The 72,089-nt window shown below is 40.3% G+C and overlaps 1 protein-coding gene, 1 long non-coding RNA gene and 1 other non-coding gene across 3 annotated transcripts; 2 read left to right on the top strand and 1 right to left on the bottom strand.

Moving 5' to 3' along the window:
- The first annotated feature begins 24,912 nt into the window (after positions 1 to 24,912).
- On the top strand, positions 24,913 to 24,983 carry TRNAC-GCA (transfer RNA cysteine (anticodon GCA)). Its single transcript has one exon. It is a non-coding gene; the product is annotated as a tRNA-Cys (tRNA).
- Positions 24,984 to 28,525: 3,542 nt separating this feature from the next.
- On the bottom strand, positions 28,526 to 28,690 carry LOC133255237 (small integral membrane protein 27-like). Its single transcript, XM_061429765.1, is given in 1 exon segment — positions 28,526 to 28,690. A coding segment is annotated over 1 exon segment (165 nt).
- Positions 28,691 to 30,527: 1,837 nt separating this feature from the next.
- On the top strand, positions 30,528 to 66,279 carry LOC133254725 (uncharacterized). Its single transcript, XR_009738753.1, has 2 exons — positions 30,528 to 31,240; positions 65,932 to 66,279. It is a non-coding gene; the product is annotated as an uncharacterized LOC133254725 (long non-coding RNA).
- The last annotated feature ends 5,810 nt before the right edge of the window (positions 66,280 to 72,089 follow it).

Below are 72,089 nucleotides of genomic sequence, written 5' to 3'. Positions count from 1 at the left end.
TTGAATAGCAATCCATCATAAAATAGAAGTGGTACATCCAAGACTGGGCACTGCCATGACCAGAGGGCACAAATAGACTGCATAAGCAAATGGCCCAGACTCTCATGTCATCCAGTATTATGGCAGCTTCCTCTCCCTCATCTATACCCTTGGCCACACATATAGTCTTTTAGGACCAGCTGACAAAGGAGGCTAAAGGCCAAGCTAAGTTGTGGATGTGTTGGTATGTGGCTTTATGAGGAGAAATTCTTCCAGTGAACACAGCTCTGAGCAGTATAGAACACCATCCACCTTATGCTGTAGAAGTGGCCAAGGAAGAACATACATGAACTTGTAGGCCTTTGTAAATAGCTTGACTGAATGGTCAGGGGTCTGGAGGAGAACAATTGGATTAAGGATGAGCAGATATGGATAAGAGTAATGTGGATGGAACTATGCAACTATGCACTAAGTGTGAAGATCTTTCTATTACATGTTAATACTCTTTAATGGCAGGATCAAGACCATTCCTAAGAAAAAGAAATGCAAAAAGGCAAAATGGTTGTCTGAGGAGGGCTTACAAACAGCTATGAAAAGAAGAGAAGCAAAAGGCAAAGGAGAAAAGGAAAAATATACTTACTTGAATTCAGAGTTCCAAAGAATAGCAAGGAGAGATAAGACAGCCTTCCTCAGTGATCAATGCAAAGAAATAGAGGAACACAATAGAATGGGAAAGAGATCACTTCAAGAAAACTAGAGATACCAAGGGAACTTTTTAGGCAAAGATGGGCACAATAAAGGACAGAAATGGTATGGACCTAACAGAAGCAGAAGATATTAAGAAGAGGTGGCGAGAATACACAGAAGGGTTATACAAAAAAGATCTTCATGACCCAGATAATCATGATGGTGTGATCACTCACCTAGAGCCAGACATCCTGGAATGCAAAGTCAAGTGGGCCTTAGGAAGCATCACCGTAAACAAAGCTAGTGGAGGTGATGGAATTCCAGTTGAGATATTTCAAATCCTAAAAGATGATGCTGTGAAAGTGCTGCACTCAGTATAGCAGCAAATTTGGAAAACTCCACAGTGGCCACAGAACTGGAAAAGGTCAGTTTTCATTCCAATCCCAAAGAACGGCAATGCAAGGAATGCTCACACTGCCACACAATTGCACTATCTCACATGCTAGCAAAGTAATGCTCAAAATTCTCCAAGCCAGGCTTCAACAGTACGTGAACTGTGAATTTCCAGATATTCAAGCTGGATTTAGAAAAGGCAGAGGAACCAGAGATCAAATTGCCAACATCCGCTGGATCATCAAAAAAGCGAGAGAGATCCAGAAAACTTCTGCTTTATTGACTATGCCAAAGCCTTTGACTGTGTGGATCACAATAAAGTGTGAAAATTTTTTCAAGAGGTAGGAATACCAGACCACCTGACCTGCCTCCTGAGAAATCCGTATTCAGGTCAAGAAGCAAGAGTTAGAACTGGACATGGAACAACAGACTGGTTCCAAATTAGGAAAGGAGTACGTCAAGGCTATATGTTGTCACCTGGATTATTTAACTTATATGCAGTGTACATCATGAGAAATGCTGGACTGAATGAAGCACAAGCTGGAATCAAGATGGCTGGGAGAAGTATCAATAATCTCATATATGCAGATGACACCACCCTTATGGCAGAAAGCAAAGAAGAACTAAAGAGCCCCTTGAGGAAAGTGAAAGAGGAGAATGAAAAAGTTGGCTTAAAACTCAACATTCATAAAACTAAGATCATGGCATCTGGTCCCATCACTTCATGGCAGATAGATGGGGAAACAGTGAAAACAGTGAAAGACTTTATCTTGGGGGGCTCCAGAATCACCGCAGATGGTGACTGTAGCCATGAAATTAAAAGACGCTTGCTCCTTGGAAGAAAAGTTATGACCAACCTAGTCAGCATATTAAAAAGCAGAGACATTACTTTGCCAACAAAGGTCCGTCTAGTCAAAGCTATGGTTTTTTCAGTAGTCATGTATGGATGTGAGAGTTGGACTATAAAGAGAGCTGAGCACCGAAGAACTGATGTGTTTGAACTGTGGTGTTGGAGAAGACTGTTTAAGTGTCCCTTGGATAGCAAGGAGATCCAACTAGCCCATCCTAAAAGCAATCAGTCCTGAATATACATATAATGAATGATGCTGAAGCTGAAGCTCCAGTACTTTGGCTACCTTATGCAAAGAACTGACTCATCGAAAAAGATCCTGATGCTGGGAAGGATTGAGGGCGGGAGGAGAAGGGGACAACAGAGGGTGAGATGGTTGGATGGCATCACCAACTCTATGGACATGAGTTTGAGTAAACCCTGGGAGTTGGTGATGAACAAGGAAGCCTGGCATGCTGCAGTCCATGGGGTTGCAAGGAGTCGGACACGACTGGGCAACTGAACTGAACTGAATGGCGGGGTTAATTGACTCTAGTCAGTAGGAAGAGTGGGTGCAGGGAAGAATATCTTTGGATCCTCTGAGCTGTCTGTTGGTATTCCTTGCTCAATTTTGTTAGCAGATACACAAATTCTGCCATTATTGCCTGGAAGCCCGTGGTGATTAAGACCTCCAGGGCTGATAGTATAGGCCCTCACATCCTCTGCCTGGTAAGCCATTTAAATTAGCAGCGATGGTAGCTGAGCGTGAGAGGGAAATAAGCTGGGAAATAGAGGAAGAAGGTGATAGAAACTTCACCACCCCATGACCAACTGTAAGGGCTGGGCCTTTTTTCTCTGGTTCACCTTAATAGTGAAAGCTTCCCTAGGAATAGAAAGGAGTTGTTTCAAGATGGCATAAATTTAATAGAGAAAGTGAGCACAAAGTGTAGTATAGTAGATTCTGTATTGTGGGCTTCCCAAACTTCTCACACCCACTTAAAGATTTAGACACTCGTTTACCCAGCTGCACAAGTCCTACCTGCAAATAGCCTACAGTTGAGTTCTTCACCAGGCATTGCTCTCAACTTAAGGGAGCTCCTCTCGTAGGTGACACTCCTCCCTGGGGTAGCACACATTCAATGGCTTGTCCAAATAGGAGTGAAAAAGCACAGTTTTCTAGCCTCAGTTCAGGACCTCTCTCAAGGGCCATCCCAACTTTATAGTCCCTATGGGATCTGTTGAGTCTCTCTTGCAAGTGCAGCTCAACTTCTCCCTCTGCCTGGCCCTGTTTCCCTCACTCGTTATGGGTGTTGATTCTGCTGAGAAGTCCCTGTGGATGTTGTTACTAAGAACGCGAAAATCTCTCCCTGAGAAACTGTTTCCCAAAGGAACCCAATCTGTGACAATGATAACATAGGAAGGATAAGAAAGCAGAGTTAGACAAAAGAAGACAAAATTTTTCTATAATTCTCTCACCTATTAATAATTTAGTGTATTTCCTCTCTAGTCTCTTTTCTATGAATCTCTCTCTCTATATATATATATACATGTATAGATATATGTTGGTATGTATATATTTTATGTTTTTTTTACTATGCATACTGTTTTGATACTTTTAAAACTTAATACATTATGAATATCTTACCTCTTCTATAATAGCACTCAGTTGCTACATAATTCATAATATGGATGTACCAGTATTTTATTGTGTGGTTTCTAATTTTTCATTATTATAAATAATGCTGAAATCATCTTTATAGTTAAATCTTTTCCTACTCGTGGTTATTTCCCTTATTTATGAATGTAGAATTGTTGACCAAAGTTATGGACAACTATATAAAATCAAAACTATCCTCCAAGTAGATTATATAATTGATTCTTTAAAATATGATATGTCTTGATTCTCAGTCCTCTAGTATTGGCATGGTGGGTGTTGACAAAGATGATTTTGCCAGAGATTTATCCCTTTTGCCAGAGATTTATCCTTTTTAATCTTTATAAGAGTATGTAGGCCTTGTTTTAGGCTTCCCAGATGGTACTAGTAGTAGAGAACCTACCTGCCAGTGTAGGAGACATAAGAGGGATAGGTTCGATTCCTGGGTTGGAAAGATCCCTGGAGGAGGGCATGGCAACCCACTCCAGTATTTTTGCTTGGAGAATCCCATGGACAGAGGAGCCTGGTGGGCTATGGTCCGTAGGGTCACAAAGAGTTGGGCACGACTGAAGTGACTGAGCATGGCACGGCCCGGGCCATTTTTATAGATGTAGGCTTACTTCAGGGATTTTATTCCTGATATCTCATCCAGTATATGGGAGGATATGAAGGTGCATAGATTTCTCTCCATTTTTCAATTGTTTGTTTTAAACAGGAGAAGGGAGGGCAGATAAGACCCTATCCTTTTGTATCATATGTTAACTCCTAGTCCCCTTCAATACCCTTTACCTTTTTATCTAAATAATTTCTAAATATGAAAAGAAGTGCCTGGAACTACACTACTGTTCTTCGGAAGGGATAATTATGCAACATTAAAGAGTGGAGAGGGCACTCTCAGCCAGAGGCAGAGCCCTCGTTCCAATTAATGAACTTCTTGGAGGAGAGCATAAGTAATTGGTTTTGAGCTTGTTTCCACTGCCTTTAAAGGACAATTGAAGGGCTCATCAAGATGTGCCAAATGTTTATAGAGTGCTTCTTTGGATGAGTATCTGTTTTAAATAAGTGAATTTAAAGGGGTCTTTAACTCACTTAAATTACACCAAGATGGGAGACTGGAGACAGGATATAACTTCCAGTTGAAATTCCTTGATCTCTGGTTTAGTCTTAATTTTATAGATAACAAAAGCCATCATTGGAAGAACTTTAACCAGTTATGTTCAAATGGTATTCAGATGGAACACAGGCTGCAGGCTATCTGCAAGCTTGTTGGTTCAGATCTGTTTTCTTCTTAATGCAAAAGTTTGGCATTTGTTGGTCCAGTGAGCACATACAGTTTGTAACTTGAAAAGTCTTGAGCCTTCCCTGGACAGAGGAAAGCGGGTTAAGAGAATGCCATACCTTGGTCACTGGCACCTGAAAACCATGGTGCTGTCGGGTGAGTCTGAGGAAATCAGCCGCAGGATTTGAGAGAGGCTCATCCTGTATTTCCCCTTCCTTCCTTCTGGGTGAAGCTCCGTTGGTGATTTCCTCATTCTGGGCTCTGGACCCAGCCTAGTGCACTGAAAGCTTCACTAAAGTACACACTTGGCTGAAGAACTGGGAGAAGCTGTATGATATGAGAGATAGCAAGGGGGAGTCATTATAGGAGATGGGAGTCATGGAACAGGGCTCAGAAATGCTCAGAGAAAGGCAGGCTTAAACCTACAATGAGACAAGTGGACCAGCCTAAAACTTCATTGTACCCTGCCAGTAAATGAGGACAGGAAGACTAGTGGATGAAGACAGAGAACTGACATCTAGATTTGTCTCTGCCTCTAGCTGCGTAGTCTTAGGAAAGTCATTTAATTTTCTAGGCCCTTGGTTTCAAATGTTACAAAATGAAGGATTCAGACAAGAAAATCACTTGGATCATTTTTTATTTTAATCTCTAAAATTCTCTGATTTTATTTCTAAGAATATGTTCCAATTATATCTAATTGCCTTTAAGATTCCAGGCACTTTTCATACTTGAACTGTGGACCTATTTGCTTCTCTGTCTTAAAGCTTACTGAGTTAGCTGACTTTGAAATTACTGCTCACTTCTCTCCCCGTTACTCTGAACCCTTACGGACATCACCCCTTTCACCACAGTGTTCAAATGCACAGCAGGAAGATGACCCTTGACCTCATGCAGGCTCTCAGTCCTGCCCAGGGATCCTATTGCTTTTCCCTACTCTGATCTTTCCCCTACTTTCTTAGGTAACTATTTTACATCTTTCCATCTTCCTTCAATCCATTCAAACTTTTCCCCTTCTCTTGACTCTCAAATAATAAATCTGTGCCCTATTTTCCTGAGAAAAATGAAGCAGAAGAGGATTTATACAAGAGCCTGTTGCCTCATCTACCCACTTATCTGCACACATATTCAGCCTCTTCTTCAGTTAGAGTATATGAGTGATCAATATATTAATCTAAGGCTGACTCCTGTGCTTGTGACTAGACCCCATCTCCTCTCGCCTACTCAAGAGCACTGTTGTTCAGTCACTCAATTGTGTTCGACTCTTTGTGACCCCATGGACTGCAGCACACCAGGCTTCCCTGTCCTTCACCATCTCCCGGAGCTTGCTCAAACTCATGTCCGTTGAGTCAGTGATACCATCCAACCATCTTGTCCTCTGTCATACCCTTCTCCTCTTGACTTCAATCTTTCCCAGCATCAGGGTCTTGTCTTTTCTGAGAGTCAGCTCTTCACATCAGGTGGCCAAAGTTTTGGAGCTTCAGCTTGAGCATCAGTCCTTCTAATGAATATTCAGGATTCAAAAGCATTACTCCAGCAATTGTCCCCTCCCCCTTTCACATCAGTTTTCTCTTTGTAATGGATCATTTCCATAGCATACAAACGTGCTGAAATACCATCCAGCTTAAATTTCTCTCTTGTTTCCACATGTCTTTTAAATATTGCTCCAATTCTCTAATTCTTTATACTATAAAATCTTTGGAAAATGTTGTCTCTACTCACTGTATATGACTTATTCCCTCCTTTTTTATAGCCACTCCAGTGACTTCTTCTGTGTAGCTACATCTAGTTGTTAATTATTAGTCCTCACCTTACTTATCTCAGCAGTTGATCTAATTAGCCACTCTTTTTTGAAAAATATGTTTGCACTTAGCGTCTATCTTTTGGTTGTCATCCTATCTTACTCGCTATTCATCTTTCTTTCAGCATTGAGATGCTGCTCAAGGTTATAGTCCTTAGAACTATTCTCTTCTGTATGGACCCAATACCTAGCTGATCTCATCCAGCCTCATGACTTTAAGTTCATATGTACTCTGATGGCTCCCAAATACTTTGTCTCCAGCCCAGAAATTTCCTTTTACCTTCAGACTCATTTAGCTCACTATCTATTTTAGATAGGTATCTGACCGGCATCTCAAAGTTAATATATCTAAACCACATTCTTCCACCATTCTGAATCTGTGCTTCTCAAACAGTCATTGTCTCAAAGTACCTGGCATCTTCATCTCTCTAGTTGCTTAGACTAGGAGATAGTTATGAAATCTAAGCATCTCTCTAATTGCTTAGCCTATGGAGATATACTTATGAAAACTTCTGCTTAAATTCTATTCTGTTGGTGTCTCTACCTTCAAAATATATTCAGAGTTCAACTATATCTTATCACCTCCACTCCCGTTTTCATGGTCTCCCTAATTGGCTTGCTAATTCCTTGCTTCTGTTCTCAATATGGCAAATAGAACAATCATTAAAACTTTGAGTCAGGTTATGTGACTCCTTTGCTCACAGCTACCCTGGGAATTCTTATCTGGTTCATAACATAAAGCCTAAAATTATTATTATTTTTTTTGACTACGTTGTGGCCCTTGCAGGATCTTAGTTCACTGCCCAGGGGTTGGACCTGTGCCCCTTGCATTGGGATCATGGACCACTGGACTACCAGGGAAGTCCCCTAAAACCTCAGATTCTTACAGTGGTCTAGGAAGTCTCTAAATTTTCTCCATCACACCTTTCCCCACTAATACTTCTCTCACCTTGTCTGCTACCACACTCTCATTCCCTCCACTTCAGCCACATTGGACCCCAACCTATTCCTGCTTCGGTGCCTTGTGTGTATTGTTTTCTTGGCTTGGCAGTGTCTTTTTGCAGACAACCACAAGGCTCACTATTTCATCACATATGAAATAGATGCCCACCCTGCATTTCTGTCCTTTTTACCCTATTTAATCTTTCATCATAACATTTTATCACTATCTGACATATATTGACTTTAAAATGTTTCTTTTGTCTGTCTTCCTTCTCGAGAGTGGAAGCTTCACAAGGGCAGGGCTTTGTTCTTTTTTCATTGCTGAGTTCCCAGGGCCTGTGCCTGGGCTTGGTGCGTAGTAAGTGCCCACTACTGATTTGTTGAGTAAATATGTGAATGAATGGGGGAGGTTCAGGTCATTCCCATACACTTGCCAAAAGATTGCCTCATGCAGGTGCTTCTCCATTAGCTTATGCATATGTGCATGTTCCCAATAGCATGCCAGAAGACAGAAATTCAGAAAGCACCATCCCAGTTGAAATCCATGGTCCTTTTGACACAGTTTTCTCTGGCCAACAACAAGCCAAGGGAATTAGGTCAAAGCAGATATGTACACTTGATAGCACATTGTCATTGTTAGGCTAGATCTGCAATTCAAACTAGCTTGAACAAACAAACCAAGAAAGGAATATATTGGTTCCAGTAATTTGGAAGTATAATGGGTATTTTTAGGTATAGCTGGATTGTGAGACTCCAATGAAATAGTAACTTTGTATATATCTCTTGGATTCTTCTTTCCTGGATTGGCTTCATTCTCAATCAGGCTCTGTACAGATGATAGCAAAGAGAGCCTTAGGCAGTTGGTTCCAAGCTTATGTGGTCCCCAGCCCTACCACAGTTCTATGAAGTTGGCAGGCGCAAGCCATAAAAGGAAGCAAATCAGAGTAAACAAAAAAATGACATTGCTGCTCTGCTCCTCATGGCCATTTGTAAAGTTGATTTATTCAAAATTTTTAAATGTATTTTTATTTCCTTGAAGTCATTGACATAGAGTTGTCATTTTAGATTCAGCTGTCTTTGATTATCATGTTTCTCAGAACCCCATGTTTGTTTCCTCTGCAACTCTTTCTGGCATAATGTTATTGTTCCTAATAGCATTGATGAGTCTTTGGAAACTTTAGACCAAACACAATTCAAATGCTAGTTAGCCCCTTTGGTGCTGTTGTCATGACCTGATGAAAATTACATAGACTGGGGCAATGTCTATGGGATCTGATGCAAGTGGAGTGGTCCTCACCACCAAAATAGGCCTCATACCACCCTTATCCACAGGCAAAGATTAGTCAAATTCTGCTCCAAAGTAGATTCAGCTTGAGAACAAACTTTCAGCATAGGAAATCAATAGGTTCTACAGGCATTTCAGTCAAGAGATTTGGGACTGGTCAGTCTGAGTCCTTCTTTTAACATGAACCTGGGCTATTGTTTACTCAGTCTGCTTGATCCAGGGAGTGGAATGGGCATCTTACCTTATTCCTAAGATAAAAGGCCTTTGCCATTATAAAGTCACAGTTCAGCTCATCCCTAGAGAGCTCTGGGTGGAGAATTTCAGAAGGGAGGTGAGGAAAATAGAGGGAGAGATTAGACAGGTCAAGATTCAAAATGGGGGAGCTACAACACTAGTTCTGCTGATTTAAATAAGAGAAGAATTTATAAGAAAATATTGTGAGGTGGCCCACAAGACGACTAGAAAGCCTGGAGATTCAGGCCCAGGAAATCAACAGGAACATAGATTTTGTGCATTGAATTGTGTTCCTCTAAAAGACATGTTGAAGTCCTAATCCCCAGTACCTGTGAAGGTGACCTTTATTTGGAAATAAGGTCATTGTAGATGTAATCAAGTTACAAATGTGGTCATATTGGGTTATGGTGGTCTCTGACCCAGTGACTGGCATCTTTTTAAGAGAAAGGAATGGGAGATTGATACAAAGAGACCTAGGAGAAGACACAGGTAGGAAGGCCATTGGAAGATAGATGTGCAGACTGGAGTGATGCAACCCCAAGCCAAGGGACACCAAGGATTGTCAGCAATCCTTGGGTCGTTTTAAGCTACCCAGTTTGCTGTACTTTGTTTTGGCAGCCCAGGGAAACTAACACAGTCAGGAAGCATTGTAGTGGGAGCCTCAGGCAGAATCATGCTGAGTCTGCAGATGTGATACGAGAGCTGCTGCTGGTTGCTCATGCTGGTGTCCCTGGCAGTAGTGCCCTCTCCTCTGGTCCAGGATGAATGCTCCATTCTCCTTGTTTGCTTGTATTCAAGTTCTAGGTAGGATTGTCTGGCTGGATAAAGTCTGGGTCACATGTGCCTACCCAAGGTGACCAGAGGAGAGAAAACAAGAATCTGGGAATTCGGAAAGTTACACAGTGTGTCTTTCTCAAAGATAAGACAGAACTTCAGATGCTAGGCAACCAAAAAAATTCACTCTAACATGTATATGAAAGAAGGCAGCTGTTTTAAAATGTTGTTGTTCAGTCACCCAATTGTATCCAACTCTTTGTGACCCTGGGGACTGTAGCCCACCTCCCTATTCCTCACCATCTCCTGAAATTTGCCCAAGTTCATGTCCATTGCATCAGTGATGCCAACCAGCCATCTCATCCTCTGACACACTTCTCCTTCTGCCCTCAATCTTTCCCAGCCTCAGGGACTTTTCCAATGAGTCGGCTGTTTGCATCAGATAACCAAAATACTGGAGTTTCAGCTTCAGCATCAGTCCTTCCAATGAGTATTCAGGATTGATTTCCCTTAAGATTGACTAGTTTGCTCTCCTTTCTGTCCAAGGGACTCTCAGGAGTCTTCTCCAGCACCACAGTTCGAAGGCATCAATTCTTTGGCACTCTGCCATCTTTATGGTCCAGCTCTCACAACTGTGCATGACCACTGGGAAGACCATAGCCTTGACTATATGGACCTTTGTTGGCAGAGAAATGTCTTTGCTTTTCAACACACTGTCTAGGTTTGTCATAGCTATCTTGCCAAGAAGTAATCACCTTCTGATTTCATGGCTGCAGTTAACATCCACAGTGATTTTAGAGCCCAAGAAGAGGAAGTCTGTCACTACTTCCACCTTTTCTCCTTCTATTTACTGGGAAGTAATAGAGCCGGATGCCATGATCTTATGTTTATTGATATTTAGTTTTAAGCCAGCTCTTTCACTCTCCTCCTTCACTCTTATCAAGAGGCTTCTTAGTTCCTCTTCACTTTCTGCCATTATAGAGTGGTATCATCTGCATATCTGAGGTTGCTGATGTTTCTCTCGCCTATCTTGATTCTAGCTTGTAACTCATCCAGTCTGGCATTTCTCATGATGTGCTCAGCATATAGCTTAAATAAACAGGGTGACAGCAGTCAGCCTTGTCATACTCCTTTCTCAATCTTGAACCAATCAGTTGTTCCATACAGCGTTCTAACTATTGCTTATTGACCTGTATACAGGTTTCTCAGGAGACAAGTAAGATGGTCTGGTATTCCCATGTCTAAATATCAATAACCTTTAAAAATAAATAAATAAATGTCAATAACCTCAGATATGCAGATGACACCACCCTTATGGCAGAAAGTGAAGAGGAACTAAAGAGCCTCTTGATGAAAGTGAAAGAGGAGAGTGAAAAAGTTGGCCTAAAGCTCAACATTCAGAAAACTAAGATCATGGCATCTAGTTCCATCACTTCATGGGAAATAGATGGGGAAACAGTGGAAACAGTGTCAGACTTTATTTTTGGGGGCTCCAAAATCACTGAAGATGGTGATTGTAGCCATGAAATTAAAAGACGCTTACTCCTTGGAAGGAAAGTTATGACCAACCTAGATAGCATATTCAAAAGCAGAGACATTACTTTGCCAACAAAGGTCCGTCTAGTCAAGGCTATGGTTTTTCCAGTGGTCATGTATGGATGTGAGAGTTGGACTGTGAAGAAGGCTGAGTGCCAAAGAATTGATGCTTTTGAACTGTGGTGTTGGAGAAGACTCTTGAGAGTCCCCTGGACTTCAAGGAGATCCAACCAGTCCATTCTAAAGGAGATCATTCCTGGGTGTTCATTGGAAGGACTGATGCTAAAGCTGAAACTCTAGTACTTGGGCCACCTCATATGAAGAGTTGACTCATTGGAAAAGACTCTGATGCTGGGAGGGATTGGGGGCAGGAGGAGAAGGGGACGACAGAGGATGAGATGGCTGGATGGCATCACTGACTCGATGGACAAGAGTTTGAGTAAACTCCGGGAGTTGGTGATGGACATGGAGGCCTGGTGTGCTGTGATTCATGGGGTCGCAAAGAGTCAGACACAACTGAGTGACTGAACTGAACTGAACTTATAAGAGCTTTCCACAGTTTGTTTTGATCCACATAGTCAAAGGCTTTATCGTAGTTGGCAAAACAGAAGTAGATGTTTTTTCTGGAATTACCTTGCTTTCTCTATGATCCAGCAAATGTTGGCAATTTGATCTCTGGTTCCTTTTTTTTTTCTAAACACAGCTTGGATATCTGGAAGTTCTTGGTTCACATAATGCTGAAGCCTAGCATGCAAGATTTTAAGCATGACCTTACTAGCATGGGAGATGAGTACAATTGTCCGATGGTTAGCATATTCTTGTTACTACCCTTCTTGGGAATTGGGATGAGGATTGACCTTTTCCAGTCCTGTGGCCACTGCTGGGTCTTCCAGATTTGCTGACATATTGAATGCAACACCTTGATGGCATCATCCTTTAGGGTTTTGAAGAGCTCTACTGGAATTCCATCCCATCCACTAGCTTTATTAAGAGCAGTGCTTCCTAAGGCTCATTTGACTTTGCACTCCAGAATGTCTCGCTCTGGGTGACTGACCACACCTTCATAGTAATCCGGTTCATTAAGATCTTTTTTGTATGGTTCTTCTGTGTATTCTTTCCATCTTTTCTTTATCTCTTCAGCGTCTACTAAGTGTATACCATTTCTGTCATTTATTGTGTCCTTTAAAATATGTACATTTTAAAATGTAGTAGGTTGCAAATAATAATAATAACACTGAAATTTGTGAATAATTTGCATTTTGACATAAACTGGAGGGACTGCAAGTTTATCTTTTAATTTCCTTTTAGGTTCCTGGTAGAAGTTGGATATATTGTATATATCTTCATGGTATATACTTGAGAATGTCACATCTGAAAATGCCATTTTCTGGGCATCTCCGCAAAAAACAAGACAGGTGTATGTTGAAGTAGATGTTGTGTCAGCACAAATTTGAGCAGATTGTGAAGAAGAGGCGTGTGAAGAAGGCCAGAGGCGCTGTACACTGTGGAGGAGTGTAGGCTCTGAAGCAGGCCTCTGGGACTTGAGCCCTGGCTCTCCCACTTACTAGCTGTGTGATTTGACAGTGTTTTAACCTCTTAAAGCTTTGGCTTCCCTGTTTGCCAAATTGGGATGATAATACCCTTGTAAGGATTAAATGAGTTAAGCCACATACAGTGCTGGTATATAATAAGAACTAAAGGTTAGCTACTATCTCCTTACCAAGTTCTGAGCTTTGGAGAGGTTCTGTTTATCCTTTAGGGGATAGCATTTCTCAGCACAAAATTAAACAAAAACCAAAAACAGTATTCAAACAGCAAAAATATTAGTATTTTGCTTATACCATCTGCATGAAACTCTGTGTCTGGGTGCTTTACCTCTCCAGTCCAGAACCAAGATCAGTAGACGGTCTCAGGCCTCCAGGGACAGGGACTACAACGTATGCTTTGCAGTTATTAGTTGTTCAGTAAATATTTGCTAAGTGTACTGGGCAAGGCAAGCAAGGTGCTTGGCAGTTGCACCACCCATCCTAGAAAACCTCATTGCCTTCTATATCCCCATCTCTTTCTGAAGGTTTCTTACATTTAGCTTGTCTTACACTGTAGCTGTCATGCGTGCTAAGTTGCTTCAGTCATGTTCAACTCTTTGTGACCCTATGGACTGTAGCCCACCAGGCTCCTCTGTCCATGGGATTTCTCAGGCAAGAATGCTGGAGTGGGTTGCCATGCCCTCCCTCCAGAAGATCTTCCCAAGCCAGGGATCTCTTGCAGCTCCTGCACTGGGAAGCAGGTTCTTTACCACTAGCATCACCTGAGAGGCCCTAGTCTGAGGCAAACCCTGATTGTGGAAGTCAGTCCACAAATTTCCTTGGTCTATCTTAGAGGAGACTTTGTGCAAACACAGAGTCTTCCTTGAAGAGGTCTAGTGGATCGTGACTAACTGACCCAATCAAAGCCACTTTTGGAACATACTAATTGGAACTTGTAGAGAGGGCCAGAAGTTGGTAGGGGAAGCAGAGTTCAAGAAGCACACAGAGCAAAACTGCGAGTTAGCTGAATCCAGAAACAGACGCTTGAGGGAAAGAGAGAGAATTAGTGAATTGCTTTTTGCTGGCAGCAGAAATAAGGACAGGCATGCATAATGGCAGGCACACCAGTGCTGTACACGATGATCTCATTTAAACCTTATGGTAACGCAGTGAAATAGTTGCCATGTTTATTCTCCATTTTACACATGAGGTCATGAGGCCTAGGGAATTGAGTGTATTGTTAACAGTTGTGAAGTTAGAGAAGCTGAGTTGGATTGAAACCTAGGACCAGCCTATAAGCAGAAGCAGAGCAGCTGAAGCCACACTGGGCAGAGTGATGAACGCCTGCCACTGAGGCCACCGCAGTTGTGTCCCAAGTCCTTGTCCAGGCCTGCTTCCCTGGGAAGCCCAACTATGAATTCACTTTCACTGACTGTGTGTATAATAAATGCTCCTCTGAGGAAGGAGAGAAGGAAACTTGAAAGGCTTTTGTTTGCTAAAGGCTCACTACTCAAGGTAGGTTTCAGGAATAGCAGATTTGGCATTACTTTGACTTATTAGAAATGCAGTATCCGGGTGCTTCCTCGAGCCCTCCTAAATCAGCCTTCCTTTTAATAATCAACACAAACTCTACATATTTGGTATGTCCATTAAAGATGGAAAAGCATTTCTCTGACACATTGGTTGTCACACGTAGCTGCATACTGGGAGTTTAAAAAGATAACAGTTGCCTGGGTCTCTAGCCCTGGGTCCTACGGATTTAGTTGGTGTGAGCTGTGGCCTGGACATGGTGCCTTTTGGCTCCCCATGTGATTCTAGTGTACAGCAGAAATTGAGAACCCCTGACTCTAAAACCTCTAATCTTGGTGTAAATACCTGATATGCAAGGGGCTGAGGCATAATTTGATTGACGACTGTGAAATCATGAATATCAGTTAAAGTCAATACAGATTTGTTCACCAAATCATAGGTGACGAGAAATGCTTGAAGCTATAGAAGGATTAACCATAAAATAAAATGAATGTGATGAAATTAAAATTACTGTGGATGACTACTTCCAACTTTTCCCCTTCTCCTGCACACTGCGGAAGACCTCGCTTGCTCATGTGTTTTCCTCTTCCTGCTCTCAAGTGACGGTTCTATCTCTTGAGTGCTTAAATGATATAGGCTCATGAGGAAAAGGAGGAAAGGTGGAAGACAGAAGGTAGTGGCCAGAATAGAGTTTTAAGAAATTTGGTGGTGGGTTTGGAAGAGTGATGTTGGTAAGTATGGGTTTTGAGGAAACTGGGGAGAGGATTAAAAAATGTATGGTAAGTGTGGAAATTTTACTGATTAGCATTAGCATTTTTAAGAGATGTAAGGAGAGCACTGAATATCTTTTATAAAAATTCTTGTATGGAAATATACATAACAAAATTTACCATTTTAATTTTTAAAGTATACTGTGGCATTAAATGGCATTAAGAATATTCACATTGTTGTGCAACCATCACCACTGTCCATTCCCAGAATTCTTTCATCATCCAAACAGAAACTTGACCCATTAAATAATAACTCTTCATTTCTACCCCTCCCCCACCAGCCCCTGGTAACTACTACTATACTTTCTATCTCCATGAATGATTATTCTTGGTACCTCATACAAGTGGAATCATGCAATATTTGTCCTTTTGTGTCTGGTTTATTTCACATAGCTGTGAATTTCTTTTATAATTTGTTTTAACCTCTTAGACTATGCTCTATAAATTATGACTTATTTGGGAACTGAAGCATGTGTGACTTAGCTTTTTTAGTGCTGCAGTAGTGTAGTGCTGCTTTTCTTGATAGGGCTTGAACTTAGGAGATGATTATACTAAGAGGTAAGCCAAGCTAAAAGTAAAAATAGTTTCAGGAAAGGTTGAGATAACCTTGTTGATGACAGAGCATGCAGGCTTTTAAGGAAGACCGATATCTAAGATTGACAGTCTGTGATACTGCTTATAATTGCTTCATCCAGTTTGCTAACAAAGGCTTTTTGGTATTTCTGGTTGAGAGTGGGTCACATGCTCTTTACCTATTCCTGTTTTCAACTTCTTCCCAAACTAAAATGCTGTTTTAACAATTATCACTCCCTCTTTTTGGCTGTGGAGACGTTGGTTGATTTGGCTTGTGTGAACAAAGATATTAATGTGATGAGAGCAGGGTGGGGTTTTTTGGTTTTGTTGTTAGAAAAGTATGCTTTAAATCTCATGAGTAAGCCTTAGAACACATCAATCATTTCTGAAGTGATCACTTGGGCTTTATCCCACAACTGTTAAAGAACAGGAAGTTAGAGGGACATCACCATTTTCTCTCAGAGTATTTTAGAACATTTATGATCAATCTGTGAGCCTTTTCAGGAAATACTCAAAATAAATTGTCATGTACTAGTTATATGATTTTTCACAGATTTTTCGACATTGTTGACTCAATTTTTTAAAATTTTGTAAGTGTGAGTGGTTGTGCCTACCTAGAATTCGAGGAGCTAGTATCTACATGGAACGCTCTCCATAAATTATAGTTGTCTGTGTTGATTCTGTACCATGATAATATGTCTTTTGCAGACATCTACACTTTAGGTAGAATATGGAATTTCATTGGCAAAGAAGTCCGTAGGTATTGTTATATAATACTTCTTTATTAATAAGATAATAGCATACTGTTGTCTTCAGTTGGCCTCACTAAAAGCAGAGCCTGAGATAGGGCTTCAACTGCTCTTTGGTAAGAATCTATAAGGTAATGAGGGAGACAGGATAGGAAGGGGAAGGGCCCAATTAAAGATATGGCTTAAGATAAAATCAAGCCTTCTAGCTTGATGTTGGAGCATGAGGGGGAACTGCTGGAATATAAATGCTACCACAGAATCATCCCAGGCAGCAGTTCAGGCTTTCATTATGTAGTGGGACCACTTTAGGACTCTAAAACTTTTATGGAAAGCTTGTGGAACCATCAAGAATAGCTATTTGCTGTGACATCTGTGTCCACTAACTTTAAAATGGCTATGCAGTAGAGCCTCTTAACCAACTCTTAGTGATGAATCAAGCCAAAATTGCTTCACAATGGAAAACAAAACATTTATTTGTTCATGAATTTAACTTCTATTTCTTAAACATCTGTTAGATGCGTAGAAATGTACTAGGCATAAAAATCAAGGTCAAAACAATAAGAATTATCAATGGAGATTTTTTAATTACTTAAAGGACAGCTTGTTGAAACAGGACAGCAATAACCATTTCTTCCAGGACTTTCAATTAAGTACCTAGACTGATAAAGGTAATGTGGTGTTTAAACTGTACTTTTGAAAAAGGATACTACAACTTGTTTAAATTAGTTCTTTACATGACTAGTTGAACTTGGAAAGTTGAAACATTAGCAGCAAAAGTGGTACCCTGTTTCTGCTTCAAGCAATTGCACATGAAAATCAGGGGAAATTTGTGGTAGTTGAGGTAGGGCATTGGAAATCAGTAATTTAAAATGCACCCTTTGAAATAAATCTAGAAATCAGTGGGTTTTTTTTAACATAAAAACATGTAACCCTGTTTAATACTATTGAACAATAAGTACTTTTAGATACAGTAATAAAGGGTTCTTATGGAGTAGGCAAAGAACTAAATGTTTTCATTTTGACTCAAGTTCTTGCCCTTACATATATTTGATGAGCTCAACCAGACATATGGAAACAAAAGGAGAAAAAAATCCACAAACTTCCTCTAACCTTCTTACTGTATGTATGTGGTGTGCTGTGCTCAGTTCTGTCCAACTCTTTGTGACCCCATGGATTGTAGCCCGCCAGGCACCTCTGTCCATGGAATTTTCTAGGCAAGAATACTGGAGTAGGTTGCCATTCCATACTCCAGGGGATCTTCATGACTCAAGGATCGAAGCTATGTCTCTTGCATCTCCTGCATTGGCAGGCAGCTTCTTTACTATTGTGCCATCTGGAAACCTTATTACTAAGCCCACGTTGTGCTGTGTTGTGCTTGGTCACTTAATCATGTCCGACTCTTTGAGACCCCATGGACTGTATCCTGCCAGGCTCCTCTGTTTCATGGGGATTCTCCAGGCAAGAATTACTGGAGTGGGTTGCCATGCCCTCCTCCAGGGATTGAACCCAGGTCTCCTGCATTGCAGATGGATTCTTTACCAGCTGAACTACCAGGGATGCCCTATGCTATGGTATGCTAAGTCGCTTCAGTTGTGTCCGACTCTGTGCGACCCCATAGACGGCAGCCGACCAGGCTCCCCCGTCCCTGGGATTCTCCAGGCAAGAACACTGGAGTGGGCTGCCATTTCCTTCTCCAATGCATGAAAGTGAAAAGTGAAAGTGAAGTTGCTCAGTCGTGTCCGACTCCTAGCGACCCCATGGATTGCAGCCTAACAGGCTCCTCCATCCATGGGATTTTCCAAGCAAGAGTACAGGAGTGGGGTGCCATTGCCTTCTCTGCAGGGATGCCCTACTAAGCCCATGTTTGGGAATAATAATTGGTGTACTTCATACAATGAGCTGGGAAATGTGTCTTGTCATGGTTCTTCTTTCATAAGCAGCAGAGATGAACTTTGAATAACTTAAGCAGAGGGAGAGTTTACTGGAAGGATATATAATAGTTCTTAGAATAGAAGAGAAAACTTAGGCACCTGGCTTGGAAAGGACAGGAATCATTATGACAGAATCTGAGGATCCAGGTAACAAAAATGGATGGTCTCTCTTCAGAACGTGTCTGCTGCGTTGAATCCACTTCTGGCATTTTTTAGTCTATGACATTTTACTTAAAGCCCAAATCTCATTTATCTCAATGTTTCATTTGAGTGTAAAATTCTTCTAGTTTTCTTGTAAGTTTAATTTTCCATTTTCATCCCCATTAGAAAGGCCAGCAGAGTCCTTTGTGTTTACATGTCTCCTTTAAAGGATATTTTTCTCCTTTTTACCCTGGTATATATTCCTAGACTTAATATTGGTTCAAATACAGGTGTACTTACATTTAAAAACAGATATAAGGAAATGACTACACTACCTAAGCTCAGCTAACATGAGCTAAAGTTAGAAAAACACGTTTTCTTTTTGTTATTCCTGCATAAACCATACTACTAGTCTTCATTATCAGAGCATTGTTGAAATACCTTCACTGTTTATTTGTTCATTCATTCACTCATTCATTTTTATTTATTCACCAAACAGTTATTAGCTACCTACATTTGTCATGCCTTACTTTTTTTCCCTAGGGCTTCCCTGATAGCTCAGTTGGTAAAGAATCCACCTGCAATGCAGGAGACCCTGGTTAGATTCCTGGGTCAGGAAGATCCACTGAATAAGGGATAGACTACCCACTCCAGTATTCTTGGACTTCCCTTGGGGCTCAGCTGGTAAAGAATTTTCCTGCAATGTGGGAGACCTGGGTTTGATCCCTGGGTTGGGAAGATCCCCTGGAGAAGGCGAAGGCTACCCACTCCAGTTCTGGCCTGGAGAAGTCCATGGGGTCGCAAAGCGTTAGACACAACTGAGTGACTTTCACTTTCAGAGTTTGTTTGGCTTTTAAATGGACTTAGGAAAAAGGAGGATGAGAGGACGGTTTCAGTGAAATTAGCACAAGCTGGTCAGAGGGGACCAGAAAGAAATTTGTGATGTAGTTTCTCACTTTTGAGTCTGTATCACTGACATAGTCTAAATTTCCAGATCCTGAAGCTTATTGTTCCTGCTGCAGAAGCAACCTACCTGGCATCAGAGTTTTTCCATCCTCTACTTACCTGGGCAAAGAAGGAGCTTAGAGGATAAAGATTTAAGTGCTCCTGAAGGGCATGGGACTCAGGGCTCCCAGGTAAGGTTGGATCTGGTAGGGTTGTTGTCTTATAGAAGCATAAATAGCAGTCCTACAACTGACTTTTTCTCTGCTCTACTGCTTGTATTCCCATCATGTCAGGTGATCTAATAACCTATGATACCTTTTCTTCTTCAAGTCTAGGGTCTGATATTGCATTTGGCTCTCATGTCTCTTTAGTTTTACTTAATCTGTAACAAAGAATGCTCAAGCTACCGCACAATTGCACTCATCTCACACGCTAGTGAAGTAATGCTTAAAATTCTCCAAGCCACGCTTCAGCGATACGTGAACCATGAACTTCCAGATGTTCAAGCTGGTTTTAGAAAAGGCAGAGGAACAGAGATCAAATTGCCAATGTCTGCTGGATCATGGAAAAAGCAAGAGATTTCCAGAAAAACATCTATTTCTGTTTTATTGACTATGCCAAAGCCTTTGACTGTGTGGATCACAATAAACTGTGGAAAATTCTGAAAGAGATGGGAATACCAGACCACCTGACCTGCCTCTTGAGAAACCTATATGCAGGTCAGGGAGCAACAGTTAGAACTGGACATGGAACGACAGTCTGATTCCAAATAGGAAAAGGAGTACATCAAGGCTGTATATTGTCACCCTGCTTATTTAACTTCCATGCAGAGTACATCATGAGAAATGCTGGGCTGGAGGAAGCACAAGCTGGAATCAAGATTGCCGGGATAAATATCATTAACCTCAGATATGCAGATGACACCACCCTTATGGCAGAAAGTGAAGAAGAACTAAAGAGCCTCTTGATAAAAGTGAAAGAGGAGAGTGAAAAAGTTGGCTTGAAGCTCAACATTCAGGAAACTATGATCATGGCATCCGGTCCCATCACTTCATGGCAGATAGATGGGGAAACAGTGGAAACAGTGTCAGACTTTATTTTTCTGGGCTCCAAAATCACTGCAGATGGTGACTGCAGCCATGAAATTAAAAGATGATTACTCCTTGGAAGGAAAGTTATGACCAACCTAGACAGCATATTCAAAAGCAGAGACATTACTTTGCCAACAAAGGTCCGTCTAGTCAAGGCTATGGTTTTTCCAGTGGTCATGCATGGATGTGAGAGTTGGACTGTGAAGAAAGCTGAGTGCCGAAGAATTGATGCTTTTGAAGTGTGGTGTTGGAGAAGACTCTTGAGAGTCCCTTGGACTGCAAGGAGATCCAACCAGTCCATCCTAAAGGAGATCAGTCCTGGATGTTCATTGGAAGGACTGATGTTGAAGCTGAAACTCCAATACTTTGGCCACCTGATGCAAAGAGTTGACTCATTTGAAAAGACCCTGATGCTGGGGAACATTGAGAGCAGGAGGAGAAGGGGACGATAGAGGATGAGATGGTTGGATGGCATCACCGACTCGATGGACATGGGTTTGGGTAGGCTCCGGGAGTTGGTGATGGACAGGGAGGCCTGGCGTGCTGCGGTTCATGGGGTTGCAAAGAGTCAGACACAACTGAGCAACTGAACTGAACTGAATCTGTAACATTTCCACAGTCTTTCTGTCTTTTACGTTAGCATTTTTGAAGAATATAGCCCTCACTACACCTCCTCCCCTGTCCTTTTTTTCCCCCCCTCTGGCCGTGCTGTGCAGTTTGTGGGATCCTGCAATAGAAACTCTGAATCCTAACCACTGGACTGCCAGGGAATTCCTGAACCCTACCCGTTTTAAAAATAGAATAATCCTCATTTTAGGTCTGTCTGACATTTCCTTGTGATTAGAGTTAAGTGATACGTTCTAGGCCAGAGTACCACATAGGTGATATTGTGTCCTTCTCAGAGTACCACGTCTGTTCACATTGGTAATGTTAATTTCAATGACTTGCTCAAGGTGTATTCCAAATTCTCCATTATATAATTAGTGTTTCTCTCCTCACTTTTGCATCTAGTAAGAACAATCCATGAGGAGACACTTTATGATGCAAACATTCTCATCAAAATTTTCTCTAGATGTAGCATCCATTGATGAATCTTGTCTCATCTAATCTTCATTTTCATGGTTGCAAAAGAATGGTCCTCCAGGTCTAATACTACTTCCCCACCCACCAGTAAGCCATTGAATTTCATTACAGCTGAGGATTCCCTTTTCCCTCATTTAATTTTATTTACTGTCCATTTATTATTGATATGGACTTGTGAATTCCCATTTTTTTAGTGGTTTATAATTGATTGCTGTACTTCTTTTGATACTCAAATTCATATATTACATATTGCTTATGTAAATTACTAGGCAAATGTAGCTTTAGGCAGTTTACCAACATCCAGTTGGGTTATAGCCACTTAGCCCCTTCTAAAGTATAGAAATTTGGGAGCCTAGCCCTGTTATGTACCAGGTGCAATGCTGAGCAATTTAATTTCAGTGTATGTGGCATACATATATGTGCTTAGATATGAATAGACGATAGCTCACAAAAAACTGATAGCAGGGCCTACTTTGAGAGAAGGAAATGGGGGAGGAGGACTGGGGTTTGAAGTTGGAGAGAAATTTTCACTTTTGTAATATTTGAATTTTTTAAAAAATCAGGGACATATAACAAGTTATCAGTTCTTTTAAAATGTTTGTTTTCTTGTTGAATGGTTATCAGCAAAACCAGATCAGTTTGGTTCTGCCACTGAAGAACACATTTTGTTTTCCCTGTTACTAAACTTCTCAGCTTTGTGTGAAAGCTTTCTAGGCACACAGTCTTCACTGCCTTTTGTAGAATTGTTTGGTGACTACCCTTAGTGTGGGTCTGTCTTTGAAAGCAAGCTTTGAGTACCAGCACTGTAGATTTTGATTGACCCGTGGCCCTCAGTTCTCAGACTCAGAGTGTGACTGTACTGCCAGTGTTAATGCAGTGTAATTGCCATAGCAGTGGAGTGCTGCTTCCACCCTGACCTTCATTCTAGAAAGTTTTACAAGCTGGTAGAGGGGAGACTGTATGCGAAGTTGTTAGATTAAGTGCTCATCTCAAACTAATTTCTCAATCATTTGGCTGCATGTGTCCTAGGTAAGTAATGATGGCTGGATTTGTTCATGGCAGTGCTTTGGAATCTTAATAATTCTCAGGGTGTCTGCTATTGAGTAGCTGTCCTTTCCACATTTTAGATAATTGAGACCATTTTTTTTTCTATAAAGCTACACACAATATATCCTAAAGTTTCTTCCTCACTTAAAATAAATCAGTACATTCAAGACACTCGATCTCACTGTGGTAAGAAATCTCTGAACCTTGCAAAGCTCTGGATGCTCTGGCTCAGCGCAGAGAACTTTGTAACACACAACCCAGAGGGAAGCTCCGTTGGCCCCCTCACAAGCAGACTTGTGTAATTACTCCTCCATTAAGCCTGCATGCAGACCACACTGAACTCAACCATAGTCATCCTTCTTGAAAAAAAATAAAATAAAGTGGCCTTATTATAAACATGGGCAAGCTGGATTTTTTTGAGGGGCTTTTGCATTTTGGAGCCTTGTGGTTTTCTTCATCTATTTGATAATCATTAACATGCGCGGCAGTTAACCTTCCAGCAATGTGAAACTTTATATCTGAGCTTTGCAGCATCTGTCTTGAAACACAGACTGAGGTTTGCTGAGGCTGTTTTTATAATCACTGGTGGTAAAAATCAGGAAGATGCAAAATGGGCGTGTATTGAAGTGTAGTTCATCCAACATTCTAGACCTTAAATTAGAGTGATGAGCATAAACACTGCAAACAGAGTTTTTTTTTTTCCCCAACTAAATTGCAATTATATTTTAAATTACCTACAATTACCAGAAACCATCTCAAAGCTAGAAATTAACTTCTTAGGCACTGGTCCCAGCAGATCAGCTGTTAAATAGACCATCTTGTGTAGCTGACCTCCCACTCTAGTTTCACTCACACACAGCCTCACACGAACCAAGCAAGGCAGAGCCCCAGGGCGGGGCACAAGTTTCACAGTCACGTGATAGGCGTGACAGCCCAACAGGATTGTGCAGCCATATTTTTACAACTTCCTGAATTACAGTTTCATCCAGGTTCATGATGTTTAGCTGAAATACTGTGCTTGTTTTCTTTTTGCGAGCAAGTGACCATTTTATTTTAGATTTTAGTTGAATTATTTTATGCAGCAGGTTTTGTCATCTGAAATTTAGGAGCCACTAGGACTATTTCTGACTGGTCACTGTGTGACCTTGGTTAAAGTTCTTATCTTCTGGGCTTCAGAATGGGATGAGCAGTTGGGAAAGTGCCAGGTGGCCTCCCGTCAGGGCACCTGCCAAGTGGCCTACGTACATGGGTTGATTCTTTCCCATCTTGTAGTCAGTCTGCTCCCTGGTCCTGTGTTGCCACCTCCCTTTCAATGAGAGAATGGGGATACTTCCTGGCTAGTATATAACTCAGGAGAAGGCAATGGCACCCGACTCCAGTACTCTTGCCTGGAAAATCCCATGGATGGAGGAGCCTGGTAGGCTGCAGTCCATGGGGTCGCTAAGAGTCGGACACGACTGAGCGACTTCACTTTCACTTTTCACTTTCATGCATTGGAGAAGGCAATGGCAACCCACTCCAGTGTTCTTGCCTGGAGAATCCCAGGGACAGGGGAGCCTGGTGGACTGCCATCTATGGGGTCGCCCAGAGTCAGACACGACTGAAGCAACTTAGCAGCAGCAGTATATAACTCAGCACATAGTTGAGTTGAATTTAGCATGGTAGAGTACTTTAAAATGTTGAAATTTATACTTAATACATTTCAGAATGGATGAACTAGTTTAAACCTCATGGCCTCTTGTTTCTCCAGGAACCCATGATGATCCTCTTTTTCTTGAATCCAGTTTCTTGTCTTGAATTCACTCCCCTAACTGTCCCTAAAGTGATTTTTCTGAAATGCAGAGCAATGCCAATTTCCTTCTTAAAATTTTTCAAATTTTCCATTTGCCAAGAGCCATCCTGATTAGATCCCTGCCAACTTCTCTGCTTCACACTTCACTTCCACAGTATGAAATTATTTCCAATTCTCTCCCATACACCACTCTTGTATTCATATAAAACACTTCGTTTTGTACTGTCGATTTTTTCTGGCTTGCTCGCCTCTCACTTGGCTAAATCTTAACAGCGGTGTTTAAGACTGTTTAGATCGTACTTGGAGTGCATGTTTGTGTCCCCTCAAAATTCATATTATGGGCTTCCCTGCTGGCTCAGTGGTAAAGTATCTGCCTGCAATGCAGGAGACCCAGGTTCAATCCCTGGGTCGGGAAGATCTCTTAGAGTAGGAAATGGCAACCCACTTCTGTATTCTTGCCTGGAGAATTCCATGGACAGAGAAGCCTGGTAGGCTACAGTCCATGAGGTCACAGAGTCAGATACAACTGAGCATGCACAGCAAAATTCATATATTGAAATCTTAACCCTCGATGTCATGGTATCAGCAGGTACCTTTGGGAGGTGATCAGGTCATAGGCAGAGCCTGCATGAACAGGATTAGTGCCCTTAAAAAGAGGCCCCAGAAAGATCACTTGTCCTGTCTGCCATGTGAAGTTGCAGTGAGAAGACAGCCATCAGTGAGGAAGCGGACTTGCACCAGACACCAGATCTGCCAGTGCCATCATCCTCATTTCCAGAATTGGAAAAAGTCAATTTCTATTGTTTATAAGCTCCCCAGTTTATGGTATTTTGTTATATCTGCCCAAACTAAGACAGACCATATTCCCCAGAAAGCCTCTCTGAAAGTCCCTACAGTCTAGTAGATAATACTTTTTAATTTATTCACTTAATTCATATAAAGTTGAGTGCTTATTATGTACTACTCAGTGGTATTAACTAATGAGGGTCATTTTCCTCTATGAGTCGCTCTGCTCATCTCTAGGTATCAGGGAAGAGAAGAGAGCGTCCAAAGAGAGTGAGTTAGATTTCCTGGTGCACATTACCGGGAGGGCCAGATGGATGACCTTCAGGGCATGTTTGGGAGGCCTTATCTGAGAGCTGCAGAAGGGTGATGTAGAACAAATAACTACAATCATTTCTCTCAACTATGAACTCTATAAAGTTGAACTTGAGCTTAAAGTAAAAGATGGTTTTTATTGAACTAAGTTTGGTTAATGTGCTAGACCTTACAATATTAATTATACTATTATGCTATTAATGCACCCTTCCTTATACTATTAATGATGTAATATTGGAGTTACATTAAAATAGTATGATTAGGGGATAAACCAGAAAGAGGATTTGTTTTGATTATTCTGTGCCCTATAAGTCATGTCAGTGACTTGATTAAGTAATGCTTCTTTAACCCAACTTCTGGGGGATTTTTGAGAGATAGACAAATTGGTGTAGAATTAAAAGGTGACAAATAGATGGGCTAATGTATCTGCAATCCCATTATATCAATAGGAATGCTTTCAGCATCAAGAGAAAACCTAACCAAAGTGACAAACTATTTTACTCATGTAACAAGCATTCTGGAGGTAAACAGCGGTTGGTGACTGTTAACAGTGTGAAAAATACAAAGCCAGCGTTTCTCCAGTTTTGTTGGCCATTCTCTTGTGCTTTGCAAGATGGTTGCCATAGCTCTAGACATGAGTCTATATCCAAAACAGGAAGGGGGTGGCAGAAGGAAATGTGTGACAGTGTCATTTCTCCTTTATATCAGGAAAGCAAGGATTTGCCAGAACGCCTGGAGACGCTTACTTACACCTCACTGGGCCTGAAACTGCCTCAGTGGCCAACCCTAGCTTCAGGAGAGCAGGAAAGCAAATATATGGCTTTTCTAGTCTCTGTAATGCAACATGCCAAGTAAGGTAGATTTGAGAACAGGAGATGGGCTAACCAACCAATGGCTTCTGCCACATGTATCCTGTTTAATTCTCTTAGAAGTCATCAGGCTTCACTACCATTTATCAGTGTTTTGGTCTTTAGGACTCTTGTAAAGGTGGCAGAAATATGAAGTTATAGATTGTTTACAAATTTCCTCAGTTACTACAGCAATGTGCCTGCATCTTCAATGGCCCATTTCATGCCTGAGGAAGAAGCATTTGCCTGTGGTGCCAAGGAAATGTTTTGAATCCAGTTGTTTGGATAGTTTTGAAAAAAGTGCAAACAAAAATGTCTATCCTTGGTTTAATTTTTCACTCTTGTTTATCCATGGGTGCTTCTAAGAGCTTTTGCAAGTAAACCTTCCAAATCTTAAACTAAGCGTGGTAGGCAAACTATCTCACAGTTTACAACCCATCAAGAAGAATAACAATCCATTAATTCTGGTGAGGTAAGCTCAAGAAAGGGGGCATGTGGAGTAAACCAGGGGGATTCTAGCAAGTGTGAAGGTTTGAAACCATAATGTATTCTCACTGTGGTGGTATGTCCACAGACACCTCTCTGCTTTAGGAACACATGTGGCAGGATATGCTCTGACACAGTTGGCCTAAGGGCAGTACAGAGTAGTGTTTAAGATGTAAGCTCTGGAGCCAGTCTGTCTAGGCTCAAGTCCTGATTCTACAACTTACTAGCTGTGTGACCTCGGACATGTTACATAAACTCTCTGTGCCTCTAAAGCGGACAGTAGTAGTACTCAGCTAATGTATATAAATATATATGTGAAGCATTAAGAAAATTTCCCATCACATTATATACAACAACTGGTACCTATTGGCTTTTGTCATTGTATAGTGCTATTATATCACGGTAATGTCCACCAGGCCAAGTAGATTCTTTGCTTCTTCACCTTTCCCTTTTTGCTGCTTGTGCATCCTTTTGGACATTTGCCTATTATAGAGGAAGCACTCGTAAATACTCATTAATGTTTAAGTGCCTCAGAAGTAGTAGTACTTCATCACTCTGTGTACACTGTGCTATGCAATATGTATTATTATCACAATTTCACAGAAAGAAAAGGAAGTTGAGCAGAATGGTGAAAGGATTTGTCCAAGCCACACAGCTAGTAAACTTGTTGGAGTTAGAATTAGAACACAGGTATTTTGGGCTCCAAGATCTGTACTTACTCCCTTTGTGGCATTATTGAATCGAGTTATAAAACTTAAATTAGCTTTTTATGTGCATCTTTTTCTCTGCATGTAATTTTCTCATGCTCTGTGGGAAAGATTTGAGCCACAGGCATCTTTTAGGACATCTGCACAGCTCACAATCATCTTTCTCTTTCTAAAAACCATTTCAGAATCCTAATAAAGGAGGCCCCACTTTTTCAGAATACAAAACCCTTCTTTCCTAAGAGCAACCCATTCCATATGAGTGTCATAGGCCCAACTATAGGCTTCCAAGAAGAGGCAGTATCACCTAGGTTATCCCAGTAAATCAGATAACCCATCCCATAAACTACCTTAATTGGTACAGGAACTGTACATGATCAACTCAGATCAGTAAATCATTCTTTCTTGGGACTTTTTCCTAGAGTTATTTGGGAAAACAATACAAAATGTATTTCCTCTCTTTTGGGTTATTAAGCTTATATAGAATTGGAGTCTTCAGCTTCCAACTGTCATTCTGTTGGTGGAGAGGAACTGTTGAAGAATTAGAGTGTCCTTACAGGTGTACCTGAGGCCAGATGAATCTCCTAACCTATTTATGAGAGTTAACAAATTCCCTTTATTTGCTTACATTTTTTTGAGTTAGATTAATGCCACCTGCAGTAAAGACTCTTTATTAATATGCTTATTCCCCTTCCTTATCCATGGGTGTAAAAATCTTTTTTTAATTCAGAAACATTATATTAAGGATTTTGCTTTAAATTGACACACATGTCAGATAAGCATGAGTTAAACGATTGTGCATGGAATCAAATCCAGAAGAATTAGAAATCTTCACTCGTCCTGAAGATTTTGCTTGGGTATTCCTTCCTTAGCTGTCATCATACAGCTACAATTGATGCATAGATGATATATCCCCAGGACAGCAATATGACAGAATACAAAGCTGAATAAATCTGGTCCAGCGTGTGGCAACTCACTGGCTTCATGGTAAGAAGACGACAAAAATTCAAAGCATGGGTATAAGATGCAGGCTCTAGAGTAATCTCTGAAGTGGTTTAAAAAAAAATCTCTTTTGAGCTTTTCTTTTTCTAATTTTCCATCCTTTCTATGTATGAGACTTCACAATTTGGGATTTCGCTCGTGCTTAGAGAATGGAACATTCAAAAACCAGAAAAGAAAAGATAAGGAATGATGCTTTTGTTATTATTGTCATTATTAAGGTGAAAGCAAGAAATTTCTATTGTAAATCAATCCTGTTAGAATCAGGGGTGGATTCAAATCTTAATAGGCAGTGAGGAGAACTCATTCTTAATAGGCAGTGAGGAGGCCAGATCATTCATAGAACCATAGAACTATAGAATATTTAAAGAGGAAGAGATCTAAGCAATTCAATATTTTCATTTTATGAGAGAAAAAGCTGAAACCCAAAAGGTTAATCCACTTGTTCAAAGTCACAGAAACAAACCTGTCATCCAGAACTCCCTGGTTTCATCTGTTGTTCTTTCACTGGATCGTGTTACCTTTTTTCTGAGTCTAAAATTGTCAGGCTGGGTCAAAACTAGATGTAATGTTCATTTGTATCATGGAGAGGAAGGCAATCAATGAATGAGCAGTTTCATTAATTCAGCACTAAATACAACTGCATTACATTAAAACAGCAAAAGAAAATAAGCAGACAACACTAGACATAACCTCATAGTTGACTAAATTGCAGTTTCTCTATCTGTGATTCAAAGTCCAAGTTTCTCCAACCTTTCAAACTTGTTATCCTTACTTTTTTCAGCGTTGAAGAAAATTTATGAAAGCTTCCTCCCAACTCTGCCACGCTAAATACATACAGATAGAGATTCCCTCTTACACTGAAGCTCTTACAGAAATAACTACACCAAAAAACTAATTTGTGGAATATTTGCAAGTAAATGGATTATTGGCAATTCACAAAACAATTCATATTTATACCTTGAGTTTTTTTTGTTGTTGTTGTTAACTCCTTGCATTCCTCAGAGAGATATATGATCTGTAGAGCAATGAATTATTTCATTCCAAATATGTAGAATCATGGAATTTGGGGTGAGAAGGTTATTTAGAAACTGCCTGGTTCAATATTTATTGATGAGGAATCCAAGACCTAGGGATATTAATTGACTGTATGTAACCTTGGGCAAGGAGGTGTTATGAATCCTTCCATAATGTCATCTGAAATTAACTTTTTCTTGAAAGCTCTGAATTTTTAGGTAAAATTGAAATTTGATAGCAGATAATAAAGTATATCAAAATATTTTATACATTAATATTAGTTTGAATATGTAAATTAGATGAAAATACTGTTCATTTGAATGCTTAGTTAAGCTAAAATATATTTTCTTATCTTTCCACTTCCCTTAACAACCACACTACAAAAAACCACAGTAATCATTCTAACAGCATATTCCCTCTATATTTAATATTTTACACTGTGATATTAGGGGAATACAATCAACAGAGTCCCCAGTTGGCACTAGCGGTAAAGAACCTGCCTGCCAATGCAGGAGACATAAAAGACGGGAGTTTGATCCCTGGGTTGGGAAGATCCCCTGGAGGAGGGCATGGCAACCAGTTCCAGTATTTTTGCCTGGAGAACCCCATGGCCAGATGAATCTGGTGGGCTACAGCTCATAGGGTCACAAAAAGTCAGACACAAGTTAGCACTAAGTAAAACAACTTAGCATGCAGGCCCACACACATGCATATTCTCATAAAATGTTTTGTTTAATATGCACTTAACCTTAAAAAGCAGAGACATTACTTTGCTGACAAAGGTTTGTATAGTCAAAACTATGGTTTTTCCAGTAGCCATGTATGGATGTAAGAGTTGGACCATAAAGAAGGCTGAGCACTGAAGAAATGATGCTTTTGAATTGTGGTGTTGGAGAAGACTCTTGAGAATCCCTTGGAATGCAAGGTGATCAAACCAGTCAATCCTAAAGGAAATCAACCCTGAATATTCATTGGAAGGACTGATGCTGAAATTGAACCTCCAGTACTTTAGCCACCTGATGTGAAGAGCTAACTCATTGGAAAAGACCCTTATGCTGAGAAAGATTGAGGGCAGGAGGAGAAGGGGTCGACAGAGGATGAGATGGTTGGATGGTATCACTGACTCAATGGACATCAGTTAGAACAAGCTACAGGAGATGGTGAAAGTCAGGGAAGTCTGGCTTTCTGCAGTCCGTGGGGTCACACAAAGTTGGACACCACTGAGCAACTGAACAACAGACCTTAAAATGTTGTGTATGTGTAATAAAACATTTGGTCTGATAGTCCCCCATAGTGACACATGAAGAATTCCAGAACAATCTGAATACCTCCTCAGAATCTTTGTGATCTGATTGGTGAAGTTAACCAACATGAAGAGCTCATAGCAAAAGTAATCTCCAGTTGCAGCAAGCACACTGGGTCACCAAGCCTCAGTAGTAAAGATAAAAAAGGACTCTTTCCTGCTCTGCCTTACAAGGGGGGGCATTTCTTGAATGGGAGAAGAACAATTAGAAAATACAGTAAGTATCTTAATCCAAGGAAAGCCAAATAGAGGAAACAGGTGTTCATTACCTAATTCTGTATTATCCATTCTTTCAGGTGAAAAAGACAGTTAGACTTGTAGGTACTTGCAAGCCTTATGTGTCTCAGGTTATTGTCTCCCAAACCACGGGGAGGGGAGTCTCAGACACAAGTAAGTAGTTACCCCAGAAGCTTCTAGCTGCTGCAGCCCTAGGTCTAGACCTGTTTTTTTTTTTTTTTAAGAAGTTAGTTGCATTTTTATTCTTGTCAAGGTCTCTCAATTGTATTCAACTCTTTGAAACCCCCCAGGCTTCCTCTGTCTAAGGAATTCTCCAGGCAAGAATACTGGAGTGGGTATTCCCTTCTCCAGGGGATCTTCCCAACCCAGGGATGGAACCTGGGTCTCCCACACTGCAGGCAGATTCTTTACCATCTGAGCCACCAGGAAAGCCCATATTTATTCTTAAGGAAATTTAAATAAGAACTTAGAAAGTCTATGAAACTAAAAAGTTTTTTCTTTTAACAGTGTCAGTTCATAATATTTATTCTGCTCTGGTTTCTACTAGATATTGGGGCTACAGAAATAAAATTTCACTTAAACTTATTTAAAAAGAAAGACAAAGAGTGTAACAGTGTAATAATGGATATAGAGAGGTGTTCACTGTAATATTTATTACAATAGCAAAATGTTGACATTAACTTGAACAACTATCAATATGGGACTTGCTGAATTATGTTGTAACCATATAGGGAAAAAGTTATATAACCACTTTAAATAGTGTCCTATGGAAATTTGTGTTTTAGAAAGCAATTTTTTGGGGAAAGGCATTAATAATGAAATGCTTTTTTTCTTTCTTGTTTAAAGCCTTCTGGGTAAAGAAATTCTATGCAGCAGCAAGGCCAGCTGGCATTCCCATATGAGAGACTATTTCTTTAATATTTGTAAGACTGACCACCCTAAGTCATTAAATCAGGGGATGCCCCAGTTGAGGCATAATTATTCTGCTTGGATAGGAGCCTGGTAGACTAAATTATCTTTAGCATCTGCCAGGGCACCTTGCTGATGTCTGTATAATATGGGATACTTGATGCAGGACATGGAAAATAATAGGCATTAGTTTAGAGATAAAAGAACCTACTTATAGGCTTACTAAAAATTATCTTTGGGCTTTCCTGGTGGCTCAGGTGGTAAAGAATCTGCCTGCAATCCAAGAGAACTGAGTTTGATCCCAGGGTTGGGAAGATTTCCTGGAGAAGGGAATGGCTGCCCACTCCAGTATTTATGCCTGGAGAACCCCATGGACAAAGGAGCCTGGTGTGCTACTGCCCATGAGGTCACAAAGAGTCAGACATGACTGAGCGACTAAGCACACACAAAGTTATCTTTGCTCATATGTCAATTACTACAACATATATAATGCAGATAAGGCCTAATTAAATCACCAGTAGTTCACAAATGACAGTTAATAAACTAGTCAAATCTTGGCTACCTAGAGAGGCAAAGTTTCACTTTGGATTCTGGCCCCCCTTTTTTGGTTTATTTCTATCTCCAACATTTGCTGTTTCTTAGGCTTTATCTTTAGTTTTCATCCTTTGACTACATGACTTCTTAAATCCTTTCTGTACTTTCTCAAGATCCAGTTGTTACAGAATAAGGACTTTGCACTCTCAACTGTAGGAAAGTTACATGATGCTGTCACCATCACGATTTCACTACTCTCTTTTGACTTCTATAATTTGTCTCACTTTATCTATGTGGCTGTAGCAACTCTTCACTCATTTATTTAATTCAAATGTTTATGGAGCGCCTACTCTATACCACATCCTAGTGTACAAAGACTAGATTTGGTCTGTGCCCTTTGGATTAAACAAGCCTCATAAGGTACAGAGGCTTCAAAATGATTCAGAATATTTTTTCTAAAAACAGTTAAAATCAATAATACAAAGCTGCCTAAAAAGTCCTCAAATACTTGGAAATTAAACAATGCCCTTCTAAATAATTTATGGATTAAAGAAAAATTAATGTAAATTAGAAAATATTTTAAGCTGAATAATGAAGGTATTTCTGAAAAGGATACTGCTAAAGCAGTGCATAGAGGGAAGTTTATGCTTTTAAATTTTATATTAGAAAAGGAGGAAGCCTTGAAATCTGTCATCCACACTTTCACCTTAAGATGACAAAAAAAGAAGGGGAGATTGAAACAAAATTTAGAAAAATTAAACTAACATAAGAATGAAAATCAATGATATAGAAAATGGACAGACAACAGAAAAAAGTAAAAGAATTGGTTCTTTGAAATGATTAATACAATTGATTAAAAAATACAGTAAGACAATGAGAATAAAGAGAAAATACAAATCATGGTCATCAGGAGTAAAGGAAAGGCCATTGCTATAGATTGTAGAGGCATTAAAAGAATAGTAACAATATGAACAAATTTTGCAAATAATTTCAAGAATGTAGAATAGCAAATCAAAAGCAATACATATCCTGGGGATAAATTCAAATCACAAACTTGAAAAATACTTGAATTTGGTGTTATGTTATCTAGCAAGCCATACAGTTGAGTGTGTCCATTAATACTTCTTCATTAAAGGTAAGTGGAACATATTAGACTGAGCTCAAGCAGGCCTGCTGGGACCAGTTAGCTATGTGAGTAAGTGGTGCACACTCTCAGTGTTCCCAACCTTGATACATAGTCACATATCCTCCAACCTACCAGATTCTACCTATATTGTGAGAGAAGCACCCTTGACTAGTTAAATAAGGAAGGAAAACATGTAACCTGATTTATGGATGATTATGCACTATATGCCAGAGAAGGCAATGGCCCCCCACTCCAGTACTCTTGCCTGGAAAATCCCATGGACGGAGGAGCCTGGAGGGCTGCAGTCCATGGGGTCGCTAAGAGTCGGACACGACTGAGCTACTTCACTTTCACTTTTCACTTTCATACATTGAGAAGGAAATGGCAACCCACTCCAGTGTTCTTGCCTGAAGAATCCCAGGGACGGGGAGCCTGGTGGGCTGCCGTCTATGGGGTCGCACAGAATCGGACATGACTGAAGTGACTTAGCCAGCAGCAGCAGCAGCATGCACTATATGCAGACTGCTGTACTCTTTAACCTCAGTTGTGTCTTTAAGACAATGATGAAGAGAAATTCTCACTGTGGGCAGAATTATAAATGGTACATTTTTGTTCACATTTCCTGGAAAGAGAGATGTCCTGTGTTATGAATCTAGATTGATTCATGCTATGCTATGCTATGCTATGCTAAGTCACTTCAGTCGTGTCCGACTCTGTGTGACCCCATAGACGGCAGCCCACCAGGCTCCCCTGTCCCTGGGATTCTCTAGGCAAGAACACTGGAGTGGGTTGCCATTTCCTTCTCCAATGCATGAAAGTGAAAAGTGAAGGTGAAGTCGCTCAGTCGTGTCTGACTCTTAGCGACCCCATGGACTGCAGCCTACCAGGACATAGTCAGTAGCTAATGGTAGTCTGGATGGACAGATTGGAAAAGAATAATACCGGAGGATTGACAATAAGATGTCTAGAGACAAGGTAAGTGGATGGAAACTTTTGACATACTAAGGGTGGGTTTTAGGAACAGTCCACCGCAGGCAAAGCAATTTTTAGAATGTAAATCAACAAAAGATTTTTTGAAGAAGAGTATTGCATCACTGATATTGTTTAGAATGCCCATCACATGATACTAATAAAAAGAAGGCTAATTTATAGTTGGCTTTATTATTATTTTAAAATTCTCTACAAACAATGCACCCTCTTATCACCTGCACCTGAAGAGCCACTCCCATTATCCTGCCTTTGACCCACAATATTTGTATTCATGAATACTCACCAAAGGCGCTCACAGACTAGGACTTTCTCAGTAATCATAAGGGCAAAAGATGGCCCAAATGATCCATTCTATGGATGTCAGTCAGCAGCCACTTTCCTTGGTCACTCCAGTGATTTCTTAGTGAGCTCATAGAAAGTGTGGCTGTAGGCATGGAAGTTCTATATGGGATCTGACCCCCTGCCTCTCTGCACATGGGCAGAGAACCCATGTGCCAATAGCAGATATGAACACTTAACCATTACTGAAATATGGTCACATATCACTAGTTAGCCACCTGGTGACAGAATAATGATACTGAACTCCTATTTTTCATGGTTAATTTTCTGTGACTGTGGTTTTCATTCTGGAGGCCATGGGATTGTAGTTCTTGCTTCTTCTCTCTGTCTTCTGATGGATGAGGGTAAGAAACTTGTGCAAGCTTCCTAATGGGAGGGAGCAGCCATGAGGAAAACTGGATCTTGCTGTGGTGGATAGGAGGAGAAGGGGGTGACAGAGAATGAGATGGTTGGATGGAATCACCAACTCAGTGGACATGAGTCTGAGCAAACTCCAGGAGATAGTGAAGGACAAGGAATCCTGGCATGCTGCAATCCCTGGGGTCATAAAGAGACACGACTTAGGGACTGAACAACAACTCCAAAATGACATAACAATCAAAGTACATGAAGCAAAAACTGATAGGAATGCAAGGAGAAGAGAGGAAGCCAGTATTATAGTTGGATACTTTAACACTCTTCTGTCAGAAATGGATAGACTCAGCAGGTAGACAATCAGTAAGGTATTCAGCTGGTAAAGAATCCACCTGCAATGTAGGAGACCCCAGTTTAATTCCTGGGTCAGGGAGATCCCCTGGAGAAGGGATAGGCTACCTACTCCAGTATTCTTGGGCTTCCCTGGTGGCTCAGATGGTAAAGAATCTGCCTGCAATGCAGGAGATCTGGGTTCAGTCCCTGGGTTGGGAAGATCTCCTGGAGGAGGGCATGGCAATCCATTCCAGTATTCTTGCCTGGAGAATCCCCATGGAGATAGGAGCCTGGCAGGATACAGTTCATGGGGTAACAAAGAGTCAGACATGACTGAGCGACTAAGCATAGCACACACAGTTGAACTCAACGGTGCCATCAGTCAACTGGATATAATTAACATCTACAGATTACATAATCCAACAGTAGCAGATTATCCATTCTTCTCAAGCTCATATGGTACTTTCACCAAGATATACTTCATTTGGGGCCGAAAAGTACATCTTAAAAAGTATAAAGAATAGAAATCATACAATGTCTGCTTTCAGATCATATGGAATGAAACTAGAAATCATTAATAGATAGCTGGAAAATGAAAAAATACTCAACACACTTCTAAATAACACATAAATCAGAGAATAAATATCAAGGTAAATTTTTAAATCTTCTAAATAAATGAAAATGCAGCTCATCAAAATTTGTGGGTTGCAGTGAAAAAAGTGCTTACAAGGAAATTTGTAGCAGCTAATGCATATATTAGAAAGAAGGAAGATCTAATATAAGTAACAATCTAAGCTTCTACCTCAGACAACTAGAAAAAGAAAAGCAAACTAAATCAAATGTAAGTAGAAGAAAAGAAATAGCAAAAATTAGATCAGAAATCAATGAAATTAAGAACAAATCAATAGAGAAAATCAATAAAACCAAAAGCTGGTTCTTTGAAAAAGTCAGAGTAATCAATAAGCCTCTAGCCAAGATAACAAAAAAAGGAAGAAAACACAAATTACTAATATCAGAGATGAAAGAGGGGACATCACTATAGATTCCATGGAAATTAAAAAGGCTAAGAAAGGGATATTATGAATAGCTCTATGCCTATAAACTTAAAAACCAAGATAAACTGGATCAATTCCTTGAAAGACACAGCCTTCCAAACTCACCTAGGAAGAAATAGACAATCCGAATAGGCCTATATCTATTTAAATAAATGGGATAAACAACTAATAACTTTCAAAAGAGAAAGCATCAGACCCCAACAAGTACACCTGTGAATTCTACCAAATATTTAAGGGAGAAATTATAATGATTGTCTACAATTTCTTTCAAAAGGTAGAAGTAATACTTTCTAACTCATTCTATGAGGCTGACCTTAATTTAATAGACTGTTGCCTGCCAGGCTCCTCTGTTCATGGGATTTTCCAAGCAGGAATACTGGAGCGCGTAGCCATTCCATTCTCCAAGGAATCTTTCCAAGCCAGGAATCGAACCAGCATCTCCTGCATTGCAGGCAGATTTTTTACCATCTGAGCCACCAGGAAAACCCAATGATTCTCTACAGTTTCTTCCAGAAGATAGAAGAAGTAATATACTTTCTAACCCATTCTATGAGTCTAGCATTATCTTAATACCCAAACCAGACAGAGGCATTACAAGAAAAGAAAACTACACACCAGTGTCTCTCATGAAAAGCGATACAGAAATCCTCAAAGTATTAGCATATTGAGAACAAAAATGTATAAAACAAATTATACACCAAGATCAAGGAGGACGTACTGTAGTATGCATGGCTTGTTCAACAATCAAAAATAAATTACTTCAATCCATCAACAGACTAAAAAAGAAAAATTATATGATCATATCAATATATACAGAAGAAGCATATTCTGTCAACAGAAGAAGTTGACAGAATCCAACACCATTCATGATTTTAAAACAAAAAGCTCAGCAAAGTGAAATAGAGGGGAACTTCTTCAGCTTGATAAGAAACATCTACAGGAAAAAGCTAAGGTAACATCATACTTGAGTTTCCCAGGTGGCTCAGTGGTAAAGAATCCACTTGCCAAGCAGGAGATGCAGTTTCAATTCTTGGGTCAGGAAGGTCCTCTGGAGAAGGAAATGTCAACCCACTCCACTGTTCTTGCCTGGGAAATGCCATGGACAGAGGAGCCTGGTGGGATACAGTCCATGGGGTCACAAAGAGTTGGACATGACTTAATGACTAAGCAGCAACAACAAAATTATACTTAACAATAAGAAACTCAAAGCTCTTCTTCTAAGGTTGGATCAAGTCAAAGATGTCCTCTCCCACCGTGTTAGTCAGCATCATATTAGAAGTCCTAGCTAATGCAGTGAAACAAGAAAAGGAAATGAAAGGTTAACAGGGATGGAAGCCAAAATGAGATGATGACATGATCTTTTATGCAGAACATACAAAACAATATACCAAAAAACTCCTGGAACTAATACGCAATTATAGGAGGATTGCAGGATATAAGGTTAATAGGCCAAAGTTAATCACTTTCCAGTATACCAACAATGAACAAATGGAATTTGAAATTATAAACACTTTACAACTTACGTTATTAGTACTTCAACCCCAAAATTCTTAAATGTAAATCTCACAAAATTTCAGTAAGGTCTGTCTGTATGAAGAAAATGACGAAACTCTGACGAAAGATACCAAAGAAAAACTCAATACTACAGATGACCCAATTCTTCTAATTTAAGTCTACTGCTACTGCTGTTGCTAAGTCGCTTCAGTCATGTCCGACTCTGTGCGACCCCATAGCAGCCCACCAGGCTCCTCCATCCCTGGGGTTCTCCAGGCAAGAACACTGGAGTGGGTTGCCATTTCCTTCTCCAATTCTTGAAAGTGAAAAGTGAAAGTGAAGTCGCTCAGTCCTGTCCGACTGTGAGCGAACCCGTGGACTGCAGCCTACCGGGGTCCTCCATCCATGGGATTTTCCCGGCAAGAGTACTGGAGTGGGGTGCCATCGCCTTCTCCAATTTAAGTCTACAGCTTCCCACTGAAGTTGCTGATAATTCTGTTCATCTAATCTCTTTATTGTCTGATTGAATTCTCTATTCTTTACATATTTGTTCCCTCTTGGATGCAAAATTTTACAGATATTTAAGGATATTTGAATATATCTCAAACCTGAGGTCAAAACATCCAAGTAATAGTGATGAGAATCTCCAGAGATAAACAAAGAGAATCAGCTAAAGGAATGTTTAATAAAATGGCTGGATAGAAGGTATTTGTAGAATTTCCATACCAGCAACTAGGAAATATAATAGCAAAAGCAACAAAAATATCAAGTATCCGGAATAAATCTATCAAGAAGTGTGTAAAAACTATATAAAAATACTTTAGGGAATTCCCTGGTGATCCAGTGGTTAGGATTCCATACTTCCACTGCAGGGAGCACCGGTTTAATCCCTAGTTGGGGAACTAAGATCCTACGTGCCACTTGACATGGCCAAAAAGAAAAAAAACTTTACTTGAGGGCATAGAAGAAGATCTCAGTAAGTGGAGATGGGAATTGTATTTCTGGTTAGGAAGGTTTAACACTGTAAAGCTGTCACATCAGTCCCAAATTAATAAATTCAATGACCTTCAAATTTTTATGAAATTTGAAAAGTGATTCTCAAACACACAAGATAAAAATGGAGAGAAATGAGATGGAGCTTGACTTCTCCAATATCAAAGTATTCTATAAAGCTGTAGTAATTAAAGTAAATATACTGTTAGCTCCTATAATATAAAGAGAATGATTGAATAGAAACTCTCCAGACTAATAAATGAATTGGAATTTGGCTTATAATATAAATTATATTTCTAACCAAAGAAGGAAGAGTGAATCATCAGTGGTGCTAGAACAATTTGGAAAAATATAGATATCTACCTCATGCTATAATAATTCCAAGTGATTAAGAAACTTCAACTTGAAAAACAAAATTGCATGATTATTAGAAGGAAAGATAGTTTTCTTAAGCAACACACAAAATATAGAATCTGTAAAGGAAAAAAAATATCACTTTTTCCCATAAAAATATAAAGTTTTCCTCAATCAAAGACATCATTTAAAAAGTTAAAAATAAAACACAAATGATAGACTGAGATGAAGATGTTTGTCAAACATGTAATTAACAAATAATATCCACAATATAAAAATGTCCTACACACAAGTACAAAAAAAGAGGACAACCTAATTGAAAAATGGGGAAAGAATATGAATAAGCCATTAACAGCAAAAAATATAAATGGTCCTCACAAACATAAAAAGATGGTCAGTCTTGCTTCTCATGAAGGAAATGCAAAGAAAAACATTCAGGTGTTATTTTTTACTCAGTAGATTGGAAAATATTTACAGCTTGATAATATCCAGCATTATCAATTATGTGGGAAACTAAGTACCATCAGACAGTTTTGGTAGAAATGTAAATTAATAATGTCTTTTTAGCAGCAGCAGTCTACATTTAAAATGAATCTTTGATTCAGTAATTCCACTTCTAGGATTCTGTGTTGAAGAAATGTTTTCACATGCAAATACAGATGTTAAAAAAATTCCTTTGTATCACTTTGATAAAAAATTCAATACATTTAAATGTCCATCAGTAGAAATGTGGTAAATTATGACATATCACTATCATGTACACTTTATTTAAAAGTGAAAGATATTTATTGCTCAGTCAAAAGAAATGCTGCTGAATAACAGATATATTGTAAACTCATTAAAAAAGCCAACGAAGTCCAAAATAGATATGCCTGCATGTTGTGTACTTAAATTTATGCCAATGTATAGAGAAAGGACTAGAGAGTTACAGACCAAATTGCTGACTTTGGGTTGTCCTTTGGAAGAGGAGTTTGGTTAGAATTTTCGAGAAGACAGTTGTTTTTATTGTTACCTGGCTCCTTTATTTAAAAAGCTGTCATAGCTTTTGGTTAAGTAATCAGTAAAACAACCTCCTTGTTTCTCCTGGATTTTCTCCTGGATTTACCTCTGAGTTCCTTCAGTGGATGCTACAGACAAGGGATCTGAAAGGACATGCTACTTTTGGAACTGTCTCCTCATCTTGGACAGGTTAGCTTTGGGGATTCTCATGTTTGGTTTATTTATTCATGTATTTGTCATCCTTTCATTTTGTAAATAGTATGTTAGTTAAGCTGGACTCATGGAGTATTAACATCAGACCTATTATTAATAATCAGAGGATTAATTATCAGACCTAGCCTCAGTATCATACTCTGGATGAAAATCCAGGCTGATCCTGTTATTTCACTAATCACTTAGGAAAAAAAAGAAATCCTACAATCATGTGTGTCTTAAACATGGCCTCTAAAATTTAGTAATTAATTTTTCCATCCTATTGATATGTAATAATCAAACTCTGCTAAGTCGATTCAGTCATGTCCGACTCTGTGCGACCCCATAGACGGCAGCCCACCAGGCTCCCCCGTCCCTGGGATTCTCCAGGCAAGAACACTGGAGTGAGTTGCCATTTCCTTCTCCAATGCATGAAAGTGAAAAGTGAAAGTGAAGTCGCTCAGTTGAGTCTGACTCTGTGCAACCCCATGGACTACAGCCCACCAGGCTCCTCCGCCCATGGGATTTCCCAGGCAAGAGTACTGGAGTGGGTTGCCAAAACTCTGTCTAGTGTTAAATCATTGCTCCTCCTGTGGTTGAGTCCTGCTTCCTGCTGACCCTTCAGAGTGAAAAAGGTTTTACTGTCCTTTTCTTTGCTGCCTAGCATTCCTTATCCTCCCACCACTTACTGAGCAGGGCCTCAGTAGCGAGAGAAAGGAGAGGGAGTTAGGAAGGTCTTGCTTGACTGCTGCTGTTGTAAACTGATTTTGCCCTCCCTGGAACTTGTAAGTTCTCTGGGCACCTTAGAGGCTCCCCTGCAGAGCCTCTTCACATGCAGCTGTCTTCATGTGGACAGTGTTCCTTCTTTGGCTGCTCACTTGGCTTCTGCATCCTCCCGCCTTCTTCTGACGCCTAGTAGAAACTTATTTAGACAGATCAGAGTCCCCTCTTCAGTACTGCCAGGACAACATTCTTCTGTGAGTTTCACACAATTTGGGGGTGTCTCATACCACTGGCTTGTTCTCAGACTTGCAGGCATTTCTCTGCTCCAGTGGCTGTTAGCCAACCTCTTGCCTTCTCTGTCTCACAACTTGGAGAAACATATGCCAGGCTCTCCAGAGGCTCTTTTGGAGAGCCCCTCACCAGGATTAGGATAAGAATTAGACACTCTTCTACCCCTCCCCTGTTTGGAAGAGGGCTAAGCAGTAGGAGCCACAGACCAAAGTGGACCCCATGAAATTCTCTTCTGAAAAGCTCCCATTTAGGGTACTTTAAATCATGTATCCCAAATCCCAGTGAGTCAGACCTGTATGGAGACCTTGTCCCTGCCCTTTTAGTGCAAATTAAGGGTGACCATATTCTGAGTTGAGAAGTGATGAGAAAGACTTCTTTAACTGTTTAATTCTTGGTCTGCATCTTCTGTTGAAATTTCCTTTCTGTTGTATCTTGGTGCCTCAGTAGAAATTTTCAGATTAATATCCTATTTCCCTTTGTTTGTCTATTGACTTGCAAACAATTAATGAGCACCTTTATATGCCAGATATAGCTACAGCAATGAATCATTTGCGGGCTTTAACTTCTGCAAGCAAAGGAGCAAACAAAATTATTTTCAGTCTGCTTATGGAACCAAGATCAGAAGTGTCATTTGTTCTCCCTTTCCCTTGCTGCTGGTTTCTCTTGTTTTCTTGGAGCATGCTTTTGTACCACAAAATGAATTTGGATTGACCTTGATAAAAACATTCACTCCTAGACAAAGAAAGAAATAAAGTGACATCTTCTTTGTTACACAAGCTAAACTTGAGAATCATGAGTAAAAATTTTACTAATTTAACAGCACCTATAGTGTGAATTTTGGAGTAAGAAGAACATTCATTTGAACCCCAGTTTCACTAGCAGACAACTTTCTTAATCTGAGTTTTATCAGTAAAGTGGTATGATGCTTAATTTTATGTGTCAACTTGACTGGGCCAGGAGTACCCAGACATTTGGTCAAACATTACTCTGGGCATGACTGTGAGGGTGTTTCTGGATGAGATTAACATTTGAATCAGTAGACAGTAAAGCAGATTGCTCTCCCTATTGTGGTTGGGTCTCATCCAGTCAGTTGAAGGCCTGAATAGAACAAAAAGGCTAAACCTCAAGAGAAAAAGAGAATTCCTCCTACCTGAGAGCCTTTGAATTGGGTCATTCATTTTTTCCTGACTTCATGCTTGAATCATTGCCTGTTCCCAAGTCTCAAGCCCACCAGCCTTTGGACTAGAACTGTACCATCAGATCTCCTGGGTTACTTACTGGCTGTAGATCTTGGACTTCTCAACCTCAAAATCACATGAGCCATTATTATTTTATATATTAATATATGTATATATGGAGTAGGAAATGGCAACCCACTCCAGTATTCTTGCCTGGAAAATCCCATGGGTGGAGGAGCCTGGCAGGTTACAGTCCAAAGGGTCACAAAGAGTTGGACATGACTGAGCCACTTCACTTCACATATGTGTATATATATGCTGCTGATTTTAAAAATATATGTATGCTGTTGCTTCTCTTTATCTGGAGACCCCTGACTCCAGAATTAAATGAAAACAAAGTATACCATGCCCAGCTCAGAAGGTGGCATAAAGAAGATGATGTAATATTACCTCCCCTTAATATTTTAGCAATTATGACCTAGATAGCCAGATGGAAATCACAGAATTGTTATTTATTGATTATCCATAATGTATTAAACTAAGTGCTTTACATGCTGTATCTTATTTAATCTTAATCAGAGCACTTCTTTCCTGGTCAAGGAAACTGAGATTTGGAGAAGTTAATTCATCCAGCATCACATATTTGGCAAATTGTGGAACCAGAAAAAGAACCTGTGTCCAAGACTACATTCCCCACTTCACACAGTACAATGCTTCTCCCCTACAGTCAACTATATGCTTAGAGAGTATTCCCTAGAGGAAAAAGGCTTCCTAGCTAGACTAGTGGCCCTGATTTCTCACTTTAAGGGGGAGTACAACTATGCCCTTAACCAAAACAAAACATGTACTTAAGAGAATAACAGGAAAACGTTTGTATCTTGTGCACATGAGAAGCTCACAATGAAGAAATCACCATAAACCAAGAGCCTACACTTCCTTCAAAACCTATTCTTCAGTTCACAGCTTTTCTCATCTTTTCTATTGCCCTGTCATCTTTCTTGTCCCCAGATCTCCATGGTAGGTAGATTTTGAACCAGTCTCATCCTTGATTGCACATGTTCATTTGTTCAGTAGTGTTTGCATACACATGTGGCTCACCTCGCACCTCTAGAGGGGATGCTCCTTGAGAGCAGGGCCGGCACCAGAACACAAGGTCTGCAAGAGATTTACTGTTGCTTGTGACTTAGGATCCAGCATCTGGAAGCTCTGAAAGGCCTGGTGTAGTGGCTCTCCCACCTCCTAAGTCCCTGGTTCCTGTCCATATGTTAGTAATAATGACAGTAACAGCAGCTACCTGCCCTGTGCCAGTCACTGCCAGACACTGACAGTGAGGAATGTAGGTGGACCCCCTCCTTTGTCAGTTTACATTCAGGGTTGTGGGATGAGTGGAACAGAGAAAAACAAAATAGAAACAACATCAAGTGAATACATAACTGAATAGAAAGCTAACAAACTTCAGATCTGCTAGGAAAAATATAAAAAGGTTATGAGAGAGAATAATGGGCTATGGAGGGTACTTTACATCGATAGCAGGGAAAGGACACAAAGGCAGTGACATTTAACCTGAGATGGCAGCATGAGATGGAGTCAGCCACTCACAGAGTGAGGAGAAAGATTCCAGACAGTAGATCATAGTCCCTGAGGTAGAAAGGAGTTGACCTAAGGGAACTCTCAGGGAACGGAGAGAAAACCATTGAGTGTGGGACACAGTAGGGAGAGAATGTCAGGAGATGAGGTAATAGGTAGGTATGAGTTAAGTCAAGCAGTACCTTGGAAACCATAGTACAAAGTTTGGATTTATTATAGGTCTAAGGGGAAACCCCTGAAAATGTTTTAGAATGGAGAAGAACATGAGCCAAATTCCATTTTGAGAAGAACTTGCATTCTTGCTGCAACATGAAGTATGGGTCAGATGGGGACAATAGAGAAGCAGGTAGAAAATGTTTCACTGGTCTGACTTGAATGAGCAAGACTTGGTGGTGGTCCCAGTTATGGTGGTAGTGATGGAAATGTGGAGAAAATAGAGCATTTGTGGTATAAATTGAAAAGAGACAGTAGTAGTTGTTAATGGATAATGTGGACTGAGGAAGGTGGGAGAAAGAGAGGACAGAAAGACAACTTCTTGATTTCCAGGTTTAGTAAATGAATGAAAGATGGTGCCATTTTATTAAGTGAGCAATTCTGAGAACACAGTAAGTGGGGCAGAATTGAAGAGGAACTGGGCAATGAAGGGGTTTGTGTTGAATGTGTTAATTTTTATATTTTTATGAGACATGTTAATAGAAATGTAAATAAGGCCATTAACTATGTTAGTCTGGACCAGTGGTTCCCTGACTTCATTAAGCATCAGAAGTACCCACAGGGCTTGGGAAAGCAGATTGCTGGACTCACCCCCAGGATTTCTGATTAAGAAGTGGGGCTTGTAAATTTGCATTTCTAACAGGTTCTCAGGTGATGCTGATGCTTCTGGTCCATGGTTCTCACTTTAAGAACCACTGGTCCAAACAGCGGATAAATCTAGGAGTCTGGAAGTCATCAGCAAGAAGATAATGTTTAAATCCATGGGACTAGATGAGATTGCCTAGATGAGTGAGGTTGTGCAGAGAAACAGAAGGAGGAGATTAAGGTTTGAGGAGGGGTGGAGAAGACAGACTCCATAAGTCAGGATCAGAGAAGTGGAAAGAAAATGAAGAGAGCATGGAGTTTCAGTAGCCAGAGGAGTTGAGAGTTTCATGTCTCGATTGACTGAACGTAACAAATACTGTTGAGAAATAAAATAAGAGGGCAGAAAACTATTCATCAATTTATCTACATTAGAACCGCTGTTAAGAGCAAGTACATTATCTCACTAAATCCTTCACAAGTCTCATCAGAAAAGTACAGTTAGCTCTACTTCATAGTTAAAAAGGCTCAGAGATTATACAATTTGTTAGGACAACAAAGGACCTAAAACAGATTTCTTTCTGCTAATACCTCAGGGAATGCAAAGCTTGCAGCATCCTCTGCTGCTGCTGCTGCTGCTGCTAAGTCGCTTCAGTCTCGTCCAACTCTGTGCGACCCCATAGACGGCAGCCCACCAGGCTCCCCGGTCCCTGGGATTCTCCAGGCAAGAACACTGGAGTGGGTTGCCATTTCCTTCTCCAATTCATGAAAGTGAAAAGTGAAACTGAAGTCACTCAGTAAGTGTCTGACTCTTCATGACCCCATGGACTGCAGCCTACCAGGCTCCTGCTTCCATGGGACTTTCCAGGCAAGAGTACTGGAGTGGGTTGCCATTGCCTTCTCTGGCAGCATCCTCTACTTGCTCCTAAAATCGACAAGGCCAGGCAAACTTTGGCCAAACCTTGAGGCATTCTGCTCATTCCACCCTGAGGCACCCAGTACCCTCTGACTGCTCCCTGCACAGCTTGCAATGATGCTGCCTTTCCTCCATGACCACCTCCCTTTGGGTTAACTCACTATGTCTCTCAACTGTCTCATCTGCCTTTTTTCAAGGCCCACCTGGACTTCGTTTCTTGGTAATGGTATCAACCTACCTGTGGCCAAATGATAATGTTAATAACTGGGTACTAATTGGTGGTGTGCAGCTTTTGGTGATTTCCAGGAATTAATGGCTGACTTCAAGCTCAGTGTGATGTGAACACTGAATTGGGTTGAGAGAACCACAGAGTTGGCTCTCTCTCGATCCACTGTTAGCTGGTTCCAGCACACCGCTGGAATGATTTAAAATGTTGATTTTCATGTTGCATATTTCCATGCTACACACAACCTTCTGAGACAATGTTTTAACCACAAGTTGTGGGAACTTCAGGCCATCTGCCCAGCCAGTACAGGGAGATATAAGGAACAGCCTTTACCCCATACCTCAGAGGCCGTCACCTGCTTCCTTTATGTCCTAACTAGCCTAGAAGCAGACGGGATGTCAGTTAAAAACTGGCAATTGAATCATCGCTCTTTGGTTTCCAGAGTTCAAGAATGTTCTTTTATGAGGATTACAGGCTTGTTCTTCTTTGGTGTCAGCAGGCGTTTATGATGGCTGTAGCAGGAATGAGAATTTGGGTCTGGAATAAGCCTTGCTGTTTCTTGCCAGGCTGCAAAGGTTTATGGTGGAGACCAGACATATGTCTTGCTCACGCCCATACGCTACTCTGTTTCCGGAATCAGAGGAGGAGGCCACATCCTCATCCAGGCAGGAATGACTGCTGAGGGCTCAGTCAAAGCACTAGGGAATTTTAACTTCCTCATGTAGCTTCCACTTGCTCTCACTCTTTTATTCCTAAAAGCACAGGCTACAGAAGTGGTCTCCTGGGAGTTATGTGCTGTGATATTGCGGTGGACAGTGTTATAATGTTACCTTGCACTTGCAGGGAGGGGACTGAGTTGCTGGGGAGCAGGAACACATGGAGGAAGCAGGAGCTTTATTGGGAAGAAGAGAGGAGCAGCCAGAGCTGGGATTTGGCACCACTGATGCGGAAGGTGGAGAAATGGCTGTGAGATGGGTTAAAAGAGGTGTTTCTTTGCAACTTGATTTTATGACTGTGTGTTTTGCAAGTGGATATGGTTAGCTTGGGAGCAAAGTCTTCTAGGCTCAAGGTTGTTTTTTTTCAATTGGCAGATACAGGAATCTGAGAGTTATACTTTACTGCTTTTTAGGGAGCTGATCACATAGTCAGGTCTCAGCCGCTAAAGGCAGCTGGAAGGATCATGGCACTAGCAAAAGGACTTCTAGAAAGCATCTAATCATAAGCTATGAATGATTTTATACCAGCATCCCAAAGCAGTGCTTCCCGTACAGGCAAATTCTTATTTCTGGGACCAATTGTTTTATCGTATAAAAATTACACAGATGTAAACATCCACGGGTACTGGAGGTGTTTGCACGATGATACTTGAAAGTCACATACTTTCATCTAGTACTCTAGATGCAAATTTGCTCGCACATGTATGTATGCAAATGTATCAAAATAACACTAATATTTATAATAATACTTAGCAATTCTATATGCCTTTCATCTGTAGATCTCAGGGTACTTTGCAAGCATTCATTAATTCTCCCAACACTCTTCTGAGGGAGGTAAATATTATTATCCTCTTCTTTACAGATGAAGCAATTGAGGCAGTTAAGTGATTTGCCTCAGGCCAGTTAGGGAGTGTGGGTGGAGGACTGGGATTAAGAGCAGAGAGTTCCTGGAGATGTCCATTAGGGCAGAAACCCGGCAATCAAAACACGGAGGGTGCTGCGGCACACAACTCACTGGGCTGTTGGAAGGGTCACTTTTTCCTGAGACATGCATCTCCGTGGTAGTAAAAGCTATGGGTTGTTAAATATCTACTATGTGTTGGGTGCTTTACAATATGTTATTTCCTATCCTCATATTGAAACTAGAATTATCCCCATGGCACAGATGAGGAACTGGAATTTACAGTGGTGAAGTATCTTGTCCAAGATCACTAGCTAATAAGTGCCTGGGATGGAATTCAAACCCAGACCTGTTTGCCTCTCAACCCGTGTTCTTTCCCCAGCACATACCTCATGCTCATCTGAAAACTTCAAGGAGTCACCTTTCTATCCTCCCAAGTCTCTTCCTTTAATCTTTGAGCCTTTATTTGTCCTGTCTACCACCAACTTCTTTACATTTCACTAAGCTTAGAGACTGACGATTATATTAAAAGACTGTCTGATCTGGACAGACAAATTTCAAGCACAGGAAAGGGGAGCCTCTATAGTGAGGGGCATGCGTGGTAAGTCAGGAGGGAAAGGTGTAATTATTATTATTATTGCTGCTTTACTTTGTGTTTTTTATAGTGAGTGTGTCTGTTTGGCATCTTTTAAACAGAACAAGGAAATAGCCAGAGAGAGAAAGAATGGATATGAATTCTCCTTGGACAGATAGATTTCTTGCTGCACTGTCAGGAGAAGAGTCAAGAAAAGAGCCAAATGACTTGGAAGTGTAAAACGAACTGCATTTTCCTCTAGTCTTGAGTCTGCTCAGCTTTAAGCTATTCTCAGGAGCTCTTCTGAGCCCAAGACTTTCATAACTCAGCCTGAAGTTGAAATGGTGTATTTTATGGGCTGAGGCAGCCATGTAATCTATGAAGTTGCCAAGGGGTTGCTAGAAAAACCTGGAAGCATACAGAACTGCCAGTGTGGTAAGGAAGTTGGGAAGTAGTGCACTTCAGAGACACACCCCATGGTGCCTGCCTCATCAGTGAGCAGGAGGTAGACCAACTTGACCTCTGCAGCTGCCCCTGGACAGGATTCGTGATTCACAAGAACCAGCCTGAGGCCACCATTGCCAGGTTGGTCTTGGGATGGTTAGGGAGAGGAGGTGCCCAAGATTCAGCCAACCAGATAGAACTTGCACCCTTTGGAATTATACTCTGGGCAGTCAGTTTGTAGTATGATACGTTTTGTAAGCAAGATTAGGAAAATTCAAGTTTGAGTCACAACTCTTTTGAAACCATTTTTCTTGGAGAAGTGAGAAATAGCTTACAGAAAGTCAGTGATTATACAGGAATCTGAACCCAGCTGACCTATCTGTTTTGTTTGAATTCTTTTATTAGTTTAGTCCTGATCCCAGTGTCCCTTCCCAGGCATTCCCTCACCTTAGTCTATCTACCATGCTTTCTATCACGCTGTTGCATATGCTTAGAAACAAGAGTTTAAAGAAACTATTAATTACAAATTGGGTCTCTTGGTCTGATTCAGAATTCATGTGCTTGTCGTATGTGTACCTGTTTATATACACACCTGATGCACATACACTGGATACACACAGGGCTAAAAGCACAGGGCCAAAGGGAGGATGTGTGGTCTGTGGATGGAATGGTCCTTTGTTTGCCATAGGATGGCCAGTTGTCTGGGGAATGAGAGATTTTCTGAGATGCAGGACTTTCAGTGCTAAAATCCAGAGTGCGCCAGGTAAAATGGAACACGTTGTCACCCTAGTTTTTGAGAATGTTAAGCTGAAGGAGATCCAACCCAAGTTTTTAACACATTAAATTTTTTGAAGTACATCAAACTGTTAACAGATATTTCCCAAATACAAACATAAGCCCACCCTCCACCCACCCCATGGAGTAAATTAGCACCTATACAATTTGCAAGTTACCTTAAATATCAGAAAGCTTATAGCTGAAATCTTACAAATTTTTGTCTGTCTTTGAAGTCACAGAATAAGAATTCTGCTTGTGGTTTGGTTTTTAGTATGAACGAGAGAAAGAAAAAATGCCTATGTGTATTCTGTACACCCATATAAACACTTCTGAAAAGTGTTAAGTGGAGGGCAGGGCTGGTAATGAGACTGTAATGGTAATAGACTGAACAGCAGAGCCTACACCTGCTTTGAATGAATGCAGGGAGCTTGGGGAAGCCCAGAGTCCAGTGGGGAGCAGCCAGATTGGGCGATGTGCTTCCATACCCATGCTTAACCACATAATCATTAAAGAGCAGAAACCTCTGCTTGTAATCCTCTCCTATAGGACAGCAGGGAGTGTTAGCATATTTGGACTGCTTCACATTCCTTCTTGCCTACTTTTGAGAACATACTACATTTTAAAACTTGTTGGTTTCTTTCATGTTTTATTTGACCCTATGTAATTGCATTCCTGAAGGAATAACAGGCTCCCCTAGTGATTTACACCCTGTATTAAATGTCAGTTTTGAAGAGACACAGTTAACAGTTTGGTTTAACCTCTTGCCTTCCCTCTATTAGCTCAAAACCGAATTTGAGCTCCAGCTCTTAGGACTCTGGGGGAGGGATAAAAAGATTTTAAAAAATGAGTTGAAGCTGCAGAACTGCTGAAGGAAGCTTCTTAGCTCTTGCCACTTTTCCCCATGTAGCCCAGAAGATAAAAACATCCTTTTTCTTATGGTGATTCATACTGTCCGCATCTGTCCCAGCACAATAGTGAGGACAGTGAATCAGAACCACATTCTGGACTAGCTGGGGTTCTGTTTCATGTTGCCACCCACCCACTGCTGTAGCCGTAGGGGCGCCAACAGTTGCTATAAACCATGGATCTACCTCAGCCATGCAGTACCCAGTGAGTAGCAGGGCTTGGTGAAACTGTTGAAAAGAAATCTTAGTAATTATCTTATTTTACTTTATTTTGTTTTATGTACATACTTAGCTGCTATGATGTTATTGTTGGTTAAAGTATTTCATTTGCCCTTTTAAATTCATTTCAAGTATATTTAGCAACTGGTTAATCACCTCTTATAAACTAATTATTGGGAGGACCTTCAAGTAAAGTTTGATGTAACTGCATATTTCTTCCCTCACGTTTCTGTGCATGTGCATCTTTATGTGTGGGCTTCCCTTGGGGCTCAGCTGGTAAAGAATCTGCCTGCAATGCGGGAGACCTGGGTTTGATCCCTGGGTTGGGAAAATCCTCTGGAGAAGGGAAAGGCTACCCACTCCAGTATTCTGGCCTGGAGAACTCCATGGACTGTATAGTCCATGGGGTCACAAAGAGTTGGATAGGACTAGCAACTTTCACTTTCACTTTAAAATACAGGAGTAAATATATCTTGTATTTTAACCTGATAGGTAACTAAAGCATCATTAATTTACTTTCAGAAGCCCATATTAAAAATGTGGGACAAAATAGATTTTATTTTTAAAACTGTTTTCCATGCAGAGGACTAACTATATCCATCCTCTGCTTTGCCCCGCTCTTCCCACCTTCCCAGTTTTTCACTAGTGATCACATTCTACTGGGCTTGACTGGAAATGACCACAGTTTCTACCAGGGAGAGAATGAAATAGCAAGTAAGGACCATAAGGACAATTAGGCTCAGTTCTCTGAGATATGAAGATGTAGCCTCCTGTCATTATGTCAGCACCTGAGACCTTAATCACAGCTTCCACTGCTGCTGCTGCTGCTAAGTCGCTTCAGTCGTGTCCGACTCTGTGCGACCCCATAGACGGCAGGCCATCAGACTCCGCCGTCCCTGGGATTCTCCAGGCAAGAACACTGGAGTGGGTTGCCATTTCCTTCTCCAATGCATGAAAGTGAAAAGTGAAAGCGAAGTCGCTCAGTCGTGTCCGACTCTTAGCGACCCCATGGACTGCAGCCTACCAGGCTCCTCCATCCATGGGATTTTCCAGGCAAGAGTACTGGAGTGGGGTGCCATCGCCTTCTCCGCCAACTCCCACTATCAGGCCATATAAACCATTAGCTAAGCCATTTAACCTGAAACTCTGTGTCTATGGGGAGAAAAACTCAGGCTGCTTTACAAGATGAGGTTTGTTTGGCTCTTTATGCACATATTTATCTCATAACTTATTCCCCAAGTTATTTGAGATGGTTCATAAAATAGATAAAATAGTTAAGAATCAGGGCAAAGGGAAAATGAAGGCAGGAGAAACAGTGTCAGAGAGATGAGTGCTGTCCTCTGTGGACACTGGTCAGCTGTGCAGCAAGGCACAGTGGTCCGTCACGACCACTGCTGCAGCTAATAGCTGCTGCACCAATGGGTTATTTAAAGAACACAAATGCTAAATAGGATGCTGTCAGAAATCATAGAGAATGGACATTGTGTCTTCTATTTCACTCAAACTGATTCATATTTTCTAGTTATCTGTCCTCACAGATAACTCACAGATTTCTAGTTATTCTGGCCTCACAGAAATGATAAAAGAAAAAAAAACCTAAGGTTTGTGTTCCATTCAGAAATATATATCTCTAAGTAGATAGCCTTTATATTTGGTTATTGCTGATTGTTTCCCTTAGTCCATTGCTATTATTAATACAGTTATTATTTTTATTATTATTCTTATGGTCATTATTTTGATGACTGTGTTGTCTGTGGGCCAAATATATTATAATAAACCTACTTTATGAAGCTATAAAAGAGCCTAGGTTGATGATTTTAGTGTTCTTTTATTCAAATCACATCAGCATGGAAGAAGACCATGAAGCATCTTCTTCATTATCCTACATATTGACAAAAAAACCTCACCAGAACAAGATACATTGTGTTTGATGATATTCAGGTTTTCATCAGGGAAACAATTTCCAGTCATGACCGCTTTATAGATGTGTACTCTAAGAAATACTCACTTGAAAACTTAGAGACACTGTATGCAGCACCAATAATCCCCAGACCTTTCTTTGAAACCCTCTGACCTCAAAAACTACTCCTCATTAGCATCATGCACAACCAATTAGGTTACAATGTGTGAAGTTACCCAAGTGGCTGAGATTGCAAACTGTGGAAGTGTGGAGATTTGGGCTCAAATTCCATCTCCTCCACTTACCTATGAAGCAGATTACTTAACCTCTGGTAGCCTCACTTGTCCTATAGTAAAAATGGAGCTGAAAACTCATAAAGTTGTCATAGGAATTAAATGAGATAATGTATGTTAAGAGATTAGCATGGGGTGTGTGTGTGTGTGTATAGAACACTAGAACACTAGAAAATTATCTGTTATGTCTATAAATGCTATTTTTCTATCTGTATGAAAATTTTTTGCATTTCTTTGGAGAAGTATTTGTACCTCATTTAATGATTTATTTCATGATATCTTCAGTTCAGTTGCTCAGTTGTGTCCTGCTCTTTGCGACCCCATGAATCACAGCATGCCAGGCCTCCCTGTCCATCACCAACTCCCGGAGTTTACCCAAACTCACGTCCATCAAGTCAGTGATGCCATCCAGCCATCTCATCCTCTGTCGTCCCCTTCTCCTCCTGCCCCCAATCCCTCCCAGCATCAGAGTCTTTTCCAATGAGTCAACTCTTCGCATGAGGTGGCCAAAGTACTGGAGTTTCAGCTTTAGCATCATTCCTTCCAAAGAAATCCCAGGGCTGATCTCCTTCAGAATGGACTGGTTGGATCTCCTTGCAGTCCAAGGGACTCTCAAGAGTTTTCTCCAACACCACAGTTCAAAAGCATCAATTCTTCAGCGCTCAGCTTTCTTCACAGTCCAACTCTCACATCCATACATGACCACAGGAAAAACCATAGCCTTGACTAGATGGACCTTTATTGGCAAAGTAATGTCTCTGCTTTTGAATATGCTATCTAGGTTGGTCATAACTTTTCTTCCAAGGAATAAGTGTCTTTTAATTTCATGGCTGCAGTCACCATCTGCAGTGATTTTGGAGCCCAAAAAAATAAAGTCTGACACTGTTTCCACTGTTTCCCCATCTACTTCCCATGAAGTGATGGGACCAGATGCCATGATCTTCATTTTCTGAATGTTGAGTTTTAAGCCAACTTTTTAACTTTCCTCTATCTTAGGGGCTCCTAATCAATGAGAGTTGTTTCAGTCTCTTTGACCCCTAGTCCTTGGAATGAGGCAGAGATAGAAACACATAATGAGTGCCCTGGGAAAGTTTCATATTTAAAGTAAACCTACTCTTTTGTAAAGATGAAAACTCACTTATTTCTATTCTGGAACTCCAGGTTGTCAAATATTGAATTTTCTTAAAGTGATTTTTATAGGGCAGGGCTAGCTGGCTGGCTGCAAAACTAATAAAAGAGATTTTTTCCCCCCTGATATGCCACATAGCTTGCAGGATCTTAGTTCCTTGAACAGGGATTGAACCTGCTCCCAGATGGTGAAATCCCCAAGTCCTAACCAGTGGACTGCAGGGGAATTCCCAAAAGAGATATTTTTATTTTATTTGTTTTTTTAACTTGCATCTCTATCACTTATGTGTTACTTGATGTGTTTATTTGGGAAGAAAGATTTCTCTTCCGTGAATGATCTGTTTGCGTCTTTTTCATACTCTCTTATTGGGTAATTTGCCCTTTTATTATTGTCTGCAAGAATTCTTTATTTTTATTGTTTACAAGAGTTTTCTTGAGTTTTCTTTGCATTTGATACTAATCCTTATCATGTAATATATATATATATGGATATATCTTATTTTAGATGAAGGTGTATCCTATAAATGCAGAGAAACAAAAGAATATTTTTTGCATAACTCCCACAGCTAGGGACATCTTCATGAATGACTATCCTTTTTAGTCCTCCTTCTATGCAAATATATATATATGTATATATATTTATAAAAATATATATTATACATGTTTTATTAAAAATATTTTTGAAGTTGATTAACAGTATTATATTAGTTTCAGGTATGCAGCATAATGATTCAATATCTTTACAGATTATATTTCATTATAAGTTATTATATGATAATGGCTATGACTCCCTATACAGTACATTCTTGTTGCTTATCTATTTTATACATAGCAGTTTGTATCTGTTAATTCCATATCCCTGATTTTTCCCTCTCTTCAGTAGCTATGTGTGTTTTCTGTATCCGTGAATCTGTTTCTAGTTTGCATATACATTCATTTATATTCACACGTTGTTTTATAATCTGACTCTCCTCCTTATCTGTACATCTTGTAAATGTTCAATGTCACTAAATACCCACAATGTAATTTGAGTTTCTGGATAGAATTCCATTATATCTCTATCATAATTTGTTTAATAATTTCCCATTTTCAGACAACTTTTTGCAATTAATTTAAAAAACTTGCATAAATATAATCACTTACCTATCAATAATATTTGTCTTTCCTGCTAGACTGCTGACTTTTAAACCTTTCTGACTGCAGTTCATAAGAAGTACATTTGATTCTGTGACTCAGTACTCATCTGCTCCTGTTTGCTTGTGCACACACATAAAAGTAGAAAAAATGTCATTAAGCAAAGCTCATTTTCTGGTAATTTCTCCTTTTTTCTACATCAGTTTTAAAGAAATTCTGGTCACAATCCACTAAATTTATTTTATGTCTCATAGATGAGTTTTAACCCTCAGTTAGAAAAACACTAAGTCAGTAGTAGTTCCACAGGAGCAGGGGCTGTGCTTGGCACACAGTAGGCATCCATGCTGACTGTTTAGGTGGCATATAAATCAGGGTTCTCTAGGGAAATAGATATGCATGTTTATCTCCTATTGGATATGTATTTATCATATATATACTCTCTCTTTTATATATATATGTATATATAATATATTATTTGTATACATTATTTGTACATACATACAATATACACATATATTTTTGTATATGTATATTGTACAATATACATATATATTATATACATATATATTGTATATATATAATATATTATTTGTTAATAAATAATGTGTTTATTGTTAATGTATTTGCATACATAAAAATATATAAGTATATATATATATATATATACACACTCTCTCTCTTTTATTATGAAGAATTGGCTCACCCAATAATGGAGGCTAAGTCCCACAATCTACTGTCTGCATGGTGGAGACCCAGAGAAGCCAGTGGTATAATTTGATTAGAGTCTGAAGGCTTGAGAACCAGAGGAGCTGATGGCATAAATCTCAGTCCAAGGGCAGGAGAAGATGAGAAGAGATGTCCCAGGTCAATCAGTGAGGCAGGAAAAAAGAGAGGAGCCTCCTCCTTCTTCTGCCTTTTGTTCTGTTCAGGCCCTAAGCAGACTGGATGATGCCCACCCTCATTGCAGAGGGACATCTACTGAGTCTACCAATTCACAAGCTAATAATACCCAGAAATAACTACACACATACACCCAGAAACAATGTTTAATCTGGGTTTTGTGGTCAAATTGACATATAAAATTGACCATCACAGGCAGTATAGTGTTATTATTGTTGTTCATTTACTTAGTCGTGTCCAACACTTTACAACATGGACGGCATGTTGTAAAGACGGCATGGACTTTCCATGGACGGCAGCACGCCAGGCTTCCCTGTCCTTCACCATCTCCCAGGTTTGCTCAAACTCATGTCCACTGAGTCAGTGATGCCATCCAACCGTCTGTCCTCTGTTGTCTCCTTCTCCCCCTGCCTTTAATCTTTCCCAGCATCAGGGTCTTTTCCAATGAGTCAGCTCTTCCAATCAGGTGGCCCAAGTATTGGAGCTTCAGCTTCAGTATCAGTATTTCCAGTGAATATTAAGTGTTGATATCCTTTAGCATCAAGGACTCTAGAGTCAGACAGCATGAGTTTAAATGCTGGTTCTGCCCTCTTACACTGTTGGTGGGAATGCAAACTAGTACAGAGAACAGTGTGGAGATTCCTTAAAAAACTGGAAATAGAACTGCCATAGGACCCAGCAATCCCACTGCTGGGCATACACACCGAGGAAACCAGAATTGAAAAAGACACATGTACCCCAGTGTTCATCGCAGCACTGTTTATAATAGCCAGGAGATGGAAGCAACCTAGATGTCCATCAGCAGATGAATGGATAAAGAAAGCTGTGGTACATATACACAATGGAATATTACTCAACCATTAAAAAGAATGCATTTGAATCAGTTCTTATGAGGTGGATGAAACTGGAGCCTATTATACAGAGTGAAGTAAGTCAGAAAGAAAAACACCAATACAGTATGCTAATGCATATATTTGGAATTTAGAAAGATGGTAATAATGACCCTATATGCAAGACAGCAAAAGAGACACAGATGTATAGAAGAGTCTTTTGGACTCTGGGGGAGAAGGCGAAGGTGGGATGATTTGAGATAATAGCATTGAAGCATGTATATTATCATATGTGAAACAGATCGCCAGTCCAGGTTTGATGCATGAGACAGGGTGCTCGGGGCTGGTGCACAGGGATGACCCTGAGGGATGGGATGGGGAAGGAGGTGGGAGGAGGGTTCAGGATGAGGAACACATGTACACCCATGGCTGATTCATGTCAATGTATGGCAAAAACCAGTACAATATTGTAAAGTAATTAGCCTCCAATTTAAATAAATAAATTTTTTAAAAGTGCTGGTTCTGACACTAGCTGGTGGCAGTGGACAAGTTACTAGCCTCTCTGTCTCATTTTCTTTCACTGTAAAGAAATAATGCCTATCACATGAGATTATTATGAAGATTAAATGTATCGAGCTTTTTAAGCACTTAAAATAGTACCTGCAGTATGTTTTTATTAAATAAAAAGGAAATTCCTGGATGTTGAATGGTTGGATCAAATGGTATATAAATACATAAGACTTTTGAAACATGCTGGTAAATAACTACCCATTCCTATTGCCCACAAATCCATCAAAGTCTGAACCAACTTTTAGTCCAACCAACAATAACAGACTCGTAGAAGTGATGTAGTAAGGTGTTGTTCACTTCACTTACAGAGGATATATTGGACTGGTTAAGAGTTAGTGGGGTGGCAGCTCTTTCAAGTAGTGAGAGAAGGGAAGCAGCAGCTAGTTTCTCACAGGAAGAGGCCTTCAAGGGATGCCCACCCGCACTTGGCAGAACTCCAGGAGTTTCAGAGTAGGCAAAACCCCAGGGATAGTCTGTAGGGTGGGCCGATGCTTGGGGAGTGAACAGAAGGTAAGACTGCCAGGTAATCACCCCTCCCTTAGGCACATATTTCTCACCACTACCCTCACCACTCTGCCACTTACTTCTGGCTCTAAAACTTGTCTCAAATCTACAAGTATGCACCTAAATCCTATTGAGTCTGTGTCAGGTATATTTTCCCAACAGATAGGTTATTTTTTGAAAACTGGGTGTCCACCTAAACCACTCATACATACATACATACACTTAGAGAAAGCCATAGCTTTTTGTTTTGGCATTTAGAGAAATACATATCCAACTCAAGCCTCAACTTGTCTACAACGTCTTTCCTAGTAACTATAGCCCAGATAGATGGCTCCTTCCTTTGAGCTCCCACAATAATCCTAGGCAGCATCTCAGTATTTAGTACTTAATTATATGCTGTCTAATTCTAGAACCAGCTCAGGGTGTTGTTTCCCTCAAATATAGTGTAGCTTCTTTGAACTCAACCACCATCTCTTATATTTCTTTTGGATCCCTCACTGGCTTGGCTTATAGAGTGTTGTTAGTAAATAGTCAATGATTAACTGACCCAAGTGTTAGCTACGTGGAATTTGCATTGAAACAAAATTACGTTAAAAATATGTTTTCTGATTTTCACAAAGTAAATTAAAAATGGGTCAAATATTAAAAATTTAACCTCTACAGTAAATCATGGTTGAATTTATTCATCATCATGGAATAAATGAAATGAGCCCAGCCTTTCTAAACAAGACACAAACCCAGAAGCCATAAATGGAAGAAAAGATATTTCATAACATTGAAACATTTTAAATTTCTCTGGGACAGATTTTAATTTATGAGGAACATGTGCAAGTCAAGAAGGAGTTGATGAATAGCCCCCTCATCCCCCAGATTGTAAGAGGGTGGGGAGCACCAAAATTTCCTCTCCTGACCTTTGTACTTTTCTCATCTACAAGAGATTCTTTCACCTCATATGAGGATCTTTGTCTTGCTCCATCTTTAGATTTTCTTTTACTGTGTCTTTCTCCTTTCTTTCTCTCTGTTTTCCTTTACACTCTGATTCTTGAGTATGCAAGAAGTGAGGGGCTTTGTGGTGGGTTTCAGGGAAAGAATAGCTTTCTGCAGTTGGCAGAACTATCAAACTAGTAACCCTCAATGGGCACACCAAGCCACTTATGACTTGGACATTCAGAGTAGAGAACATTGTGTGGCCATCAGTGGTTAAAATCATTGGCTAAAACAAGGGTAGCTAACTTTTTCTTCATGGCCTGCTTTACTGTAAAGTCAGTGTATTAGATGCCCCACTGAGAGAGACTTTTACTATAATACCATGGTGTAAAAACTTGGAAAACTTGGAACATCATAAATTTCATGCAAGATCTCATTTTAAGGTGAGAACTAAAACATTTACAGGAGGGAGAAAATCATGCATCAACTTTTAAATGTTTGCTCTCTAGTTCTGATTTTATTCGGAACAACAGAATCAAACCAAGAATATATTTCTTTTCTTATCACTAAGAGAAAACTCAAATCTTATTAGTGTTGGCAAACAATTGAAAAAGAGCAACTGTTTAGAGAAAAGATGTTCAAGATAGGAGGAGACAGAGCTGAGTAGATGAACTCTGTTGGATAGTATTTGAGGATATTATTAATGAGGATGACATATAAATAAGAAAGCCATCAAACTTAATCTCAGTTCATTTTGGCTTCTTTGGGGACATATTGAAAAGTATTGTTTATCAAATGGAAAAAAAGTTGATAATAAAAAAGAAGTTTATCTTTTATAGGGTATCAGTTCAGTTCAGTCGCTCAGTCGTGTCCGACTCTTTGTGACCCCATGAATTGCAGCACGCCAGGCCTCCCTGTCCATCACCAACTCCCAGAGTTTACCCAAACTCATGTCCATCGAGTCGGTGATGCCATCCAGCCATCTCATCCTCTGTCATCCCATTCTCCCTCTGCCCCCAATCCCTCCCAGCATCAGGGTCTTTTCCAATGAGTCAACTCTTCACATCAGGTGGCCAAAGTATTGGAGTTTCAGCTTTAGCATCAGTCCTTCCAATGAACACCCAGGACTGATCTCCTTTAGAATGGACTAGTTGGATCTCCTTGCAGTCCAAGGGACTCTCAAGAGTCTTCTCCAACACCACAGTTCAAAATCATCAATTCTTCAGTGCTCACCTTTCTTCATAGTCCAACTCTCACATCCATACATGACCACTGGAAAAACCATAGCCTTGACTAGAAGGACCTTTGTTGGCAAAGTAATGTCTCTGCTTTTGAATATGCTCTCTAGGTTGGTCATAACTTTCCTTCCAAGGAGTAAGCGTCTTTTAATTTCATGGCTGCAGTCACCATCTGCAGTGATTTTTGAGCCCAGAAAAATAAAGTCTGACACTGTTTCCCCATCTATTTCCCATGAAGTGATGGGACCAGATGCCATGATCTTAGTTTTCTGAGTGTTGAGCTTTAAGCCAACTTTTTCACTCTCCTCTTTCACGTTCATCAAGAGGCTCTTTAGTTCCTCTTCACTTTCTGCCGTAAGGGTGGTGTCATCTGCATATCTGAGGTTATTGATATTTCTCCTGGCAATCTTGATTCCAGTTTATGCTTCTTCCAGCCCAGGGTTTCTCATGATGTACTCTGCATATAAGTTAAATAAACAGGGTGACAATATACAGCCTTGATGTACTCCTTTTCCTATTTGGAACCAGTCATTACAAAGAATAAAGAGGAATGAAAACTATCTTAGAGTACCTGAGAACATTCCCTTGGAAAATACCAAATTCTTGACGTTCTAATTATTTCAAAGAACACTGAAAAAACACAGACATACAGAATGGGAAGACTTTTTGTTCCTTTGGGGTTCTCTTAACATATTTCAGGAAATGAAGTTTTCACAAAACATTTCTTTAAGAAAATTTGGAAAAGAGATTTTTATCATAAATAACACTTGTTTTTGCTTCCAAGCATCTGTATTTACAAGATGAAAGGTAATATTTATATGATACATTTTATCCAAAGATGTTGAAGCAGGGCAAAGGCTAACAGTTTTGCCAAGAGAACTCACTGGTCATAGCAAACAACGTCTTCCAATAACAAAAGAGAAGACTCTACACATGGACATCAGCAGATGGTCAGTACCGAAATCAGATTGGTTATATTCTTTGCAGCCAAAGATGTAGAAGCTTTGGCTTCTACAGTCAGCAGAAACAAGACCAGGAGCTAACTGTGGCTCAGATCATGAACTCCTTATTGCCAAATTTAGACTTAAACTGAAGAAAGTAGAGAAAACCAGTAGGCTGTTCAGGTATGACCTAAGTCAGATCCCTTATGATTATACTGTGGAAGTGACAAATAGATTCAAGGGATTAGATCTGATAGAGTTGCTGAAGAACTATGGACGGAGGTTCATGTTATTGCACAGGAGGTGGTGATCAAGACCCATCCCCAAGAAAAAGAAATGTAATAAGGCAAAATGGTTGTCCGAGGAGCCCTTACAAATGACTAAGAAAAGAAGAGAAGCTAAAGGCAAAGGAGAAAAGGAAAGACATACCCATCTGAACGCAGAGTTCCAAAGAACAGCAAGAAGAGATAAGAAAGCCTTCCTAAGTGATTGATACAAAGAAATAGAGGAAACCAATAGAACTGAACTGAACTGAATAGAATGGGAAAGACTAGAGATCTCTTCAAGAAAATTAGAGATACCAAGGGAATGTTTCATGCAAAGATGGGCAAAATAAAGGACAGAAACAGTATGGCCCTAACAGAAGCAGAAGATATTAAGAAGAGGTGGCAAGAATATACAGAAGAACTATACAAAAAAGATCCTCATGACCCAGATAACCATGATGTATCTAAGGCAGTTTCCCAGCTGCCAGAGTGAGCCTCCAGGCTACAGGTCAACCAGCCCCTTCATAGCTGTTTCCAAAGGATTCCATTCAATCTGGCTAATGTAAACACTCTACTTTTTTACTATTTAGAAAGTGAATATGTTAATAAAATTGAAAATGTGATCCATCTTCTCTGTTTTAAAGTATATGAAAATACTTCTATATGGCATTATGTCCATTGAAATGGGATTCCTTTGCAGATGACATAAATATCTTGAAGATATGGATTTTACTAAATGATTGAAAGAGACAAATACATAAAAAGAGAAAAAAATGAAATACTAGACAATGACAATTGCATTAGTGGAAGAATGAATACAGCAAGGGTGTTATTTGCTTATAGAGAAGAGTCAAATCTGTTTTGATTGACCCAATCAAACTGATACCAATTGAGGGTATCATAGTTAGAGGGAGATTTCAGAATATGGCAGAAGACTAAGGGAAGAGTAGTTGGTGGATCCTTTGGGATTTGTTTCCATAAAATGGTTTGTGACCCTGACTTAAAAGAATAAATGGGAAACTGTTCTTTTAAAAGTACAGGCAAGTGTTGCTTGAAACTTATCCCTCTTTACTGTATATAGGTTTGATATTAGCATGAAAACATGCTCATGAACAAATTTGTCTAGGTTACTGTAGACCTCAGTTAAGTACTTCTTGTACCTGGGAGAATTCTACCTTTAGCATAAAAGGAGACAAACACATTCTGGGTATGCTGGCTGTTTAGACTAGCCAGGTGGCTTTTTCTGTCTGAGTCCTTTGCCACTGTAGAGACTGTAGTGGTGTCACACTAAGGTATGGGACTGGGCAGATGACAAATCTAAGAGCTAGACCCAGGCATGGCCTGGAACTGAGACTCTGCTTAAATAATAATAAAGGACAAGAGTTTAGCTCAAGTCAAACCTGGTAATTGTGCTGTTTGGCGTACATACCAAGATATATGGTTACATCAAAATACTTGTTGACAGTGTTTATTACTTATTCTAGGGCAGGTATTCCTGAACAGGAACCTAGACACTGAAGGGAGTCAGCAAATTTCCTGAAATTATAGACAAAAGTTGATGTGTAGACAAGCATATGTATTTGTCTAGTGTGGTACATCAGATTCTCAAAGAGGTTGTGGTCCCAAAAATAATGACTGCTTCTCTAGAAGGGAAAAATTCTCTAGGATTTTCCCAATGAGCAAAATTCAATAATTTCTGGCTATTTTTTTTTAAAAGAATTAAGTTGAACAGTTAAATCTATGTTGCAATTTCCTTTTCATACAATTTTCATTGCATAAAAATATAGAATGCTGTTTTTGTTCATCCAGATTTAATCTTCCTCTGTTTAAAATAAAGTGTGTGAGTTAGTTGACTGGTTACAAATGAAATGTATATTTAAAAATTCTATTCAAATGGAGATGCTATTCCATACTTCAACATTTTATTTAAATTCTAGCTATTTTAACCAAAAATATCTCAAAGTTCATCTCAGAAGGAAACAAAACCACAGCCCTTTCCCAATCCACACTTAGGAAATAAAAAATGACCAGACTTTTAAATCACTCATACATTAGAACTCTAGTCAATCTCTTGAAAAATCTAAAAGAAAAGAGAGGTATAAATAATAAGTCAATTATAATAGATAAAATGAAATCATAAAAGTGCTTAATTAAAGCCAGAGAAGGAAGAAAAGGAGGATATAATAAGCAAGAATTAGTCCACTGATGAGAAAACAGTAGCAATAAGAAGGCAGAATTCAATCCAGTAATAGCAACAATCACTTCAGTTTTTTGGCTGCACTGCAACTAAGACTGTGGGTCTTAGTTTTCTACCAGGGATCAAACTGGGCCCCTGGAGAGTTCTAGTCATTGGACTGCCAGGGAATTCCCTCGACAATCATTTCAATAGTGAATGATCTGGACATTCCAGGTAAAGAGAGATTGTTAGATTGGCTAAAATAGCCATACCCAATTACACACTGTCTATTACAAACCCACTTTATTTTTTTTTAAACTTTTTATTTTGTATTGGGAGTATAGCCAGTTAACAATGTTGTTAGTTTCAGGTGAACAGTGAAGGAACTCAGCTGTACATGTACATGTATCCATTATCCCCTAAACTCCCCTCCCATCCAGGCTGCCAAATAACATTGAGCAGAGTTCCATGTGCTATACAGTATGTCCATGTTGTTTATCCATTATAAATAAATCAGTGTGTACATGTCTATCCCAAACTCCCTAACTATGCTTCCCCCGCATTCTTCCCCCTGGCAACCGCAAGCCTGTTCTGGAAGCCTGTGAGACTGTTGCTGTATAAACCCACTTTAAATGTAAAGACTTAGATTAAAAGAAAAAGGATGGAAAAAGATATAACATGAAAATGTTAACTAAAGGCAAACTGGAATAACTACCCTAATTTCAGACAAAGTAGTCTTCAGAATAACAAAGATTATAAGGGAAAAAGAGGGATATTACATAATGATAAAGGAGTCAATTTTCCAAGAAAACATAACAGTCCTAAATGTGTATGCATCTAATAGCAGAACTTCAAAATGCAGGAGGCAACAGCTAACAAACGAATAGAGGGATTTCTGTGGTGGTCCAGTGGTTAAATATATGCCTTCTAATGCAGGAAACACAGGTTCGATCCCTTAGTTGGAGAACTAAGATCCCACATGCTCAACCCACATGCCTCAACTAAGATTGCATGCAGCCAAATAAAAATAAATATTTAAAAATAAACAGACAAATATACAATTATAATTGGAGACTTCAGCACCCCTCTGTCAGTAATTGATAAAACATACAGCAGAAAATAAATAAAGATGTGTGTGCTATGCTTAATTGCTCGGTCATGTCTGACTCTTCGTGACCTCGTGGACTGTAGCCTGCCAAGCTCCTCTGTCCATGGGGATTCTCCAGGCAAGAATACTTGAGTGGGTTGTCATGCCCTCCTCCAGGGGATCTTCCCAACCCAGGGATCGAACTCAGGTCTCCCACATTGCAGGCAGATTCTTTACCATCTGAGCCACCAGGGAAGGCCAAATAAGGATTTAGATGATCTAAATGGCACTATCCAGCAACTTGACCTTACTGACTCTCACAGACACTGCATCAAAGAGCGTGAAATACATATTATTCTCAAGTGCACATGGAACATTCACCAACATAGACCATATCCTGAGTCACAAAGCCAGCCTTAACAAAGCTGAAAGCATGGAAATCACACACAGTATTTTCTCAGACCATAATAGAATTAAACAAAAATCAACAATAGAGAGATACCTGGAAAATTCACAAATGTTTAGAAGTTAAATCACAGGGTTCTACATAATTCAAAAGTCAAATTGAAGTAAAGTGAAGTGAAAGAAAGTCAGTCATGTCCGACTCTTTGCTACCCCATGGTCTGATACAGTCCATGGAATTCTCCAGGCCAGAATACTGGAGTGGGTAACCTTTCCCCCCTCCAGGGTATCTTCCCAACCCAGGGATCAAACCCAGGTCTCCCACATTACAGGTGAATTCTTTACCAGCTAAGCCACAAGAGAAGCCCAAGAATCTTGGGGTGGGTAGCCTATCCCTTCTCCAGCCAAACTTCCCAACCCAGGAATCTAACCGGGGTCTCCTGCATTGCAGGCGGATTCTTTACCAACTGAACCATCAGGGAAGCCCAAAGAGAAAGTCTCAAAGAATGGAAAGCACGTGTGTGTGAAGCCAGGACTGGGTATGGCTAAAGGAATGGCCCATCAGTGAAATGGAAACAGAAGCCAGCCCTTCAGGCCCCTCAGAGAAGGACAGACCATGAGATGTGAGGATGAAGTTCAAGCAAGAGTGGATTTGTGGGTGAGGTTGGGCCCTGGGGTGGAAGGAACAGTGCCTGGAAAACATTTGGGGTCTCAGTGGTACTGTGCTCAGCACTACTGCCTAGCTTTTCTTCCCCCTAAATGTGCTGCTGTAATAAATACAGAACCTTTTTGGACCAAATGGGGAAACAAAGTCAAAGGAGATGGCACAGTTTGCAGTGGAGTACTCAATTCTCAGCTCTTTGCTTTGATTCCTCCCCTTTGACCCTCAAAGTATTCCCTACTGTGATATCCCCATTATAATCAAATCAAAAAATTGTAACTATGGTCTCTTTACCATGTGGCATGTACTATGCTAGTTCAGTTCAGTCTCTCAGTCGTATCCGACTCTTTGCAACCCCATGGACTGCAGCACGCCAGGCCTCCCTGTCCATCACCAACTCCCAGAGTTTACTCAGACTCATGTCCATTGAGTTGGTGATGCCATCCAACCATCTTATCCTCTGTCGTCCCCTCCTCTCGCCTTCAATCTTTCCCACTATTAGGGTCTTTTCAAATGAGTCAGTTCTTTGCATCAGGTGGCCGAAGTATTGACGTTTAAGCTTCAGCATCAGTCCTTCCAATGAACATTCAGGACTGATTTCCTTTAGGATGGACTATGCTAAGCATTTTATAAACATTACTTTATTTAGCCCTCACAAAAAAAGCATATCAGGGAGATCTTATCTCTACTTCACAGAGGTATTAACTGAGGTGCAGAGAGATTAAATGGGCACACATTAAATCTCTTTAGTAGAGATTAAAGCTGGCAAGAGGCAAAGCTGTGTCCTTTTTGGTCTGTTGACTCTTATTTTTCTGATTCTTAAGACTCGTGATGCCCATGAATGTGCCACTTCCTACTGTGGGTTCTCCCTAACAGGCTGTCAACTTGGCACTTCTGAGTGTCTAAAAGTGCAAAGGTCTGACAGCATCTGATTGAGAAGTTTCTGCCTTCCTAGGGCAGAAATTAAGAATGCCCAAGGAAGGGACAGGATTCCCAGGTGGCTCAGTGGTAAAGAACTCACCTGCCAATGAAGGAGACATAAGAGATGTGGGTTGGAGAATTCCATGGACTATATATTCCATGGGGTCGCAAAGAGTCAGATATGACTAGATGAAACTTTCACTTTCACTTGGGCTTCCCTGATAGCTCATTTGGTAAAGAATCTGCCTGCGAGGCAGGAGACCCCAGCTCGATTCCTGGATCAGGAAGATTCACGGGAGAAGGGATGGGCTATGCACTCCAGTATTCTTGGGCTTCCCTTGTGGCTCAGCTGGTAAAGAATCTGCCTGCAACGTAGAAGACCTGGATTTGATCCCTGGATTGGGAGGATCCCCTGGAGAAAGGAATGGCTACCCACTCCAGTATTCTGGCCTGGAGAATTCCATGGACTGTGTAGTCCATGGGGTCACAAAGAGTCAGACATGACTGAGCGACTTTCACTCACTTCACAAGGAAGGGATAGCAGGAGTTGGGGCAAGAATGATACTTAAGCAGAACCATTTTGACATACATCTATATCTTCATTAATGTAGATCTAGGTTTGTTTAAAGATTCACAGCCATGCCATCTTTGGTGGGTCTTCTCATTGATTCTTCTGCAGTGGGCCCCAGGGACAGCACACCAAGAGCATGAAGGAAAAACTCACTTTGGCTGTGTGTTCTACAAGTTGGGCCCTTCTGTGATTACCCATAAAATATTGAGATTAAAAGCAAAATAAAACCTTTAAAAATCTATTATCAGTCATCTCCCCAAGCAGTAGAAATATTGAAGGAAAATAAAAGAGATGCCAAACAGGATAGAAAAATATTTGTGTAGGCAGAAAAGGTAAAAGATAAACAGGTAGTTTATGCATAGAGTGTAAAATGTGTGCATATTCCAGCATGATGTTTAAGCTCTCCAATTCTGGAATTGAACAGCCTGCAAGCAAAACACTGCTTACTGGCTGTGTGACTTTGAGAGTCTGTTACTTTATCTCTGTCTCAATTTACTCATCTCAGAAACGATGAAAAAAACAGTGTTTATTATTATACAGGGCTCTGGGGAGGACTAAATGAATATATATAATATGTAGTAATCAGTGATCAATATATTTTTAGTTATTAATATTATGATTCTATGTCCAGTGCTACCAGAGACTTAAAATATATGTGGGATATTCAAGCCCCAAGTATTTGAGGGTCTAAATGTTAACCTTCTTCTGAGATGCCAGTCAAGGGCACTTTCCTGAACTTCCTGAGAGTAACCTTTCTTCTTTCTAAACTTTGGGTTAACTATTGGCTTATCCCTTCATTACACTTTGAGTATAGTTAATTGTGTAGCTGTCTCAGGAGCTGTGCTTGGTTGAATACTTGGAGAGCAGCAGTGGCTTCTGGCTCATTTGTCTCCTTTGACCCTCTCCTACCCCACCCTAGCCTACAAATACAAATAGTACCTAGGATAGTGCTTAGAACTTAGCTGGTACTAAATAAATGTTTGTTAAACTGAACTGTGGAGAAGGAAATGGCAATCCACTCCAGTACTGTTGCCTGGAGAATTCCGTGGACAGGGGAGCCTGGTGGGCTGCTGTCTATGGGGTCACACAGAGTTGGACACGACTGAAGCAACTTAGCTGCAGCAAACTGAACTGAACTGAGTTGAAATGCAATGTCTGGGCCTACACGGGAGAAAAGAGCAAGCTGGAAGAAAACAGTTTGCTACCATTTGTCATGAAGAAACTGGACTATGTCACTCAGAAGTATTTGAATGAAAGGCATTCCACACCCAAAGCAAGTAGCTGTGGGTGAAAGGTAACAAAAGCACATGTGAGCCTGCTGAGGTCAGGTGGGCACAAATAATACTTTTCAAAATATGGACCTGGTGTCCAGTTTTAGTTTCAAGATCAGAGATCTCTGAGAAGATCTTCATAAACCTGCAACTGGTACACAGCTTTACTTGTGCAAGTTCAAGTGAGCTAAAGAAACTTTTCAACAAACTCTACTGTGAGTGCCTGGTCAGAAGTTCATTAAATTCTTAGGGGTCAAATTTGACAAGAATTATGTCTAGCTTTGTTCTGTGGAAGCCTGAGCAAAGTCATGAAAACCAGATGCAATCAGTGGGATTGCCATGAATCCAGAGGGACTGGCCTAACTGTGATGCAGTGTAAACACACACTTGGGCTTGCATATATACACTCACTCAACCACACACAATTCTCTCAAATACATTCATACACTTTTCTAGTAATTTGTCCAGAAACTGCATTGATAGACTGCTTGAGCAGTGGCCATTAATATAGGTATCCAGAAACTGATTTCTGTCTTGTATCACCAGTGCTGAGTGGTTCTCAGTATTTGGCCCCTAAACTAGTGGTTCTTACTTTTACATTCATCTGTCAAAATCTGTGAAATGTTTCAAATGAAAATTCCTGGGCCTTGCACCTTCAGAAATCCTGGCTTAGCAGGTATGGGGCAGAATCTAAGAATCTACATTTGGGAGACAAATCAATAACAGGCTTCCCATAATGAATCACACATTGAATAATGATTTTTTGAAGACTTATGGATACTTTTCAAGGCCTGATAAGTCTACCCTACATTGTAGCATTGAATCAATAAGGCCAATGAGACCTCAGTGGCTTTGGAAACTCACAAAGTCCAGTTGCAACCTGCTTGCCCTTAGCTGGGATGCTCCAGTGTACATCCCTTCCTTTGCATCATAAGAAGGGCTATATTTAAGAATGTGTCATCATACACCGTTATACCTGAAATGAACAGAAGCTCACTTTCTTGTTCTAGATGTTCACACCTAGTGTCTCACTATATCTTAGCAGAGCCAGCACTCAAACTAGAATCTTTTGATGGTGCCAAACACAAAGTGTTTCACTGAATCACAGCTGCCCTCACTGAGTGACCAGGAGTCTCATAAAATGCAGTCTCTGTATCAGGTGATATTAAAAACATTAAGCAACCAGTAAAAATATTTTAACAACCAGGTGCAGGTCCCCTCAGAACTGATGCAGACAAGTGCTCCCAGAGCACTCCACTGGCTACCCACTGATAATGTCAAACTACCGCCAAGATGTTATCAAATGGATGGGCCCCCTAATTAGGAGTGGGAGAGAGAATAGAAAATCACCTGCTTTCACCTACCTTCCAGGACAAATGACAGTAAATGGAAAATGATGACTAAAAAAAAAAAAGACTAAAAAATGCAAGTTCACTTTTTTTGAGATAGAGGAGAAGGACTAAATTAGAAGACTGCAATGATGACACCTCTCCCCTCTTCCCCAATGCCTCAGACTCATGGTCTGACAAGTATTACTGTATTTGTGAAGATAAAGAGAATATTTTAAATTATGACTGGCCTACAAATTTGTGACAGACTTGCCAGATCTCAGGAATCATTTGGTGTTCACTACTGCGCTTCACCCAAAAACTGGTCAAGGAGAGTTTTATTTCCTTACTATAAAGGATTGCCCTCCTTCTGGCCTTAGATGCAAACACCTGGGATGGGATTGTTGGGAGGTCTCACAAGGTGACTCATTAATCCCAACCACCCTCACAGTTATGCCTGGATCCAGTCCAGGTCAGCTGTCTTTTGACCCTCTGTCAGGGTCTGTAAGAAGCCCTTATGTGAGTGGAGGTGGATTTTCTTTGCAAATTGCAGTTTAGAAAAAGTTCTGGTCAACTACAGGTTTCCTTCTTTTTATTCTTCCATCTCCACATTTCCCAGCTGGTGGACATCTTACTTATTCTATACTCAGTTTTCATACTTAATATTCAATCATTTTAAATTTCACAGCTCATGATCCAAGTTGAACTTTCATCTTTGATAGTTTCAATCTCTCTCTCATTTTTTTTTAAACAGCTATTTAAATGTGGAACATTATTGTCCTCAGTGAACCATTTCTGACTTTAAATGATTTCTGATTTAAAATCATGACATTTGAATTTAAAATCCCACATTTAATACAGCAATGCCTCATAACCATGCCTGCAAGGTGTTTAAGGTAATTGGAAAATATTTTATTCTGGTTTCACTTCCCTAAAAGCATTCCAACATCACTCACTCAAGGAGCTAAAATAGAAGCTTGATCTTGGAATTAATGGGAGATTAACATGAAATCTTAATTTTAAATGGAAAGAAAGAAAACAATTTAGACCCCAGTGTACATCAAAGGATAATTCTGTCTGGCAATGTACAATGGCTTGGCTGCAGCCTAATCTCTCACCACACCTAATGCTTCCATAGCTACCGCACCAAAGAGGCCACAGCATCTTTAATGCTGTTCCCTCATGCAAGGAACTCTCCCCACCACTGTGGCTGGGGTTTAATTAATTACAGCTATTTACAAACTCATGAGGCTTCCCTGGTGGCTCAGTTGGTAAAGAATCTGCCAGCAATGCAGGAGACCTGGGTTCGATCCCTGGGTTGGGAAAATCCCCTGGAGAAGGGAATGGCAACCCACTCCAGTATCTTGCCTGGAGAATCCCATGGACAGAGGAATCTAGTGGGCTACAGTTCATGGGGTCACAAAGAGCTGGACATGACTGAGCTACTAAACATGCACACTAACTCGCAGAAGCTGGTTACACACCAGCAGAAAATCTCCACCTGCCTAGCAAGCGGCCCTCTGCAAGTCACTGATGAACTGCCTTCTGATGGGTGCTATTGGATGCGGCTCAAACCCTGGCAAGGATGCCAACTTCATTCTCTGCCCTGCTAGTAACCTCTGCACTGGGAGTGGCCCCTAAGGCACAGGGGCATTTGGCCAGAGGGATGAGTGAAAGGCCAAGAACAAGGTGGGAGAGAATTCAGAGCCCAGCACTAGCTGCACGCAGAGCTCAAAGTGGTGTCAAATGTCAGCACTTTGCAGTGAGGGATTCTTAGGCACATACCTTCTCCTAGGCATGGTCTCATGTGCGTTTTTCTTTTTTTCACTTATTTGAAAATCTTGAACTGCGGAGGAA

This window comes from Bos javanicus, chromosome 10 (genome assembly GCF_032452875.1).
Source record: "Bos javanicus breed banteng chromosome 10, ARS-OSU_banteng_1.0, whole genome shotgun sequence".
In the NCBI taxonomy this organism is placed as follows: Eukaryota; Metazoa; Chordata; class Mammalia; order Artiodactyla; family Bovidae; genus Bos; species Bos javanicus.
This window is presented reverse-complemented; position numbering and strand designations above follow the sequence as displayed.